This window comes from Dermacentor silvarum, chromosome 6, assembly GCF_013339745.2.
Source record: "Dermacentor silvarum isolate Dsil-2018 chromosome 6, BIME_Dsil_1.4, whole genome shotgun sequence".
NCBI classification, from domain to species: domain Eukaryota; kingdom Metazoa; phylum Arthropoda; class Arachnida; order Ixodida; family Ixodidae; genus Dermacentor; species Dermacentor silvarum.
In genome coordinates, this window is record NC_051159.1 from 8,913,289 (window position 1) to 8,985,377 (window position 72,089).

At 49.0% G+C, this 72,089-nt stretch overlaps 1 protein-coding gene and 1 long non-coding RNA gene across 2 annotated transcripts; both read left to right on the forward strand.

The window, feature by feature from the left end:
* The first annotated feature begins 12,279 nt into the window (after positions 1-12,279).
* LOC125946178 (uncharacterized) lies at positions 12,280-13,577 on the forward strand. The gene is made up of 2 exons (XR_007467441.1): positions 12,280-12,449; positions 13,444-13,577. It is a non-coding gene; the product is annotated as an uncharacterized LOC125946178 (long non-coding RNA).
* Positions 13,578-15,757: 2,180 nt separating this feature from the next.
* Positions 15,758-42,177, forward strand: LOC119456460 (serpin B8-like). Its single transcript, XM_037718262.1, has 3 exons — positions 15,758-15,909; positions 33,458-33,783; positions 41,276-42,177. Exons 1-3 carry the CDS (start codon positions 15,758-15,760, stop codon positions 42,175-42,177), a joined length of 1,380 nt encoding a protein of 459 aa, XP_037574190.1.
* Positions 42,178-72,089: the final 29,912 nt, after the last annotated feature.

Consider the following 72,089-nt stretch of genomic DNA (forward strand, 5'->3'; position numbering starts at 1 on the left):
TATTTCACCAGCCTTGATCTACGCTCCGGATACTGGCAGATCCCCATGCACGAAGAAGACAAGGACAAAACTGCCTTTGCCACTCCCGATGGACGTTACGAATTTAACGTAATGCCTTTCGGCCTGTGTAATGCCCCCGCCACATTTGAGCGGATGATTGACACCGTACTACGGGGCCTAAAGTGGAAGACTTGCTTATGCTACCTTGACGACATCGTCATATTTTCGTCGACCTTCCATCAGCACTTGCAGCGCCTCGACGAAGTCTTGACATGCCTCTCTGCTGCTGGCCTTCAGCTGAATACAAAAAAGTGCCACTTCGCCAGCAAAACCATTAAATTACTCGGACACCTTGTCAGCAAGGAGGGCATTAGACCTGACCCCGATAAGATTACCGCTGTCCTGCGCTTCTCCAGGTCTCAACGCGCCAAAGACTTGCGTAGCTTCCTTGGCCTAGCCTCGTATTTCCGGCGCTTCATACGTAACTTTGCCACCATTGCGGCGCCGCTCCATCAACTACTTCCTTCTGGAGCTCCCTATGTATGGTCGGACGAATGCCAAACTGCTTTTGACGCCCTCAAGCGTGCCCTCACGTCCGAACCTGTGCTTTGTCATTTCGACAACTCCGCACCCACTCTTCTACATACTGACGCCAGCGGCCATGGTATCGGCGTTGTTCTTCTGCAACGTCAGCAAACTTCCGAAGAACGTGTGGTCGCATACGCAAGTCGCACGCTAACACCTGCAGAGAAAAATTATACGATTACCGAGCAAGAGTGTCTTGCGGTTGTTTGGTCCGTCCAAAAATTCCGGCCTTATCTGCACGGCCGCCACTTTACGGTCGTTACTGATCACCACGCCTTGTGCTGGTTGGCGATGGTAAAAAATTTAACGGGCCATCTCGGCCGTTGTATACTTCGTTTACAAGAATACGACTTCGACGTCACCTACAAGTCTGGAAAGAAACGCCAGGATGCCGATGCTCTCTCTCGTTGTCCCCTACCACCGTCTTCAAACACTGCCTGCTTACCACCTTCCGTGAGCAACCCGCCGGACGTCTCTCCTGCATTTCCTTCACTCGCAGCTCTCGACCCGCTCCCACCTAGCCATTCTCATACGTTTCCAACTTGCCAACGTAGTGACCCCTACGGCCACTCCGTTATGGAACGTATTCGGGGATCCTCTCGCACACCTAACGCTCGACTCCGTCGGCAGTTGAAGAACCACAAGATTCAAAATTCGGTGCTATACCGGTACGCGTTTCATCCCGAAGGACACCGTTGGGTCCCTGTAGTTCCCCGATCACTTCGGACCCAGATACTGGAGACCTTTCATGACGATCCCACTGCCGGTCACTTTGGTTTTCATAAAACCTATGAGCGAATTCGCAGCCGCTTCTCTTGGCCTGGACTTGCAACAAGCGTAGCAAAATACGTGGCTTCCTGTTCGATCTGCCAACACCGCAAACGACTGACCTCACCTCCGGCTGGACTGCTACAACCTGTCCCGTGTCCTGAAGCTCCTTTCGCGGTAGTTGGTATCGACTTGTATGGTCCACTACCCTTATAGGCTGGCGGTAAACGATGGATTGTCACAGCTGCAGACCACTTGACACGGCACGCTGAAACAGCCGCACTACCTTCCGGTTCCGCAGCGGAGGTTGCATCCTTTTTCTTGGAAACCATCTTTTTACGACACGGAGCCCCACGTATTCTTTTGAGTGACCGCGGCAAGACCTTTCTGTCTAAACTTCTCGACGATGTTCTCCATGCGTCCAATACAATCCATAAAACGACTTCCAGCTACCACCCTCAAACTAATGGCCTCACAGAGCGCTTTCATCGTACGCTGTCCGACATGATTTCAATGTACATCAACCCTAATCACACCAATCGGGATGTTATTCTCCCATTCGTCACCTTCGCTTACAACACGGCCGTCCAACGCACAACGGGGTACTCGATCTTTTTCCTTGTGTGTGGTCGTCAACCAATCACTGTCCTCGACGTCTCTTTCTTTGACGTCCCCGTGCCATCGTCCACATCAACGTATGAGCAATTTGTTTCACGAATTACCCAGTGTCGCCAACACGCCCGCCTCAACACCGACGCCAGTCAACAAGACCGCAAAACTCGCTATGATGCATCCCACCGTGTCGTTTCCTTCCAGCCTGGAGACGAAGTGTTGCTGTGGACTCCAGTTCGCGTTCCTGGTTTAGGCGAGAAATTTCAGTCCCGTTTTGTCGGGCCTTACACAGTTCAGGAACAGACTTCGCCAGTTAACTATCGTGTCGCGCCCGTTGTTACGCCTTTGGACGGCCGCTGCCGTACCACAGAGATTGTGCATGTTTCACGTTTAAAGCCTTTCATGCGGCGTTCGCCGCCATAGCCAGCGGCCAGGTTGGCCGCTTCCATGCGCGGGGGTAATTGTGTGAGCATTATATTGCCCCTTCATCTTCTTCATCTGTATATACTCATCATCATGGCCAGCGCCATTCGCTTCAGCACGCGGCCTGCATAATAAAACGTCGAGGTTGAACAGCTGTCTCGCAATATATATATATTTAATTTTGTAGGCGAAATCTGTGATACCCCCTTGCTCACATTGCATCTATCATCTTCTCTGAGTACACATTTAATATTCATGTGCGTTAGCGATGGTCCTATTGTAATATACCTGCACTATTCCTTGTGCACATTCATTTGCTTCAGTTTTCATCAACTTGTCCTGTGTATTCTAAAGCTAAGGTTTCTTGCCGAGTTCCAGGCATTTTTTCGCTTGTGTATGTGGCCTCTAACAACGAACGAGTTTACGGGATGGCACGATCTAGGGGCGGTGCAGCGAAGAAATAGTTTACAAGTATGCAATTTCAAGCATAGAATTTCATCAAATAATTACTAGAGAGAATTGTGGCGCTAATGCCCACCGGAGCTGCAAGCAGGGTGACTCAACCAGCATGCGGATTCGTGTTTTAGGAGCGAAGCACATATATGCGCTCGGACTGTCGGCGTCTCCTTTCGTCGTCGTCACGGTAAACAAGCGGCTCGTGCTCGCGCTCGGCACTCCCTCGTGCCCCTGCTCGTGCTGTCGGCGTGTCCTTTCGTCGTCTGCGCGGTAAGCAAGCGGCTCGCGCTCTGCACGCCCTCGTGCCCCTGCTCGGGCTGTCGGAGTGTCCTTTCGTCGTCGTCACGGTAAGCAAGCGGCTCGTGCTCGCGCTCGGCACGCGCTCGTGCCCCTGCTCGGGCTGTCGGCGTGTCCTTTCGTCGTCGTCACGGTAAGCAAGCGGCTCGCGCTCGGCACGCGCTCGTGCCCCTGCTCGGGCTGTCAGAGTGTCCTTTCGTCGTCGTCACGGTAAGCAAGCGGCTCGTGCTCGCGCTCGGCACGCGCTCGTGCCACTTCTCGGGTTGTCGGCGTGTGCTTTCGTCGTCGCCACGGTAAGCAAACGGCTCGTGCTCGCGCTCGGCATGCGCTCGTGCCCCTGCTCGGGCTGTCAGCGTGTCCTTTCGTCATCGTCACGGTAAGCAAGCGGCTCGTGCTCGCGCTCGGCACTGCGCTCGTGCCACTTCTCGGGTTGTCGGCGTGTGCTTTCGTCGTCGCCACGGTAAGCAAACGGCTCGTGCTCGCGCTCGGCACGCGCTCGTGCCCCTGCTCGGGCTGTCGGCGTGTCCTTTCGTCGTCGGCGCGGTAAGCAAGCGGCTCGCGCTTGGCACGCCCTCGTGCCCCTGCTCGGACTGTCGGCGTGTCCTTTCGTCGTCGTCACGGTAAGCAAGCGGCTCGCGCTCGGCACGCGCTCGTGCCCCTGCTCGGGCTGTCGGAGTGTCCTTTCGTCGTCGTCACGGTAAGCAAGCGGCTCGCGCTCGGCACGCGCTCGTGCCCCTGCTCGGGCTGTCGGAGTGTCCTTTCGTCGTCGTCACGGTAAGCAAGCGGCTCGTGCTCGCGCTCGGCACGCGTTCGTGCCACTTCTCGGGATGTCGGCGTGTGCTTTCGTCGTCGCCACGGTAAGCAAACGGCTCGCGCTCGGCATGCGCTCGTGCCCCTGCTCGGGCTGTCAGCGTGTCCTTTCGTCATCGTCACGGTAAGCAAGCGGCTCGTGCTCGCGCTCGGCACGCGCTCGTGCCACTTCTCGGGTTGTCGGCGTGTGGTTTCGTCGTCGCCACGGTAAGCAAACGGCTCGTGCTCGCGCTCGGCACGCGCTCGTGCCCCTGCTCGGGCTGTCGGCGTGTCCTTTCGTCGTCGTCACGGTAAGCAAGCGGCTCGTGCTCGCGCTCGGCACGCGCTCGTGCCACTTCTCGGGTTGTCGGCGTGTGCTTTCGTCGTCGCCACGGTAAGCAAACGGCTCGTGCTCGCGCTCGGCACGCGCTCGTGCCCCTTCTCGGGCTGTCGGCGTGTCCTTTCGTCGTCGTCACGGTAAGCAAGCGGCTCGTGCTCGCGCTCGGCACGCGCTCGTGCCCCTGCTCGGGCTGTCAGCGTGTCCTTTCGTCGTCGTCACGGTAAGCAAGCGGCTCGTGCTCGCGCTCGGCACGCGCTCGTGCCCCTGCTCGGGCTGTCGGCGTGTCCTTTCGTCAGTCGTCCACGGTAAGCAAACGGCTCGTGCTCGCGCTCGGCACGCGCTCGTGCCCCTGCTCGGGCTGTCAGCGTGTCCTTTCGTCGTCGTCACGGTAAGCAAGCGGCTCGTGCTCGCGCTCGGCACGCGGTCGTGCCACTTCTCGGGTTGTCGGCGTGTGCTTTCGTCGTCGCCACGGTAAGCAAACGGCTCGTGCTCGCGCTCGGCACGCGCTCGTGCCCCTGCTCGGGCTGTCGGCGTGTCCTTTCGTCGTCGTCACGGTAAGCAAGCGGCTCGCGCTCGGCACGCGCTCGTGCCCCTGCTCGGGCTGTCGGCGTGTCCTTTCGTCGTCGTCACGGTAAGCAAGCGGCTCGCGCTTGGCACGCCCTCGTGCCCCTGCTCGGGCTGTCGGCGTGTCCTTTCGTCGTCGTCACGGTAAGCAAGCGGCTCGCGCTCGGCACTGCGATCGTGCCCCTGCTTGGGCTGTCAGCGTGTCCTTTCGTCGTCGTCACGGTAAGCAAGCGGCTCGTGCTCGCGCTCGGCATGCGGTCGTGCCACTTCTCGGGTTGTCGGCGTGTGCTTTCGTCGTCGCCACGGTAAGCAAACGGCTCGTGCTCGCGCTCCGCACGCGCTCGTGCCCCTGCTTGGGCTGTCAGCGTGTCCTTTCGTCGTCATCATGGTAAGCAAGCGGCTCGTGCTCGCGCTCGGCACGCGCTCGTTCCACTGCTCGGGGTGTCGGCGTGTCCTTTCGTCGTCGTCACGGTAAGCAAGCGAGCCTCGGCACGCGCTCGTGCCACTGCTCCCGCCTTCATCGTCGTCGTCTTCCACAGCTGGCTGCGTTGTATCTCATCATTCCGGCGTATAATTTCACTTCTCTTCTGTCGTCATAATGGGAAGGCCACGTTTACGGGTTTATGAGCCATTGCTTAAGGCAGTACGAGCCCATTAGCGCTCCATCAATACATGCTTCGCACCTCCCCAGGTTTCACTTTAGTGGAGCTGCATTTCGCTCAATGGGTCATTTGAGACTTACACATAAAATTAATTTAACTGCTAAAACCGAGCCTACGACCAAATTTGTTAATGTAATAGCTAATGAAAACGAAAACAGTAAGAATGGCATCCGTAATTTGTTTATTTGTCTGTTTGTTCTGCAAAACTTCGTCCTGTTAGAACGGCGTGGTGACTTTGCAAACTCATAATTTTGAACAAAGTACGGTGCTATAAATAGGGTAATAAACGTTAAGAAAATTGTCCGACAGTAGTATTCAAACACCGGATGGCTAGCACATAAGCCTGACATCGAAACGATTAAAAGAAATAAGCCACGTACGCATGCGTCGACAGGCGGCATAAAACACCCTTTCTCACGGACAAGCCAGCGCAATGGCACGCTTGGCGCGTTTCGATCCGCAGTTGCGCTAGAAGAAATCGACGCATAAGAAGCACCAAGAGTGCAACACGAGACTGTAAACACAACTAAATACATAAACTTATCATCATCATCATCATCAGCCTATATTTTATGTCCACTGCAGGACGAAGGCCTCTCCCTGCGATCTCCAATTACCCCTGTCTCCCCTGTCATAAACTAATATATACACTCAAAGGTTAGTCCCTTGAGGGACTGACGGCGTTGCCACAACCATTACTCCCTTTAGGGACCAACGGCAAGGGGACGAACTGTTAGTCCCCTAGCAGTTACTCCCTGGAGGATGAAATGTTAGTCTCCCCAGTTGCTCCCCAAAGATTAAATGTTAGTCCCACCAGCTGCTCCCCGAGGATTAAATGTTGGTCCTTGCAGTTACTCTCCGAGGACCAACTGCTCATCCTTCCAGTTACTCCCCAGGGGATGAACTGTTTAGTACTCCATATCTGTAGTTACTCCTTATAGGGTTAATTTTTTGCCTCGAACATGCTTTTCAGAGGCCCAAGACATGAGCAGAGCTGCTTGGGCTGGGATTAATTTTTTTTATCTCGAACATGTTTTTCAGACACAGAACAAGAGCTGCTTTGGTGCTTGTAACATAAAATATGCAGAAAATTTCAACAATAGAACACTTTATTTTTTTTTACAGTAGCAACCTGTGTGACGCGCGCACAAGCGGAGTTGGCCGCACACCACTGTTAACACCGACCATGCGGCATATCGTCAAATGTTCTTTGTGCCTTTGGAGCAAAAACAATGTCGAATATCCAGTAAAGTCTCTGGACATGCAGAGGACATGCCACTTCGTCAGTGCCACCATAGCTATAAGTCAAGATACATTTACTGGTTATTGCGTACATCTGCACTTTGTTCTAAAAATCAATCATCCGTGTTGTGAAATACTTGTCTCTGGCCTCTGCATGGCGAGGCCAGAGACAAGGTCATCTTCGTCGATCTTGATCGATTCGAGCTGTACGTGGAGGGCTCTCGCTTGCAGAAGGCTAGTGCCCTTGTATTTCACCATAGGCATATGATGCGACGCATCCGGGTGCTGCAAAAATAAATAATAGGGTTGCAAGTGTCCAATCCAACACATGATTACGAGGCAAGCTGTAGATGAGTGGTCCATGCAACAGGCCTATTATCAGCATGCAAGTTACATATAATCTTACGTGAGGGGAAATAAAAGCCTCCATCCTCTCCTTCACAAGGCTTGACAGTCAAGCGCACAATCTGAAGCTGTAAGCTTCAGGTCTGAAACGAAAAGTTTTCACAAATTAGGCACGAACACCCTACACCCCGATTGTAAGACCTCATACATGCACACAGGCATTGAAAGACAATTTACATTGCAATTACAGTCGAACCCCGATTATAGGGCTTTGAGGGCACCACACAAAACCGCTCTATAATAGGGGCATCGTATAATAAAAAAAACTAAGAATATAGGCAGTGACGATGTCTTGCCCAAAAAACAGGTATAGACCGCCTGAATCATCCCGCGGCACGAACCTACACTGCTTGCGAGGAAGGTAGAATAAATTATTCAAAAATTACGGTATTTATTCGATTGTAACACGAGTGTACTTTTTCATAATTTTCGTTGCTAGAACCGTGACCTTTGTGTTCATTCGAATAACAACAAAATTGACCATATAAAACAAATATACTAAATCCCACGATTTCTTGCGTTACGTTGGCAACCTGTAACCTTACGGCTCGATCCAATCCATGGACAGGTCGACCAATGTGCTAACTTGTTTTTGGGTGGAATCGGCGCTGTTTTCGCTGTGCTTGTGACTGGTTACGATTCTGTAATACCCTACGACCTTTTGTGGTTCGACTCCGTTCATTCGCGGCATTACGGCAACGCAGCGCATCCAGTATGACGGTCGCTTCGAGAGACGAGCAATTTTGATGGCCGAGAAGCTGGGAAAGAGGCCACACGACGAGAATACAAACATTTCTGATGCTGCCAATTTTTCTAATAGCATAACACTTCAATGTTTTGAAAGAGTAAGGCGGTGCACAAGGAACCCGAGAGCAGATTCAGAAAGCGTTCGTACGCAAGAATGTGTAAAAGTGGTGATTGGTAAACCAGGGGGATGGGTCCACCCATGAAACAGGATGCAGAAACCAGGGGGCTGACCAGTGAAGAAGTGCTGTTATGAAGGCTTGCACATAGAGAGCTTTGTGAATTTAAGTTGACTCAATTGTGCTAGCCAAAACAGATGTCAAAGAATACAAGATGCTGTTAGTAGAACCAACATAAACAAAGCTTCCAAGTTGCCTTTTCAGAACTAACATAACAAACTCCAATAAAAACAGAGAGAACTTATTATGGCAATGACAATAACAAACGCACTAACAGAGGACATGCCACTTCGTCAGTGCCACCATAGCTATAAGTCAAGATACATTTACTGGTTATTGCGTACATCTGCACTTTGTTCTAAAAATCAATCATCCGTGTTGTGAAATACTTTGGCTGTATTGGTTTCCACTCGACAAAGAGCAGCAGTGTCGGTGGATTGCTAGCGGAAATTGGAAAATCTCTTAGCTGATCACTTGGCGTGGAAACAAGCATAGGAGTGCTGGTGTACGGGCAACCCAGAGAAATTTAAGTGCCAGCCGTTATAGAATATTTGCATGAGCTAGCGGCAGAGTTCTCATGCATTTCAAGTCCACTATGCCATGCCTATGCTGGCGTGCGGACACCTATGTTGGTGCTCTCCCAGCCACATGTTGAGGCACCGGCCAGTCTGCCCCATGTAAATGTGACCAAATATACACATGGTCAAAGGAATAGACCACAGAAGCCCTGAGAGATGCAATACAAGTTTTGCAGTATCTTTAACTAAGCAACCCTCCCCCCTTGCCTGGATGTCTTTCTCAATTCACTTGTGGACTGTTATGCACATACATAACCGGAAAGAAATAATGTAGACAGGATATGCACGACAGTCCGTAAGTGAACTGTGAAAGGCGAGCAAGCAAGCAAGCGAGGCTTGCTTGGTTAAAGGTACCACTAAATTTGTCCAGTGTGTGTGCGAGACAGTGTATTGTACTCCTTTCACATGGGGTCAAATGCACATAGTGCAGACTGGCGAATGCCTAAGTATGTACTTAAGATATTGTTACAACGTTGGGAACAAGGTGGAAGAAGAAGGGCACGAGCTGGTGTTGGAAGACAACAACGTTAGGGACTTGCCTGCGCTGCCTGTCTCTTGTAATATGACCTGTAAATAGATTTTACTGTTACTTTCATCCTTGTGTCACATTTTGGTGGAGGTGCGGGGTACATCTCATGCGAGATGGAGCTCCGAAGCGGACGTAGCCTGGCCGTTACCATCATGCCGACTGACGAAGCGGCTACAACGGCGCCCACAACGGCGCCCACCATGCCAACCGTCATCTTGGCTCAGCCCCGCGACCATGGCACGTTTACGGGGACCGACAACCTGGACGTCGAAGATTGGCTCCGGCTGTACGAGCGTGGCAGCGAAAGTAACAGGTGGGACCAGACCGTTATGTTAGCCAATCTGATCTACTACTTGAACGGCACGGCAAGGGTCTGGTTTCAGACACACGAAGAGGAGCTAACGAGTTGGGAGCAATGTAAGAAAAAGCTCTGCAACCTTTTCGGGAGGACAGTTGGGCGACAACGAGCAGCGAAGAGGGAACTCGGAACTCGCGCCCAGACGTCAACCGAGTCATACGTGACGTATATTCAGGACGTTCTTGCGCTTTGCCGCAAGGTGGACGAGCGAATGCCGGAAGATGTAAAGGTGAACCATGTGCTGAAGGCCATAGCTGATGACGCCTTTAACCTGCTCGTGTACAAGAACTGCACCAGCATCGACGACATCATAAGTGAATGCAGGCGTTTCGAAGAAGCAAAAGGCCGTCGAATTGTCCATCAGTATACCCGTCTTCCGAATACAGCCGCTACATCATCGTGCGAAGACCATTCCGCGCCTCAGCCGACCACGTCCGAAAGCATTGTGCGCGTCGTTCGCCGAGAGATAGAGGCCGCATCGCCGGTTAATTCCCAGACGTATGCCCCGAACGATTTTAGACCGACGATTTCCCTAATCCAGTCTGTCGTTCGCGAAGAGCTGGCGAACCTTGGTGTTCCCTCAGTTTGTCCCATCAACCGATCCGACGCCTTTACTACGACTGTCCCGGCTCAGCGGAACCAGTACCTCTCACGGCCCTACCGTAACCCAATGCAATGGCGAACACCAGATGACAGGCCTATTTGCTTTAACTGCCGACGTGTTGGCCATATTTCTCGTCACTGCCGCAACACCTGGACACGCTCATTTCGATCTGCATTCCAACCAGACCATCGCTCACCAGGTAGTCGCCTGCCGCCGGAACAACCCACAGAGCCTTATCACCGTGCTGAGGCCTCGCCACCTACACGGCAGAGTCGTTCGCCTTCTCCTAGACGGCCCCTGCCTCGCCCAGCTACTCTTCGCCGTTCTCCGTCGCCCATGTATCGGCGCTCGTCGGAAAACTGACGGGTGCAGCTCCGAGGGGTGACGCTGCTACATCGACCCGGACTGAAATTCCTCTGCTGAACCTGCCGACGGATAGAAATTTACTTCAGGTGTATGTGGATGGTGTCTTGTGACGGCTTTAATTGATACCGGCGCGCACATCTCTGTCATGAGTGACCATCTTCGTCGACGCCTGACTAAAGTGATCACACCTGCTGCGTCCTGTGTTGTCCGGGTCGCCGATGGCAGAACAGGGAGATCAACTTTGCGGAAGTCGCCCGACCTCTTACTTCGCTTCTGAAAGCTGATGTTTCCTTTTCCTGGGGCCCTGAGCAAGCGACCGCCTTCTCGAAGCTCATCTCCCTGTTGACATCTCCACCTATTTTGGCGCACTTCGACCCGTCTGCGCCTACGCAAGTCCGCACTGACGCCAGTGGTCATGGAATCGGTGCCATTTTGTCTCAGCGTCAGCGAGGGAATGACCGTGTGATTGCATACGCAAGTCGTTTGCTTTCTGCTGCTGAACGCAACTATTCTATCACCGAGCGAGAGTGTCTTGCACTTGTCTGGGCCGTCGCGAAATTTCGTCCATACTTATACGGTCGGCCATTTACAGTCACTACAGACCACCACGCGCTGTGCTGGCTCTCTTCCCTGAAGGACCCTACAGGCCGCCTCGGTCGCTGGGCATTGCGACTTCAGGAGTACCCGTACACCGTGGCCTACAAGTCGGGTCGTTTACACCAAGATGCCGACTGTCTGTCACGTCATCCTGTCGATCCTCCGGATATTTGTGCGACCGACGTTCTTGCTCCTGTTTCCTCGCTCACTGCATTCGCTGACCTCGCCACCGAGCAGCGCCGTGACCCCTACATACGTGACGTAATGGACAAGCTCGCATCTACGCCGTCCGACCCCTCCCTTCGACTGTTTCTCGTCCAGGACGGCATGTTGTATCGGCGCAGCATGCACCCTAGTGGTCCCGAGCTGCTGTTTGTCATTCCCCGCCATCTGCGTGCCATCATTCTCTCTCAGTTACACGATGTACCCACGGCTGGTCACCTTGGCGTCTCTCGCACGTACGATCGTGTACGACGCCGATTCTTTTGGCCCGGTCTATACCGGTCCGTGAACCGCTACGTCGCTTCTTGCGAGTTATGTCAGCGCCGGAAAAAGCCACCTCTACTCCCTGCTGGTCGCCTTCAACCTATCGACTTGCCATCCGAACCGTTCTTTCGCGTTGGGTTAGACCTGCTTGGACCTTTCCCTATATCTCCTTCCGGCAACAAGTGGATTGCTGTCGCTACAGACTATGCCACTCTGTACGCGATCACCAAAGCTCTTCCGACATCCTGAGCGACCGACGTCGCTGAGTTTCTTTTGCACAACATCATCCTTCATCACGGCGCTCCTCGTCAACATCTTACAGACCGCGACCGGTATTTCCTCTCCCAAGTTGTGGACGACCTACTCCTTTCCTGCGCCACCAAGCACAAGCTCCATAGAGAAAGAAATTCAACAAGAGGGGACACTCGGCAAAAACTGGCAACAGGAAACACGTCACCATACGTCACGGTATACTTTTGACACCGAACGTTAGCTGCCGCTAGCATCGAAAAAAAAAAGAAAGTGAACTTAAGTTAACAGGCATTGATTTATTTTTTTAATTATTTGCCGCGAAAACTAAAACGTTTTGCGTATAAATGAACTTAAGTTTTGCGACTTATTTTCCTTGCCTTACCTAGCTACAGGTCAATGACGCGCCAGATACATGCGTCATCCGCCAGATACTCCCCCGAAGCTAGCGAGGATGGCTGCGCGCGCGTTTGAGCGCTCGCGCGCGACGACCCGTCTGTCTTCTTCTTTTTTTTTTTCTTTTTTAAATGTAACCTGGTTTATTGGGCTCTCGGCGTATTCTTGCGTTCCTTCTGCACTGGGACAAGACACCACTGCACTATTGGACTACGGCAAGGTGAGAAATCTTGTTTCACAGTCTACGACGCAATTAGGCTTACGGCACGGGACCGAGACTTAAGACGCAGTTAGCGAAAAACAACTCGGCCATCCTGGCGCAATTAATTTGAGTTAATGAATCGTGCTGAGACATGTTTCCGACGCTTCCTATGGGACTATTGTAACTTATTTCGCTTTTTGAGCCACACTGGCCGCACAGGGCGCCGTGTCGCAGTTAGCGAGAACTCAGCCGTGGTGTGTAGTCTAGTGCATCTTGCTAGAAGTTTGTGCCGCTTTCTCTGACGCCAGACATTACTGAAAAGTAATTTCGTTACCTTCTGGGGTACTTATGAGGCACGCTGGCCGCACAGCGCGCTGTGACGCAGTTAGCGATAAGCAACTCGGCCGTGGTGATAAAGTTAGTTTGGCGTGTAATGAATCTTAGAGGGACAAGTCTGTGACGTTTTTTGTGGCTCCGCAACAGCATATACCTTCTTTCGGTACTCACGCCTGTTGAAAACGCGATGGGCGATTGCCAAGAGTGATAACATGGGGTGTGCTGCTGGCGCCGGCAGAACGCGCGAACGACGAACATATCAAAAACTTGTAATTCGAAAATTACGTCTTCTAAAGGACTGAAAAAAGGCATTGCACCCACGCATTTGCCTTTGTTGCGTCCGTCTCTATGTATGTAGCGTACCGTCGCGTCGCCCGAGGCCAAGTTTCGGAAACGCGAAGTCGCTCGTGTATTTGCAGGAAATAATGCCCGGAAATGGGGGAACGCTTGGAAATCAGGTGTTTTCATATATGTTTGGGATGAGTCGGATATTTTCTACGTCATGTATGTAAAAGCGAATTGCTTTTGTTTGTAATGCCGCCCATTCACCGCTTTCGCACGTTTCGCCTCTACACGCAATATTCCTATGTCTAAATACCAAAATGACTCATGCTTGAAACATGCTGTTACGTGCTTGCAAATGTAACATGCTTGTAATTTACTTTTTTTTTTTCAGCTGGTGCCGCCCGGTGGAGCTTCATACAGGAACTACTGCCTTACCTGCTGGTGTCACAACGTTGGATGAACGCACAAAAAGCGCGGAACGAGCTTTTATATAGAGCAAAATAAATATTACCTCATTGCACAAAAGGTCTTGCGTCTACTTTGTGAAATTGCACGTGGCACAGATTCGATGGGACTTTACGAGATCGTTCCCAATCATATTTACTAAATAATAAACCGATTCCGCACGAAGAGCAAAAAAAAGAAGGGGGGGGGGGGCGCTCGTTTTTGTGCAAGTTACATAAATGAATTTTTGCGTCCTAAATGTAAATTCTTTGAACTCTACTTTATCCAAAATGTAGCTTCCTTGAGCATGTAGTTGCCGGGCTGTTTAAAACAGAAGATTGCAATATTTGGCAATTTTCATAAGCAAATTATCCAAAAAGTAAAAATTCAAAATTATTTTGCTACGTCTAGGAACTAGATAAAATATGTCCTAAAGCTACAGAGCAAGCCGCAATGTATTAAGTGCGGTAGTTTCTTCTAAATATGGTCACAACTGAGACACAGTTCACAAAAACCATGTATCTCACGCTTGTTCTTGAACATTTATTTCTAAATCACATTAATCAATTTCCTTATATTATATATAGTTGGAATCTACAAGAATTAAGCTTTTCATGGTATATACGACAACTTCATATCTTAAGTAGAAGAGCCACCACGGTTGCTCCAGAAGTACTGAAAACGGGGGGCTCGTGCCGCCGGAGTGGGACCGCCACCTTAAAGGTTTGGGGCAGCTCCGATCTGCTGTCCGAGGTCTGGATGGTTGTCCACAGCATGCCGTGGCGGTCGTAACCGGCGTAAGTGTCCGCCTCAGGTGCGGGACTAGTTTGGGGACGATTCGCCGTTCTGCCGGGAGGCGCCATAGCCAGTAGGTCTAGCTGGGTCGCCACCGGCGTCGAGATGTAGAATGCCCGAGAAAGACGTAAGATGGGTCCACTTGAAGGAACGTGGTGTCCAGATGAACCGGATCATATTCCGGAGACGGTGGTAAGGCTTTCCTAGGGGTCTGTAAAGGTGGCTAGTGGTTCCGTGCGAAAAACGACGGAGCCGAAACACTGCACATCTGATCCGGTCGCGCGCTCGCAGCGCCCCCCTGCATGACGAGAGCAAGCGTTGCCGTTAGTCCTTCCGTTGCTCCCTTTCAAACCGGAGACTAAACACTTAGTCCTTAGATTTTGGACATGTCAGCCATCTTGTTTCAGTTGATCCCTCTGGGGACTAAATGTTAGTCGTGAGGACTAAAAGCTGCAGTTACTCTCATTTTCTACATTTTGGCTTAGAATATATATATATATATATATATATATATATATATATTACAATTGCAGATTGTTTATGTCTAGCCTGAACGTTCGTGTCTGTTCGCAGCAACTATCATCGTCAGCAATAGCTTGAGCGTGGCCAACTGACACAGTGGCGCCCCTCAGCGCTCCCGCGCGAACGTGCTCGCGCCACTGCTCCCGTATTCGTCGTCGTCGTCGTCTTCGACAGCTAGCTCCGTCGCCGCTCATCATTCCAGCGTATAATTTCACTTCTCTTCTGTCATCCTAATGGGGAGGCCGGGTTTACGGGGGTAAGAGCCCTTTGTCTTACGTGACGGACAGACTTAATTTTGAAGCAATTTCATTTTGAAGAATCGCAAGTGACAATGGCGGGCGGATGCTGCTAACCACGCCGCCGAGCGTACTCGAGAGATCGAACGCAAGCGTTTCTGGTTCGACAACTTGTCCCTCATTATTGTGATCCGCTCCGATGAACAGCGACACAATGCCTTTGAAGTGTTGATTGAACATTGCGCAACTAGTGGAGAAGACCTTGGTGAAATTATAGTTTGCGGTGCATGTAAGGAATCTTTAATCAAGGGAAACTGCGTTCAGCACTGCGAACGGATATAATTATATCCTCCATTTGCTGTGATTATCACCCATCTTCAAGGAGTGGAAGGGCCGACGGTTCTTTAAGCAAAATTATTTCTTCGTATAAACATGCTGCTCTCTAATAGTAATGTTTATAGATCGAAAACCACACTTCACATACACACTGACACGTGCATGAGTCAATCACACCAAGAATGTAGATGCCAAGAACGTAGATGTCAACTGGAGTTGAGACTGCCTGTTTTTACCTTTTCATTGTTTGTACTACAACACCTTTTTCATCTTTCCGCCGAAGTCCAATTGCTGAGGTCATCATCATGACCACGAAGAACGTGCCGCTTCCGCGAGACGAGGCAGAAGAAGCGGACTGTCCTGCCACCAGCCATGCGTCGCCGTTCAAGCACAAGCCGGCGGAGGTCGTCGATGACGCTGAGCGGGCGCCCTGGCGAGTGGAGCTCGAGCTCCTCAGAGCACAGCTACGCGGACTCCACGACCGAGGAGCCCGAGCATGCGGAGCCGCGCAGCGAGGTTGAAAGGTGCGTCTTCGTCGGCAATGCGCCAGCAGAGCGCAATCGCACAATCAGGTTTCACGTCATAATAGAAGGCATAGGTGGATAGTGCGCTCGACATACGGTACAAGGCAGGGAAACACACATGAATGTATGTGTCTTTCGTGCTTGCGTCTTTTGCCGCGTGCGCTAAATCTAAGTCTTTTAAGCCCCGCCGCGGTGGCTTAGCTGCTATGGTGTTGCGCCGCTAAGCATGAGGACGCGGGATCGAATCCCTGCCTCGGCGGCCGCATTTCGATGGGGGCGAAAAGCAAACGCGCCCGGGTCCCGTGAATTGGGGGCACGTTAAAGATCCACTGATGGTCGAAATTAATTTGGAGTCCCTCACTACGGCGTTCCTCATAATCAAATGGTGGCACGTAAAGCTACAGAATTCATTCAGCCTTTTCAGGCGCACAGAGGTTCCAGATGCTGCCACACGACCTGAGAGTAGCTGATATCAATACAAAGATGAACGTTATGGCCCTTGACAGCGCAAGCTTGTTCATGGAGTATAGGCATCTTTATAGAGATGTAGTCCACGCTTAACATGTAGTTTCAGAGCAGGAGCAAGTATGTCCGATTTATTGATTGATTCACGGTAAAGTTATGCTGCGATCCACAACCTCCTGCGCGCCTCCGACTGAGTCACAGAGAGGTGAGCCTTCCGGCAGGAAGACCCTTTCTAGCGTTCTCGAGCAACATCGCGCCCTGTTTGCTGACAACAATGCACAACTACCCGGTACTGACTTGCTTGAGCACCGCATTCCGACAGACAGTCACTCACCTATATGCATACCAATGCGACGGTATGCTGAACGTGAACGGTCTGTCATTGCCGAACAAGTAAGTGAGATGCTGGCTGCTGGCGTGATTAGACCGTCGTGCAGTCCTTGGGCCGCACCTGTTGTCCTTGTTCGCAAGAAAAACGGCTCTTTGCGGTTCTGTGTTGATTATAGAGAGCTCAACAAGCATACTATACCGGACTCCTACCCACTGCCCCGCATTGACGATGCCATCGATACAGTACGGAATGCGAGATTCTTTTCGTCGTTAGATCTGCGGGCGGGGTATTGGCAAATCAATGTCGCAGAAGAAGACAAATTTAAAACCGCGTTCCGTACACCTTCAGGCCTTTACGAGTTCAACCGTATGCCCTTCGGCTTACGGACAGCTCCCAGTACGTTCCAGCGCGCTATGAACACTGTGCTGGGTCCGCTTAAGGATCATGGCTGTGTTGTGTACTTCGATGATATCTTAGTTGTGGGCACAACAGAAGAAGAACATCTTCGGAACCTAGACGAAGTTCTTGAGAGGCTCTACAACGCTGGGTTCCGACTAAATCGTGGGAAATGCCAATTTGGACTTACGGCCATCTCGTATCTGGGTTACTCCATCTCTGAGAAAGGCGTACAGCCTCTCCATGAAAGGATATCAGCCGTTACGAACTTCCCCACTCCGACGTGCATTAAGCAGCTGCAGTCGTTTTTGGGCATCGCGTCTTATCTGCGAAAGTTTGTTGCCAACTTCGCTTCGACAGCTGCTCCCCTTACTGACCTGCTCAAGAAAGATACGCAGTTTAAATGGGGCCAATCACAGGAATGGGCGTTCCAATCGCTCAAACATCAGCTGACCGACTGCCCTGTACTGAGCCACTTCAATGAAGACTGGACCACAGAGGTGCACACAGACGCTAGCCAGGTTGGACTCGGAGCAGTACTTGTGCAGCGCGACCCAGATGGTGCTGAGCATGTTGTCGCCTATGCCAGCCGAAAACTTTCAGATGCTGAAAGTCATTACCACTCCAACGAGTTGGAATGCCTAGCTGTTGTGTGGAGCGTTGACGACAAATTTAGACACTATCTGCTTGGTCGGCATTTCACGGTGGTAACAGATAATGCTGCAATTTCATGGATGTTCTCAAAGCAACACCTGAAGCATAAATTTGCACGCTGGATAATACGACTACAGGAGTATGACTACAGCGTCCGACATCGCGCCGGTACTCTAAACCAAGTGGCTGACGCATTGTCGCGAAATCCTAGTGGGGACGACTCGTCTAGAATGAAGGAAGCCTGGATATTATTTTCACAGCAAGACGTCACCGAGGCCCAACGCCAAGACACTGACGTGGCGGCTATCATAGCTTCACTTGCGGACGCGCAGAACAGCAACAAATTTGTCGTGCGGGACGCAACTCTCTATCGTCGTCTATGGAAGAATAAGTGGCAAGTTGAAGAACACCTTCTAGTCATCCCTGCTTCGTTGCGGCCTGGTATTCTTCACACCATCCACGATACACCTGAAGGCGGACACATAGGTCAGCGAGCGACACTAAAGAAAGTACAGGGGCGCTTCTGGTGGCCCAAAATGAGTAAGAGTGTTCGTGATTACGTCGCTAGCTGCGAAATATGCCAACGACACAAGCGGCTTCCAGGGTGCCAGCCTGGGCTACTCACACCCATTCCACCTCCTGCTACCATATTTCACACAGTTGGCATCGACCATGTTGGCCCCTTACCAACGACAGCGGCTGGCAATCGCTACATCCTCATTGCTGTTGACCATCTATCAAAATTTGTGGAGGTGGAAGCCGTGCCTTCTCTGGCACCCAGCTACGTGACAAGATTTTTGAGAGACCGATTTGAACTGAGGCATGGTCTTCCGACCAAACTAATATCCGATCGGGCACCCACCTTCCGCAGCTCCGAACTCCGTGCCTACCTACGCCATGCAAGAGTTGAGCACCACTATGCCTCAGCGTACCATCCGCAAGCAAACGGCCTGACGGAGAGAGCTAATCAGACGATTCAAGCACGTTTGGCTCCCTACTGCAGAAATAGTAAGCCGGGAGAAGCAGATTGGGACGAACGTCTCCAGGCTGCTGCTTACTCAATGAACACTTCACTACAGAACTCAGCTGGGACATCGCCGTACGAAATAGTCTATGGCCAGTTACCCCGCCTTAACGCGCTCAATTTGGATAGCCCGATCAGATTTGGACGCCCCGTCGCGCGACAGACATTATGCCGCAATATTCGAGAAGAAGCTCGCAAGAGTGCCGCGAGAGCCCAAGACGTTCAAAAGCGTCATTGCGACCGTCGCCATCGTCCCGCGCCGCAGTACCAGATAGGAGATGAGGTGTGGGTCCAACGAGGTAGTCGACCACCGGGCAAGAAGCTTTGCGCGAAATTTGAGGGTCCCTTTGTGATCACAGAACGCCTGGGGAAGAACACTTGGCGTGTTCGCACTCTGGATCAACAGGGAACCTTGGACAGGAGAAGAAAGAACAATTTCGCCGTCCACGTGGCTCGTCTCAAGAAGAGGGTCCACCGACAAATCTGATGTGGTTGTGCACTGAGTTTCAAAAATGCAGTGTGGCCGAGTGTAATGAAGTGGAAGCACAAGCTCGGTAACACGGGGAAAACGGGGAAAAAAGAAGAGGAAGTGAATAGAACAGCCGGCCCAGTGAACGGGTGCTGTGTCTCTGTCTCCTGTTCTTTCCTTTACAATATACATATATATATATATATATATATGTATTGGTCGGTGGACCGACCGCAACTTTTGGGTCAATAAACATAAGAAACCCGCGACGTTGTGCTTCTCATTTTGCTATATATATATATATATATATATATATATATATATATATATATACTCCTCGGAGTTCGAAAAGCGAACCAGAAACGCATCCCATATTGGAAATGCAAAACGAAAGAAATAAAAAGCGCTACGGAGCTGTCGACTTTGTTGGCACCGTTGTATGTTTAATAAAAGCACACAGCCACTAAATACAAGCCATGGTCACAAGAGGTTTCGCAGCCTACAAACACTGCATGAAAACCACCAGCCGCAATAGCAAGCCAAGACAAAAATTTTGAGAGCCAAGATTGCAATAGTTTCCTAGCCGCAATATTTAAAGCAAAAATACAAATTATTTCTTGTAGAGTGATACACGGGGGCAGTTATACAAATATCTGAGATGCGCTGTGAGGGAAATGACTCGGCAACATTTCTCCTTAACTGATCCCTGTTTTATTAAGGCCATTAAGACCTTGGCGTTTTGAGAACAAAGAAACAGGCGTACTCGCGATAGTTCATTGCAAGATTTGAATGTCTGACTCGATTCAAACTCAAATAAGGCTCCCTTAAGCACGCATTCAAACATAAGCCGGTCTGGCCCCTACAAAGTTTTCTGCAGTACAAAGGAATGTGACAAATCACGTCACGAAAGCACCGAACATATTGCTAACCGCCACGGTAACCAAATAGCTGAGGGGTTGCTTGCACTGGTTAGCTCGAGCTCACGGGCTCAATCGCAAGTCATGCTGTCAAGGCCATCCAAGAGAGATGTCCATGTGAACAGCTTTCGCAGCATTCTCTTGGATAGAATATCACCGCAGCGCTACCTTTACCTCTAAAACTGCATTCGAACCTTGCTATAACGAAACGGGATGTAAGGAAATAATAGATATAACGAAGTAAAAGAAATTCCGCTTGAAATCTCAGATCCAAGCATTTAAAATCTCGTTTTAACGACGTGAAATTGTTCTACCAATGTATATAACGAACTGGCTTTCTCTCTGAAACCAAAAAATACCCGACCGCTGGGCCCCTAGTATATGGCTTTCCGCAGGTTCCGGAATCGTTCACCACGGCAGTTCAAAACTGCCGCGTCTCCGTGTAGAATACGCCGTCGAGCAACACTGGTCTTTCTCACCGCCGAGCAGCTCCATGGCACACTTATCCACTGACCTCTCTCATTTGCGCGTGCCTGGCTGCGTGAACCGCGGCACGCCGCGCGGCAGTGCGATAGATTAGTGCACTCTCTTCTGCTGAGCCGCGTGCCACGCAGGCAGGCGCGTTAGAAAGTTCTGGAACCACATGAAAGCACTAAGGAAGAACACTGGAACAAAACAACGATATATCAGATAGTCGGGGAAATAAGCTAGCTGAAGGTGAAGCAATGGGATACATTATAAAGACTGAAAAAAAAGGCATAGTAGCACAGGGCAGCAGTATGCGGAGTCTGCGGGCATGCTTCCAGAAAAAAAAATGCTGTAAGTGCGAGTGATTTACGCAGACTATATTTAAAAAAAAGCAAAAGAGAAAGTTTCTTAGGCACACAGCGACAGGACAAGATGAAATAACAATATTAAATGAACTGGGGAAAGAAAGAAAGAAAGAAAGAAAGAAAGAAAGAAAGAAAAAGAAAGAAAGAAAGAAAGAAAGAAAGAAAGAAAGAAAGAAAGAAAGAAGGCTTTGTTAGAGGCACTGAACATGAGAATAAGCTCTAAAGAAATACCAGATCGCTGGCGACATAGAAGAATGAAAATAATCTCCAAAGAAAAAGGCAATAAAGAACATTAAATATTACAGGCCCCTAATATAACGTCCGTAATATATAGGATGGCAATGCGGGCAATTAAGTGTGGGCTTCAGGCATGTATATCATCTAATGGAGTACTACAAGAGCTATAGTATGATTTTAGAGGGGTCAAAAGATTGGATGATAACTTATTTGTGTTCACACAGCGTATAGAAATAGCTAAGGCTGAAATGAGATCGTTCTACATAGCTTTCGTGGACATAAGTGGTCCGTGTGACAATGTTAACAAAAAACTATTCTGAACTATTCTGAAAGACGATGGTGTGAATGAAGGTATTATAGAACTACAAATAGAAACATACAGAGAAAATACAGTTCACATTTCGTGGCAAGACATAAGTATGGAAGAAACAGTGGATGTTAACAGAGGACTGCGACAGGGATGTCCTCTGTCACCGCTTCTGTTCATCATTTACATAAGGAGAATGGAAAAGGAGTTGGAGAACAGTAAAATAGGGTTTGAACTGTCGCACAACCAAAATGGAATACTCAGAGAACGACGCTTACCAGGCTTAATATACACAGATGACATAGTCTTATTAGCAGATAACCAGAGAGCTATCGAACAACTTGCGAATATTTCTGGACAGGAGAGGAAAGACGGGTGCACATTTAGAAAAATCTGGCCTCATGGTTTTCGATGGCAATACAGATCAGGGAGTACCAATACAGGAGCCTTAACTACATAAAGGAAAGGGATACAGATATCTGGAAGTGTGTATAAATGAGGGAGCAATGTATCCAAGTACCCACGAAGATGCACTTAAAGCAAAATGCAAAAGAAATGCAGCTATAATATTACAGGCCCCTAACTATCAGGTGGCCAGATGACTATGGAAGAGCGTAATGGTGCCGGGGCTTACATTTCGAAATGTAGGGCTTTGCTTAAGGCCACAAGTACAGTCTAGGCTGGAAATAATCTTCAAGCAGTAGTCAGACTGTCATTGGCAGCTCATGGAAAAACGACAAATGAAGCAGTACACGTAGACATGGTGTAGGCATCTTTTGATGTGAGGAAAGCACAAAGTAATATATCTTATGAGGAAAGACATATGGACACATATGGAGCACATTAGATGGGCAACTCGATTTTTCATGTACTTGTATACACAAAATGTGGGAACCAGGAAACTGGCGGTAAAGTATACAGGAGGCAGTATTACGTTCACAAAAAAGACCATAAAACTTAGTTAAAAAGGCGGAGTGCGAGCATTGGTTAGAGAAGTAGAAAGAAAAGAAATCAATGACATACTATAGACTAGAGAAGAAAGAGCTAAGGAAGGAAATGTTCTATGATAACTAAGAGGGACAGCACTTCCTTTTGAGGCTAGGTCGGGCTGTCGGAGAACGCGAAGTTATAACGGGAGATTTACCCAAAGAAAATTACTTGTGTGAGGCATGCTCAAAAGTTCCGGAAACCATTACACAGATCTTGTAGGGATACCAGGGTATACATTCAGTTGTAAATAGAAGTGGGGTCAATCTTCAGGAAGCTCGGGGGTTGAAAGCCGGTACCGGAGGGATAAAAATTGGCATGGTAAACGTAATTGAGAAACAATTGATGGATTGGTGTTGCATAAGTATATACATAGAGAGGTGCGTGGAATAAATATATGCATGTAACCGCAGTACATATCAATTATATACAGAAAAAGGTACAAATTAGAAACATTTCAGATTAAGATAACCAACACTTAAACAGTGGCCTGCCAGATCTCCCCTGCAAAACCTCGGGGTTCACGAGCAAATCTGCGCGAGTCATACCATGCTGCGCGGTACGCGCGGTGGTGCGAAAGATTAATGCATTCATTTCTACAGCGCGGCTCGCCACGCAGGCAGGCGCAGCTGGGCGTGGCTCCGAAATCTCCCCGGCGCAATTTCGGGGGTCACGCGCAAGCTCTAAAATCCCTGAAACGTTGTAAAGTAGCGACGTGCTTTGTAAAGTAGTGATGCCGCCTCCTCCTCGCGCATCCTCGAACAGGCCGACGACGCATCGCTGTTGGCCTACTGGCGTCATCTGGGACCTCGCGCCGGCTTCGTTTATTTAGGTCGCGCTTCAGTGCCATTTATACTTGAGAAGCATCGACCGACTGGCGGGGAGCGCATGTTCGCTTCGTTGCCCTTCCGTGTGTTGGTTGTTTGCGAACTCCCTGGATAAAGCTTTATGGCAAGTGCGAGGTCACTTCTCTGCATTTTCTATCACAATGAGCTGCTGCGCCTTCGGATGTCGAAATATATTCAGCGAAGGCAAAAAGATCTTCGCAATACTGCCCGGTAAGCACGGTGGATTAAGAAGACAGACGTGGGTATAATGAATTTTGAGAGAGAACTTCAGACCGACATCCTCCACACGACTATGAGAGGCAAGCTGCGAGTCTCTCATAGTTTAGTATGTGTCAGGCTTGCTTATTTGCTGCGGGCCATAACGTAATAGATATCACAATGTTCACTCAACATGTTGCCATTTATCTGGACGTTTTAGCACAATTCATACGCGTTGTGTACTCTGTTTATATAAGCACTACCTGTTCGATTTTTTTTAGATTAATCGTTACGTACGCCAAAAAGCTTGAACTAGCGAGCACGCGAGGCTGTGTGCGAGAACTTGATTACGAAACCTTTACATTCACCACCGTCCATTTGACTAACTTTGAGGCTCGAGCGTGAAAACTTATCGTTGGAAAACAACTCTCTGCCTTTTGTGTTTACTTACTAGCCTCCTTTAGAGGAAATAGCTTTTTTTACCTCTTTCGTTTTCGTCGTTGGCGGTGGGCTGTTGGTTTTGCGACACAAAGGCACCGATGAAAATACTGCGTGCTCTCCCGAAATCGAGTTACGGGGTGCGTTCTTCGCCGAACGACACCGTCTTTCGGTGGTGTCGTATTAGCACGAATTAGCACGTATACGTGCTAATTCGCGTGAGCTTTCAATTGTGCATGAAGGTTTAGATGCCGCAGTAAAGCACTCGCAAAGAAAACATGCGGTGTCCTGCTCGTTCGCTGGATCGTTTTGTCACCGCTTGTTTAGTCATTCGCTCGCTTTAGTCGTCAGCTCGATTTAGTCGTTCGCTCGGTTGTTACTTCACTAAAGTGATAGCTGGCAAATCTTATTTCGGAGTGAGCGCAACAATCCTCAATGCAGGCACCTCTCAATTACTGATAGTGCAACCCAATTCGCGACAAGTGCGTCACTTCATGAACAGACGAGCTAACGCACGATTACACGTTAGTCGTGATCAGTTGCTAACCTGAAATAATTTACTCAACGTAAGCTCACTGTCTTCTCGTTTAAACCTTAGTCAAACGCTGTTATCGCGTTCCCGCTTTGCGAACGAGTGCTAAAAATTGATTCCATTTTCTATGTACGCAGAGTCCTGACTCGATGATCGGCAGCGCATATTTATGTCGACTCTAAGGCACGATAAACATATAGCATCAGCGCCCATCTCTGAGGCTTTGTGCGTGTTTAGAAGATTGGCAAGCATGCACGAAGTCTAGCACGTAGGCGGCATCGTAGCTTGTAATACTCTATCGAACCTTCAGAGCAGCGATCGTTCGTGCTCTCTACCAGCCTGTGTGCGTACGTCATAGCTGATACGCACCGCGAATTCACCTGGTAAAGACGGCGCGGAATATTTCGGTTACTGAGGGCTTGCTGGAGGCCGGGATTTAGCGTTAGATTGTAAACGTGTTATTCAGAACCATTAGCAACAAGATCTTAAGACAAGCGCTTGACAAATGTTGCGTACATAATTGTAGCGTACGCGATACATTCGGAGTCGTCGTAGGACGGCGTCAGCGCTCGTTCAGAAACTTTTTGAAAGTATAGTTACCAAAGCAGGAAAACAAAGCTGCGAATAGACAAACCTACAGTGACATGTAAACCGGCTCATACACGCCGCTACCTGACATTCCTCAACTGACGTTGAGTAGCACACCTTTCTTTTCAATTCTAGACCCTCACCGCTAACACTTCCTCGGTCGTTAACTCGCCGACCCGCCTTACCCTCTCTCCCCTTTCTCCCCTTTAGAACTGAACCTCTCTCCCTCTCTGTATATATATATATATATATATATATATATATATATATATATATATATATATATATAAGGCTTTAGCTCTCCTCGGTACAATATATATATACCGTGCCGAAGGGTGCATATGTATCTTTTCAAAAGGCAAGTCCACTTCTCGAAATGTTGACTCCTGCATTTACTTTCTACTCGTTGCGCTTTGTGAGGAATGTAAGACAAAGTATGAGCAATCTTAATGATAACATGGTGTGGCAATATAACCAGCATATACCGCATGTCATATAGCTAGATTTGGCATTTGCATAACCATAAATATATACGAAAATTTTCGCTCACGGGGCGCCTGCGCCGTACGCCGACACAAGATTTTCTTACCGCTGCCGCGTTACAACGCGGCATAGGACACGGCAAGATGTGTGCACTAATAGATAAGCCGGGTAATATCATGAGCAATTTCGATGACATAGTAAAAGCAGTGGGGGGATTCTATACTGACCTGTACAGAGCCCAGAGGAGCCACGGTATACCTTCATTCGAAGTAGTGATGAACAGGATACAGAGACTCATTCGATAACTAGCGGGGACGTTTGAAGGGCCTTGCAAGACATGACTCAGGGAAAAGCGGCAGGAGAAGGTGGAATAGCAGTAAATTTATTCAAAGCTGCTGGGCATTTTATGTGCAATGCCTCACAACTTCAAGTGTACCAGAGAGCTGGAAGAATCCCAACATTATACTAATCCATTGGAAGGGAGATCTTACAGAATTAAATAGTAATAGGCCCATTAGCTTGCTTTCCCTATGGTATAAAATATTCACCAAGATAATTTGCAATAGAATCAGGGCAACACTTTAATCAAACAAGTCAGCACGCTAGCTCCAGGAAGGGATATTCTACAATGGATCACATCCATGCCATCAATCGGGTAATTGAGAAATCTGCGTAGTGCTATCAACCTCTCTATGGTTTTCATAGATTATGAAAATACATTTGATTCAGTAGAGATATCAGTAGTCATAGAGGCATTTCCTAACGAAGGAGTACGGGAGGCATACGTGAATATGTTGGGAAATATCTACAAATATTCCATGGCTACCTCGGTTTTCCATAATAAAAGCAGAAAGTTAGCTCTAAAAAAGCGGTCAGGAAAGGAGATGCAATCTCTCCAATGCTGTTCACTGCATGGTTAGAAGAAGTATTCAAGCTCTTAGACTGGGAATTAAGGCTTGGGAGTGAGGACCAACGGCGAATATCTCAGCAACCTTCGGTTTGCATAGCATATTGTCGCGTTCAGGAACATTGGGGACGAATTACAAGTGACTGAGAAACAACCATGAAACTGTAAGAGTGAGGTTGAAGATTAATATACAGAAGACAAAGGTAATGTTCAATAGCTTGGCAAGGAAACAGGAATTCAGGATCACCAGTCATCCTCCAGAGTCTGTACAGGAGTACGTTTATCTAGGTCAATTACTCAGAGGAGACAATGATCATGAGCAGGAAATTTACAGAAGAATAAAAATGGGTTGGAGTGCACACGGCAGGCAATACCAAATCCTGACTGGGAGCGCACCGCTGTCGCCGAAAAAAAAGTCACAGGCCTGCGCGGCACATGCAGCACAGACACGGCGTAAGCTGGTGGAGCGGCTCAAGAGTAGCTTCAATTTGGGCATCACGCACGACAGGGTCTTCGCGACAGTCTCTTCACCTCGTTTTGACGAGAACGATCTGAACTGTCCATCTGGCGTCGACGGCGAGCTGCGGCTTGCAATGCTCTCTGCAAAGCAGTCTGATGAGCCCGATCAAGCCTTACAACTGCAACTTACATGTAGGGCACGTTGCGTTTGCAGGCACCCTAACTAGATGGCGCCACCATACTACGGAGGCTCGGGCCGCTCGGGATCGCGTTGATTGCGCGCCTCGTCTGAATCGCATCTCGTTGTCTGCGCCTGCGCACGTTGCGTTTGCAGGCGCCTTACCTAGATGGCGCCACCATAATGGCGGAGGCTCGGGTCTTCTGTGCCTGGGAGGGTTTATAAGGCATTCTTCCGCGGTCCGATAACAAGCGTTTGCGTGGCTCAGTGGTAGAGTATCTGGCTCCCACGCAGCGGGCGGGCTCGGGTTCAATCCCGGCGGGAACCCGGCCCGTTTTTCGCATTTCTGGCGATAGCGGTTACGGCGGCGGACACCATCGGCAGCAGACACCACCGGGAACCTAAACGGCTATTACGAAACGGCTATGCAAATTACAAAATTTGCAAAGAGAGATCGCATGGCGCGGTCTTTGTCCTGCATTGGACATAGTATTACGCGGCTGCGGATGCGAGAGTATCCTCTAGTAATTTTCGTAGAAAACTGTCTGTGCCACTCCACGCGCTGGCCACACATGCACCGGCGCTGACGCTACGGTAGCGCGAGCGGTTAAAGCCACTGAATTTTACAAAACTAGTGACAACTCCCGGCCTTGCCTCGTGGTTGGTGCAAAACAAAAAGGATGAAAAAACAAAGATTTATAATGAGTGCGCCTCTTGCGCCGTGTTGCATTAAGCACATTAAGTGGAATATCCGCTAGTTTGTCTTCTTCAAAGCCGTTCGCTCCTAGGTTTTATTTTCTCTCCCTGTGAAGAAGCGCGCAAGAGTCCGACAACTGCGAAGAGGCAGGTCGCTTTCCTCACACTCCGTATGAGCTTAAGATGGTCTCTGCCTGCTGATCTACGTAGGTTTGCAATTTTTGAAGCGGTGTATGGACGTTTGCGGATTGGTTGCCAACGGAGAACAATTTCGCGCGCAGCGCGCGAGTCTGCTAGGTGCTGCTGGCCCACACCAGGCAGCGCAATGAAACTATCGTCCTATCGCGTAATTCGGCGGTTAGACCAAAGGAATGGCGGCTGCGTGAACGCGCCTCCAGTGTTCGTTTGGGGATAATGATATCGCCATAAAAACCCACAGCCTCAGTACCATCTATATGTCAAAGGGAAAAGCACTGTCACAGCATTGAGCGGTGTGTCCAAGATTATTTTTGTTTCACTGAAATGTGTTGGCATATCAAACTGTCAGCCAGGACGGCCAGGAAAACGAGACACCGAGAAATTCTTTCATAACGACATCGTAACGAGGAGGAAAAGCACAGTCGTGACGAGGAAAAGACCGCATGAAATTACGCAGGGGGAAAACGAAATGCAGTTTCAAGAAGCAAAAACCTTGTGGGAGTTAGCCAGTAGCAATGATGAGGCTACAAGTAAAATTTTGTTATGACGGTGATCATAGTAACTGAAAGCTTATTGATGGTTTCAGTTGAGATTTTTTATTCTTTTAATAATTTTAAATGTTATTCTTATACCTGACGTGTTCCACACGTGAAGAGGAATGGGCTAATGAGAATAATTAGTTCGCGCTTATTATGCCACACAGGAATGAACCAACTAGCCCAGGAACATATTGTCAAAATGGGAATACATTACCGCTCAGTGGGCCCTTGAACAAAATACAACAGTTTTCAAAAACAGTCAAAATAAGGACACAGAGTTTAAAGAGAGAACACCGACTGCTCTAGTTTAATGTATGGTTAGGTTGATTGTCTGTGATCATCTTGTCGCACAGTTCCTCGAAGTTGCATTCGATTGCTTTCAGGTTGAAGTCGTGAGAAATGCCTCAAAGGTTTCTTTAGCTTGCTGCTCTCTGCTGCAAATGACGTCACGGCAATACCTGTTGCCTGCCATTATGTGTATACGGGCAAAGTGTTCATAAAACATTTGCAGTATGATAGAAAGGTAATTTTGTGGTCGCGGAACCGTTGCAGTAGGCACATGGATGTCTTGCTTGTTATATATCCCAATCATAAATGATCGGCTATAGTAAGAAGCAAGCAGGGTATCGAAGTGGAAGTGAAGCAAAAACTCGAAAGAAATGTTATTTTTTGCTGCAGCTGGAACTGAACCGGAACGTTACGCTTCATTCTGGATTGAAACCGAAAAGAAAAACAAAACGATTTTTGTTCAGGTTGGGCAATTTTTTTTTGAGCTTTTCATCTATGAGTTGCTTTTACCTGTGGCTCAATTATGGTAGTACCATTCTTACGGTTTTCAACGTCTGCTGTCGAGGAGAGGGGGGAGGGGCTGGAGGGGCAGGTATGTTAGTAATACACTGCTTAGTGTTTGAAAGTTTTGCCCGTGAAATATTTTAGCGTTAGTCGGAGCCCTATTTATGACCGTTGAAATAAAGTGCTTCCTAGCTGGGTGGTGGGTTTTAATAGCAATAGTTGAAGTATATGCCATAAAATTGACATTGCTTTTGATATATGCTTCGACAACGTGATTTTTACATTGAAGCTTCATTTGCCTGCTATCGCGGGTTGTTGAAAATGTGTTATTTATAATGAACACCCATCACCTGGCCTCGTACTGATGACGCTCTCGCGAGAAATAGTACAGAGAGGGGAACTAGCACAGGGTAAGTTAAAATTTGGTTGGTCATTGACACCTTGCAAAAAATATATATATATTTACGAAGAACCCCTTTTGTGTTGTGGCTGCTCCATTGACCTTCTCCGTTGCTGGAAACGTGCGGGCCGGAGAGATACGCGGAGTCTGCTTATACTATTGCGTCGGTCTTGGGTAAAGGCTGCGCACTGCGATACGAGATGACAGACGCCGGTTCGCTTTGCGATGTTGGACATCAAACAGCGATCAGTACGCGATCAGCGATCAGCGATCAGCCTGGTCCGCTACGACAAGAAGTCTTCAGTGTCCTTATTCTTCTTAAGCAAACTTTGGCCCCTCGTCCGTCTGCCTGGCAAATAGGATCCGATGCCGAATTTACAAAGCATTTCGTTCATACGTGCCGTTTTCCATTTGCTCGCAGACGTCACTAATATGTACTGCATCAGGAATGGCTGAAATTCTATCTTACGAACAATTCTAGCGCAAAAGGCTTTTATTGCGATAGCAATTATATGGACACTCCAAAGCAGATTTCTGCCATCGGCATCGCCGTCGTCGTCGCCGTTGCCGTCGCCTTCGCCGTGAGGTTCCGTATGATGTCAATGGAGATGAAATCGTCGCCGCGCGCCGCCGAACGCTGTATGTACGAGTGAAAGGGCGCGAGGGACGCGCGCTTTCACGAGGAGTGAACCCACGGCGGAGAACAAACACGCGTTCTGCGCCGTGCTCCGTTAAGGGCTGCAGAAGTAGGCGTCTCTTTCCTCCTTTACAATCACCATATATGTAGAGCAAACACGCCTTCTTCCGACGCACGAAAGGCCGTGGGGGGGGGGGGGGTAGGGAAGGGAGGCGACGTTTAGCTGCGGCACCAAGTGCCTATTTATATCAGAGGCTCCAGCAACAGTCACCAACGCCGCACGCATTTTGTGCGAACGCGGGCAAAACGCCGACGGCGTCGACAACAGTTCTGCGTGTTGGCGGTGCTGCTGCATGTCCAAGTTTATACAGCTGATAAAGCTACTATCATTACTCCGTATAGCTCTACAAATTTGCTATCGCAATTGATGCTTCGCCTTTCAGGTGAAACCGCGACAACATTTATCTGTGAACAAGGGCGCAGCGCCCATAGTCAAATAGATAATTGTTAGTGAACTGGCAGTTGAGGAAACAAATGTTACTGGACTTTAGGTCGCACATATGAGCAAAGTGGGCCACTAAGGCTCTCTCAGAATTTTTAGTTCACGCTGGCTTAGATGCAAGCCTGTGAATGGGTCCGGAACATAGTATGAACGAAGTGGGCCACTAAGGCTCTCTGAGAATTTTTAGTTGATGCAAGCCTGTGAATGGGTTATGCGGTCAATAAGGCGTATATAGTATCCTACTGTTTATCCTCGTCATCACTCCTCATAACCCTCCTCCTTTTCTCGTCATTCCCTTTCCTATGCAGAGAAGAGTAGCAGACCAATGGACATCTCGGCATTTCCCCAATACATTCTCCTGTCTCCTTCTCCAACTAACGATTCGCTTCACATAGATTTCAGCATTGGTGTTGTATCTGCACAATTCATTTGTGTGGCCAGAAGAACAACACGGCGTAATCTTTCCGTGCAGCTCAGTAGCAACCCAGCCGAGCTTTTTTCACAAAATAAAATTTCCTGTAATTATTCTTCAGTTAAGCAAATTAACTTGAACTGGTTTGAGCCGTTATCGTTTCGCATCGGAGTTGAGCAGGCACTCAACCGTTTCTGCCGAATCGGAACAAAAAACAAGTTTCTTTTCGATACTCTGTTAAGAAGGGCTACATTTAGTTTAGCGCTCACGATGTCTTGACGTATCGCGGTAAGGCAAAGCGGGAATCGCTGTTTGTACAGCATCCGGTTAACTCGAAAGTCACCGGTCATTCCCAAGCTTTTCGGATCCTCAAGTGTTCAGGCAGCGTTGTGGTAGCATGTGCGTGGTCAGTCAGATGTGCAATTACCGTTGCCGCTTGGCTGCTTCGGGGAGGTACACAGCTACTATCATTGGTGCCTACTGCTTCGGTTACACTTGAACTCCTTTTGACACCATGTTTCGTGTGTTTACTGATGCCGGCCGAGATAGACGAGACAGCAAAGGCAGGTAGCAACCAAGAAGACGCCCTATTCTTTATTAGGAGCGAAGCTCCTTATAGCGGCACCCGTTCCGTCCCCGTCGTCGTAGTAGTAGTGTGTAACCAGTCTGAGAAAAATGAGAAAAAAATTCCGAAGTTGTGTCCGTAGCGCGGAATCGAACCAGGGACCCCTCGCTTCCGAGCGCGCGGCGTTAGCCCACTACGCCACGAAGCGCACATAGACACACGCACCACGATGGCAATAAATGCCCAACATTAACGAAAGGCCGCGTTTCTAGCGCGTTTCTAACGCGTTTGTGTTAGCGCCTTAGGGCCCGTGTAAGAAGCTGGTGTAAGACGCTGTGGCCTCTCCGCCTTACCTTCAACGCGTTTCGAACGCGCTGCCCAAGGCGGTGGCAAGTCAAGTTCAAGTCGAGGAGCGTTTATGAATACGGGGGGTATACTCTCTCAGCAGTCATGTGATGGCGTCGGCAAACGCGGTGCACGCTCCGGCATGTGTAAATGGCTGCGTAAGACGCTGTGGCCGCTCCCCTTTACTAGAGAGTACTGCACGTTTCTAACGCGTTTGTGCTAGCGTCCCCTTAAGCGGGAGATCCGATGATTCCCTCCGGAGCTTCGCCCACTCATCATCATTCACCCCGTGGATATGCTGTGATTTTTTTTATTCATTTTGCGCTACATGTGCGAGGCATTGATTATAATGCTGGGAACGAGAATAAAAGCGAAACTGAATAAAATGGAAGGTTTCTGGCTCTTCTTGGCTGGCTGTCCATTCTTATGCTCGAACTCACCTGGTCGCACCCGTACTTTTATAAACGCTTTTTGTTTCAATGCGGTTTAACGCATGCATGAACGCACATTTTATGAGTGCAAAATTAAACAGTTGCAGTTAAGCTTTGCCCTGTTTACATGTTTCTCACTTCTGTTAGTGAATAAGTGTCAGAGGAAGGGCAGTGCAGTCCACGACACCGGAGAACTAGGCGGTGTTATGAAATTAGAAAATTTTCAGGCATAGTATGGGGTCTCCTGGCGCGCGAGACGGGTAATTGGGAATATGTGATATGCTTTTCTCCTGCAGTACACATAAACTATATAGGAAGACTAATACGACGCCGACAATGATGATCCCTGTGTGGTAGTCAAGTTCGCGCTCATTGACCTGCTCATAGTATATTTACGTAGGCCAGTTGCTTGAAATGCATGTTTGAACGGCAGCACCAACAACGCAAGTACACAGAGAAAAGGACCACTGTACGCGGCGCGGAACAGCACCATGTTTTGTGCTCTCTCTTATCGATACGTGTGTAGTTTTTTCTGTTGTTATAGGCTTGAAACTGCTTTTAGATTCGTATTCGCCCGGATCAGTCTTCTGGAAATTTGGGCTTGCTGGTTCATGATCTTCGGGTGGTATAGCGCAGACCTGTCTACGTGCGTTGCTTTGTGTACCGTGTTCTTATAGGCTTAGCTACGCCCATGCTACATGTTGCCCTGTCCCGCCTCCACTTCTGCAATAGCCGCGTCTGTTCAATGAAGCGCGTACCCGCGGGTCTTTGTCGCCGCAGCTACCTGAATGCTTCGTTCAGCCTACCCCCCGAAGTGGCCGGAGCGATGCTGCAGTTTCCTGTGGACCTGTACCTCCTGATGCGCAAGAAAGGTCCAGCGAGCAACGTGCTGTTGTCTCCCTGGTACCTGGCCTGCATGATGGTGACCGCGTACCACGGCTCGTCCGGAGCCACCCGGCTGCAGATTGCACGCGCACTCCACACGGATGACGACGGCAGCATCGTGGGGCGGCTGGATGACCACGCGAGCCGCCTTCTCGGCCACGGCTACCGCCGGCCACATCACACCCACTCGGGTACGCACACGCACAACTCCAACTACACCGGTATGGGGCGTAAGCCTGGGGACATTGTTGCCTCGGAACATTGTTGTCTCCCTCACACCTATAGACAGTCTTTGAAATTTCCTATACTCGCCTCGTTGGAACAATTGGCTCCTTCATGTAAGATTATCGAAGGTGTGATGAGAACATGGCACAAATTTACTTACTAAAATTACTTGAGGGAACTCTAACGCTATCATCCTTGAGCTACCATAACACATCTTCGTGCTTGTGTCTTCAAAGCGTTCTTGTGGCTTTATTTGTGATGCTTCATGTGATATAAGGTGCTTTAGGTGTCCTACTGTAATCTGCATAATTGGTGAAGCAACATGCCATCTTTCTAAACGCAAAGCTCAATCGGTGACTGAGTAAATGCATAATCGCTGCGAATTGTTGCACTGTTTACGCTTTATTTTCTTCGAATTGGTCATTATGCAAATCCATGAAGCTATTTGAAACCAGAAGGACAAAGTTTATGCAAATCTGTGCACTGACTGTCATTCACATAGTAGCCTATCCGCCACACTACCAACTCCCACAAACACTATAGCCCCATTGTTTCTTGTGGTAATTTTTGTAGGAAGCTCTGCGCTGCCACCAGGCTCCTTCAATACTTTTCGTTTGGTCAGGCAACTTGCCCGAAAGTTCCATATAGGGACAGAAGGTGGCACGGGGGGCGCTGACGTAGCAGATGGGCAACAACCTGCAACGCTGGAAAGGCGGGCTGCGCGATCGTGCAAATGTAACACCGGGAAAGGCGCCTCTTCCACGTTCATTTCAGAATATTTGCAGACTGAACAGGTAGCGGGAATGTTAGCAAAAAAATTTAGTGCGCGATGTGTTTGTGCTTAAGTTACACACGGCAGCTTTCTGTCGCATTCCTCGCACAAAAGGTTGCGGTCGGATGTCTGTATTTACTCCATTCGCTAGTTAGTTACATTTCGTAGGCAAGTTAATTATTAGCTGATTAGGTAGTAAGTAGCAAGTTATATTTGGTTAGTTATTTCAATTAAACCAGTTAGCTAGGATAGTCACCTAATCATGTTATGTAGTGTCTTTGAGCAGAATTACGCGCAGGAAGAGACGAAGTTGACAGGACAGACGCTCACATTACAACTGAAATTTACTGAAAAGTTTCCAGGACATGGAGGGCCGCACATGCGCACTCAGGAGACAGATATAAAACTCATGCATAAACGCATGCAAAAGTTCTAAAATGGTAACGCCCAAGGAGATAGCTAATTTCTTTATCTGTCAGCGCGCATGACGCGACACCTACACACGAGGCAGATTGAGCGGATTGTGCGGCCAGCCTCAAAAATTTCCATCAGCAGTCAGTCATTACACTTGTTAATTATCGTTGCATCTTTAAATAGCGCAGTGCAACCGCAACCTATGATGTGCGCAGGTAGGTGCATACCACCCGCTGCAGCCTTTAAAGACGCTGCGTGCTCCTTGAGTCGGTCGTTTAAACATCGACCCGCTTGGCCAATGGAAACTTTACCACAGCGCAGTGGAATCTGATGCTATTTAAAGATGCGCTGCGCGATTTAAAAATGCAACGATTTTAAACAAGTCTAAGGACAGACTGGTTAGGGAAATGTTTGAGGCGGGCCAGATGTCCGCGCAATCTGCCTCGTGTGTCGGTGTCCCGTCAGTTGCGCTGACGAATAAAGAAATTAGTTATCTCCTTTGGCGTTAGCATTTTATTGCGATAGCAATTATATGGACACTTCAACCGGATTTCTACCGTCGGCGTCACTGTCGCCGTCGTCGTCGTCGTCGTCGCCATCGCCGTGAGGTTCCATATAGATTCCAAGGGTGATAAAATCGTCGCCGCGCGCCGTATGCGCGAGCGAAAGCGCGCGGGGGACGCGCGCTATCACGGAGGGCGAACGCATGGCGGAAAGCAAACGCGACCGTCCCGCGAAAGGCCATTGGGGTATGGGAGGGAGGGAGGCGGGGCGGCGCTGTGCTCCGGCGCCAAAGGCGTATCTTACCACTCAATCTCCCACGCGAAAGCAAGAAACGGGAAGAGGGAGGGAGGGGGGGGGGGGCAGCTTCTCCTCTGCCAACAACTTCTCTGCCCGGCGGTCGCCCGCACCGTATCTCATCTCCACACGGCTCTGACCTTTGTATGGGCTGTGCATTTGCCGCTCAGTTTCCGTTGAAGCGATAGACCGCGCGAACTTGCGCTTGCTGCCAGCGTTTTGACAGTCTTTGGCTGCGGTCATTCAGTGTGATCTATTCATGTTTGCTTGTGCGCGCTGACACCACGATTGTTAATTCAGTTAGTAAGCCAATGTGTCCAAGTTTATGCAGGCGATAAAACTACTATCCCTACTCCGAATAGCGCTCTACTAATTTGCTATCGCAATCGATGCTTCGCCTTTCGGGCGAAACTGCGACATTTTTTTTACAACTTTGCATGTGATTATGTATGAATTTCGTGTCTGCCTCCTGACTGCTAATGTGCGACCCTCTGCTTCCTTCAAACTTTTGAGTAAGTTTCTGTTGTAAGTGAGCGTCTGTCCTGTCCACTTCGTTTCTTCCTTCACGTAATTGCGCTAAACGACACTACATAATGCACCAACTGGCTCAACAGTCTATGCTTAGTTAGGTTAGTTGAGGTCTTTATTAAGGCGAAAGCGCTAGGTGTCTATGTTGGCGGTGCCCTTGGAAGTGACCTTGGCGAAACTGCGCCGTCGGGAAAATTCGCCGACGCCGCCAAAAATGGTCGTATTGACGTCACATTTGTCAGGAGTAAATTAGTGGCTATGAAAAAAAAATTTCGTACATTTCGGTCTGGGTGGGAAACGAACGCGGGCCTCCGGCGTGTGATACGAGCCCGCTTCCCTGAAACCACGGCTGCTCCATGGTTCTAGCTTAAGAAAGGCGTACGCGTGTCTAGTGCGTGCGTGATTGCACGGGACACGCCGCAGCCACCACGCTGACTAAAGTACGTGTGGCCTAGTGCGTGCTGCACTTACTACGTTAAGTGTTCATATGTGACGTTGAGGAGGTCGCCTTAGTGCCACACGTGTACTTCCCATTGCGGTTCGTGGTGTGTTGCAAGTGTAACCCCGATTTTATAACTTCATATATTACGAAATATACAGCAGGCTTTGACCTTCTTGGGGGACAAGAGTGTAACACCTGCCGAGATTTTTAGTTTAGGTAGTTTAGGTAGCAAGTTTAGTTATTAAGGTAGGTTTGATGGTTAGATTAGTAATCAGTTGACAGACACCGGGTGACTGGATGAGGCTGTCGATACGGCTTTGAAAAGCAGTCCAGCTAGTCCTTAAAAATCCTCGGAATGGTGTTTGCTTCAAGCTTAGGTCACTCACATTGCAGCGACACAAAATGTCCGTTCACTGTGCCCACGTCTACACTGCTTCGCTGTGGAAATGTTTTTAACCCGTACGAACATGTTTCCAGTCAAATGTGAAGCCAAGAGTCTCTCGCCGCGGAACGATTCACTTCCACTTGTCTCCTAAGTCCGCGTCGGTAGGGAACAAAAGAATTATTTTGTTTCGTCGGCATCCTTGCTGCTCTACCGACAGGCAGGCAGGCAGGGAATGTTTAAGCACTGTTGCTAACACGACGCATCCATGTGACCACACGGAGAGAGATGGTACCGTGCAAGAATTGAAACGCGAGCAGCTACAAACAGCAACGCACACCTTTTACGTGTAAACACATAAAAGTGTAAGTGCAATCATTCTGTCGCCACTTTCTCACAATTGAGTAATCCCGAGTGTACCTATTGAAGTACAAATTAGGCCAGTGTTACAAATGCAGGTGAAACTGGAAACGAAATAACACATTGTGCTGCTTTCGACATTGTAAGCTTTTCAGTTTTGAACACGGTACAGAGAGGGGGCGCAAAATTGCCCCTTGCGCCTAAAATGGCAGTCGACGTTTGCGCAAAGTCTGCGTACGCACAGAACATCTATGGCATGCCTTCTCCGGAACCCTTCTCTTCTTCAATCAGCGCCGCGCTGTGTCGAACGCATGCGCTATTAGAAACGCTCCCATATCGTTAAGCAGGAGTTACGAGACCAGAAGAAAAGTACAGAAAGACTCTGCTGCCACTGAGATACAAAGACAATAGATCCCGCTTCGTGTCTTGATACCTTTAGCTTTGATCTCGGTGCGTTAAGTTTCTTTTATGTAGTACAGCACAAACTTGCCTGACAGCCACATTTCAAGGATTTGTTTTCGCCATGCTGGTCATTCGTACGGGAGGTGCACGGAACACGTCAAAAATGAGCGGCCAAATTTGTATTTTCAAAAGTTAAGCAGGAAGCACCCGAAAGAGGAAGAAGTTTCGCTAGTTGCATTTGCGATGAATCTTATTCAGACAGCAGCATTACGCTTAAGTTCTAGCAAAGCACCTTCAGCATACAAGGATGGGGCTGGTGCGATTTGAGGCCAATACAATTTCTTTTCTCTTAATTCAAACGTTGGCTTATTGGGGTTACAGTATTGAAACTGTATTTTGTTAGGACAGATAAAACAAGCCGACTCTCGGTGTGTGCATGAAGGTTGCTGATGAAGTACCGTAGCTGGAAGTAACATTTCCCGAGTTAAATTGGATTCCAATAACAGGGCGCCACTTCAGATGAACTAAGTCATGATTAGAGTGCAGGAAACCTATTATGTACGCTCCTTTCTTGACGTGCTTAGCAGTGGGCAGTCTATAGTTATCTGACAGGGCATACCTGGTTGACTGATGCCCGCATTGGCTGAGGGGCGCGTGAAATTACTACTTATGAGTATACTGTAACAGAGGTAACATATTTTCCGAGTGCAGTGGAATGTAGGGGTAAGAGAGATAAGAGAATATCTAATGCAAAAAGAAAGCCGAGAAGTTGGCCGGAGAAGCTCGTCTCTAGCCAACTACTGTTTACAGAGCCCTGAAACACTTCTTGAGCATAATAGGGAAACGTTGCGGATCTGTCTTGAAGGCTGCTGTGAACACGTGAGCCAAATATTACTGCACTGCATGCCGCAGGGAATTTACGATCTCGTCAAAAACAGCGAAAAATCGCTAGCTCTCGCTTTCGCAATATCGTCATGGAGCGGCAGTGCAAGCAGTTGGTCCCGCCACACTGTTGGCTGATTTCGTGATCGCGAGAGCATTCTCAGAAATACCTAATTGCGAATTTCGGGCTAAATATATGTCTGCGATCTCAAAATACAAAAAAATTATGGTCAAGGTTCTCAGCAGACGGACGAGAGAGAAGCGAAACGGCGCGTTGCGCGAAACTCACACGTAATGGTTGCAGCGCGGAACCGTTGGCTTCGGCTGCGGTGGGACGAGTTGTGGCTACTCCGTGCAGTTGCAGAATGTAGCTCAAATGCAGTTCGAATCCAGCTCAAATCCTGTTAAAATCTATAGCGCTTAATGCAGCTTCAATTCTGCTCAAATCCTTCGCTTGCGTACCGTATTTACTTGCATAATTAACGCACTTTTTTTTTCCAAAACAATCTGCGCCAACTTGGGCGGTGCGTTTGTTATGCGGGGTAAAATTATGAGCAATTTTTTTTCCGCGGCCACCTTTAAAAAAGTCGCAGTGTCTCCCGTAAGGCCAACGATCGATTGCGATAGCAAATGCGTTGACAGCTATAGGAAGTAAGGATAGTAGTTTTATCGGCCGTATAAACTTGCAAAGTAATTTAACCAGCATGGTGTCGGTGCGCACACGCAAAACATGAACCCATCACACTCGATGACCGCGGGCATTCACTGTCGAAACGCTGGTTTGAGGAAGCGCTGCAGCAACAGCGAGTGAAGTGACCTTCGTGCCGTGTATCGCTTCAACGCAAACTGAGCGACGATAACGGTGCATGCACAAAGGTATAAGCCGCCGCCACACGTAGACTCAGACCTCGAAGCAGATCGCTGTCACGATAGGGTGCGCGCGGGCGCGCAATGCGCAGTTTCTGCGAAGCCTCCCTGACCTCCCACCGGACCCATGCGCGCGATGAAATACGGCGCGTTTCCTCCCCACTTTACCTCCCTCGAACGCGGGAGATAGAGTCGCGATCGTCGGCGCCGACGGCAAAAATGCGCCTGGGGTGTCGGTATCATTGCTATCGCAATAAAAGTAGGAGACACACAGTACGATTCCATGTCTGATACGGCGTCCGATACAATCGTACCCGTCGAAAACCATATGAGACGCTGAATCGTACTGTCTCTCCTACTTCACGACAGCAAGTTCAGGGTGCGTTTATTAGGCGGGAGAAAAAAAATTCAAATTTGGAGGACTAAATTGGGTGTGCGTTCATTATGCGAGTGGGTTCATTACGCGAGTAAATACGGTAGTTCAAATCCAGCGTTAATGCAGATCCACTAACGTGAAACCTGGGGAAGTGTGAAGCAGGGATGCGCCGGTGCTGGAGTAGCTCTGGAGGGAGGAGCAATCGAGCGCTTGTGGGGTGGTGGCGCCCTCTCTTGCACTGCGCTGCTACCTGTCTGGCGTTTCAGAACCAATTTTAACGAGTTGCTGCTAAAAATGCGCTTCATGCTTAAATATTCTTGTCTTATAAATTATTCTGAATCACGTTCGTTTATTTTGAACCGGTTTTGATCAATTCTGCACTTGTTTTGATCCTGTTTTGAGCACATGTGCGGAGCGTGATCACGACGGACGCCGACGCCGACAACCCAGGCCCCTAAAGTGCTTCGCACTTAAAAACCATTTCATCTTCGCAATGCTGGTCTACACACCGAAATTCCGCGTAGTTGCGCCTGCTGAGCATGGCCTCCGAGATGGCAGGTGGCATGGTGCATAGCGTAGTGTACCGAGGCCGCCACGGGGTGCCGCGACGAGTCTTTTCCCTGGCAGGACACTTGTCTTAAACGGGGCTTTCTTTGCCCTTTTAACTTCTCGGCTGTGTAGCTTCCAGTGCGCTAGCGGAGACGAAAAAAGGAGAAAGCCCAGTATTGGTGCGATAAGTCCACTTATAAGTGAGGAATGAGAAAATTTTTTGTTTGCTGCATAAAATTCGTTAGGGGACATGCTTTAATAGAGAGAAAAGTGTTTCAGGGCCCCTTCAAGTGTTGGCTGTCGTCAACTGCGTAGTTATGAATATTGAATTTAATAAAAATTTTCCTATACAGTTTGTTGACAAGGCAGCTACGCGCATTCGCTAATAAATCCCTAGGGGTTTCTTCATATTTACGTGTTCCAGAATCCTTGTCGGACATCCAGGCATAAACGAGAAATTATAACCCTTAATGAGAAGTAAAATCAGAAACACCTTTTTATTTTCTAGTGCAGTCGTCGCAAAACGGACCAAAATCTTAGTACGAAATGTTTCATCACGGCTATGGGATGGGTCCCTTATTTACAGGGCATTTATGTTTACGAAAAGAGCATAACAATCACGGCACCATAGATGCACGTGGAAATTCCATAGGAGAATGGTCTAGCACAGCGTTTCTGTTACAAGAAAGTGAATGCCTCTTGCGTGGTTTCAACAGGTGTCAACGTGACCTCGTACTTTGCCCTGTACCACGACGTTCGCGTCAAGCGGTCCCCGGACTTCGAGGAGCCCCTTTCAAACATGGACAACCGCCTGCACATCCGTGACTTTGTCGACAACCCCGAGCAGTGCCGCCTCGCCATGGATGGATTCTTTCGCGCCATGGCGGGTTTTGTCTTTGATCAAGACGTATTTGCCGGAGACAACTTCGATTCGGGCACGCACCTGGTGTTGGCCAGCGTGATTTGCTTCAGCTCGCGCTGGTTCATCCCAGGAAACGCACCGCGCTCTACCGGTCACTTCCGCAGCGAGTCCGTTCAGGGCGGAAGCGATGACAAGGTGCCGACGATGTGCCTGACCGGAAGTTTCAGATTTGCAGAGTTCGCCGATGGCGACGGGTTCGACGTGTCTGTCGTGGACATTCCGTACCAGGACCCTCGACGATCCATCGCGATCTTCCTTCCGGCGAAGTCGTCGAGCCTCGAGGCCGTTGAGAAGGCTCTCACGGCGGCCAAGATCCTCACCTGCCTCAGCCGCCTCGAACGCCATCGCCTGGTGGAGGTGACCCTTCCCCGGCTGGACGTGAAGTGCTTGACGGACCTCAAGCGCACTCTACCCCTGTTGGGCGTTGTGGAGGCTTTCGGCAATTCTGCCGACTTCAGCAACATCGCACCGGTTGTGGGACTGAAGCTGTCGGCAGCCCGGCACCTCGCCGTCTTCCATGCGGGGCACAAGGGTCCCAACACAGTGCATGCTCAAGTCACTGCGAAGGAAGTCGCTCGCAGCGCCAACAGTGGCAGTGTTGCTAAGTTTACGGTCGATAGACCGTTTTTATTCGTTGTGCTCGTGCGGGACCCAGACACCGTGCTACTGCTCGGTTCGGTGACGCGCGTTGTGTGAACTTGTTTTGTGAACGCATACTTTGCTCTATTTGCTGTTTATGCGCTGATTTCGAAATTTCTTGCACATTTTGCCATCCGCTGTGTTATATGCATTGAATCGCCAATCAAACGTCGAAAGTGTTGTGCGTTTTCCTTTTTCGAAGGATGGTGTTACAAGTATAATCTAAAAATATCAACAATGAACTTAGTACGCATGTGGCTCGTCAGCTGTGCACCAAGACAAGTCCCTTGAAGTCGAGGGCTTTTGTGTTCATTTGGCTGATGCTGCGCCTTAAATCGTACAACTTATACTATATAAACGTACTTGGACAAACGTATAATCACTGCCATATTACAAAAAAATACGATAAAATCAGTATGTGATGATGATGATGTGTGGTGTTTTGTGGCGCAAGGGCCAGTTATGGCCAAAGAGCGCCATGCCAGTGTTTGTGAGTGTGCAGTGGAACGATGAATTCTGAGAAGTACATGAAGCATGGCTGTAAAGGGGCCTAAAAATAATCGCTGTAAAGTGCGTAAAATATACATGTACTAAAATCATGGCAATGACTCATGAGGTGTACTATGAAATGAAGAATGCACTGAGAAAGAATGACACGGTATTTAAAATATTTAAAATGCAGTAATTGGCAAATAGCACTACTGTCTAAACAGAGCCCTTGAACCACAAGGGCCTGGAGGCATGTGCTATAAAAAACTGCTATCACAGCGACATCCTCTGGAAAGAGGATGCGCTACGACCTTAATGGGCTAATAACATGCAGGACCACATCGTTCAAGAAATCGACGACTGCTTTGGCGCTATAAAGCGGTTCTTCACCAAGAAACATGATGGGATGAAGAGGCACATGATACCGGTACGCCTGAGGAAAATATTTCTTTCTCTCTGTTTCGGCTTCCCGACACTCCACGAGGACATGGAGGACGGTCAGCCTCTCACCACATCTACCACAGGTTGGCGGTTCATCACCAGTAAGCAAAAAATTGTGGGTGCCATATGTATGTCCTATTCTTAGACGACAGAACAGGACATCAGTTCGTCGTGTTTTCGTTACGGGGGGCCAGAAACCTAATTGTGGTTTTATCAAGTGAAGCTTGTTATTTATTTCAGCATCCCACAAGCGTTGCCAGTGGCTTCGCAGTTTCTTTCGCAGGAAAGGCTTCAAATCTGTTGCAGGAACAGCAGCTGTAGGGAGATGTAATGCCTGAGATGTAACTGATGTGGCCATTTGGTCTGCTCGAACATTACCCTCAATGCCTCTATGGCCCGGCACCCAGCATATAATGACATGCTGGTTAGATATATACGCTTTACACAGAATGGAATATAGCTCATTAAGTACCGGGTTTTATTGCGATAGCAATTATATGGACACTCAAAAGCAGATTTCTGCCGTCGGCGTCGCCGTCGCCGTCGCCGTCGCCGTGAGGTTCCGTATGACGTCATTTGGAGATGAAATCGTCGCCGCGCGCCGAACGCTGTATGTGCGAGTGAAAGGGCGCGAGGGGCGCGTCTTTCACGGGAAGTGAACGCACGGCGGAGAACAAACGCGCGTTCTGCGCCGTGCTCGCTTAAGGGCTGCAGAATTAGGCGTCTCGTTTCTCCTTTACAATCACCATATATGTAGAGCAAACGCGCCTTCTTCAGACGCGCGAGAGGCCGTGGGGGAGGGGGAAGGAAGGGACGCGACGTTTAGCTGCGGCACCAAGTGCCTATTTATATGAGAGGCTCCAGCAACAGTCACCAACGCCGCACGCATTTAGAGCTAACGCGGGCAAAACGCCGATGGCGTCGACAACAGTTCTGCGTGTTGTTGCTACCAAAGCCGCTCACCTTACTTCGTATGAGATTGCTGTGTTGCTATCGCATTCATTGCTTCGCCCTTAGGGCGAAACTGTGACATTTTTTGTGTTTACAGAGTGATTGCAATGCTTTCACAACACTTTGCGAGTCTGTAAATATGATAGTCTTTTTAAGTTTTGATTTCATTATATACTTTACAGCCGATAATATTGCATAGGCCTCAGCCGTAAAGATACTTGTCTCCGGATGCAGTACACCGGATTCCGAAAACGAAGGACCGATGGCTGCATAAGATACCCCACCATGTGACTTGGAAGCGTCTGTGTAAAACTCTGTACACGAGTATTTAGATTGGAGTTCTAAGAAATGGATTCTAATGTGTGCTTCTGGCGCGTGTTTAGTGACCTCTACGAACGATGTGTCACATTCTATGAGCTGCCACTGCCACGGCGGCAATAGTTTCGCTGGAGCCATAGGACATTGTTCAAGCAGCGGAACACCCATTTCCTCACTGAGGTTCCTCACACGCAAAGAGAACGGCTTTCTCGCTGCAGGTCGGTTACGGAAGAGTGTGGCAGCGGTCATATCGTTTATTGTGGAATAACAAGGATGTTCAATGTTCGCTTGTACTTTCAGAAAATATATAAGACTGCTGTATGACCGCTGCAGATGAAGCGACCATTGATTCGATTCTACGTAGAGGCTCTGGATTGGACTTGTCCTGAAAGCACCAGTAGCGAGACGGATACCCAAGTGGTGAACGGGGTCTAGTATTTTTAACGCACTTGGCGTTGCAGAATTATAAATTATTGACCCGTAATCAAGGCGTGAGAGGACAAGACTTTTATACAAGTTAAGCAAACACTTTCTATCACTACCCCAAGTCGTACGCGACAGAAGCTTTAAAAGGTTCATTGTCTTCAGGCATTTTGCCTTCAGATGCTTAATATGAGGAATGAATGTGAGTTTACAGTCTAAAAACTCGTGCTCGCTGCTCACAGAGAGCGCATCTCCTTTGATTGCAATACTTGGGACTGGCGTTACGCCTCTCTTGTTAGTAAAGAGTATGCAAGTGCTCTTCTGAGCGTTAACTTTAAAACCATTCTCATCCGCCCATTTAGACAATTTGTTTATTCCAAGCTGCACTTGTCGTTCGCAGATGGCAATATTGCATGACTTGAAGGCTATCTGCACATCGTCGACATAAACAGAATAAAACATAGTGCGTGGGATGACTGTGTGCAGGGAACTCATTTTTACAATAAATAGTGTGCAACTAAGCACGCCCCCTTGTGGCACACCGGTCTCTTGGGTGAATGACTTAGAAAGAGCGTTACCCACTCTTACGCGCAATGTGCGATTCGATAGGTAACTTTCGATTGTGTTTAACATGTTGCCACGGACACCCATCGCAGAGAGATCTCGGAGAATGCCGTGGCGCCATGTTGTATCGTAAGCTTTCTCTAGGTCAAGAAACACTGAAAGACAGAACTGTTTATGTATAAATGCATCCCTGATATAAGACTCAATGCGAACAAGGTGGTCTGTTGTGGACATACCTTCCCTGAAACCACATTGGAAGGGGTCTAGTAATTTGTTATTTTCAAGGAAACAGATTAAGCGCCTGTTGATCATTTTTTCAAATAGTTTGCACAGACAGCTTGTTAGCGCTATTGGCCTGTAGCTGCTGGCTAGGGACGGGTCTTTGCCTTGTTTAAGCACGGGAATGACTATAGCTTCCTTCCATGAGGACGGGATATATCCATGCGCCCACATGACATTGAAAAGATACAGGAGTGTTTTCAGCGCTTCAGGATTCAGGTGCTTAATCATTTCATATATGACACGATCACCGCCTGGCGCAGAGTTATTGCAGCAAGCGAGGGATGCTTTCAGTTCAGTTAAAGTAAATGGATAGTTGTAGACCTCACTCGATGAACCTTTATGTTTTAGGGGCTGTCGCTCTTCGCGTTCTTTGACTCTCAGAAATGCTTGTGTGTAGTGGGACGCACTGGAGATATATTCAAAGTGTTCGCCCAGACAACCAGCCTGATCTTCCAGGCTCTCTCCTTGAGTACTTACTAAGGGGAGTGGGTGTACCTCCCGGCCTTTTAATTTATTTACTCGATTCCACACTTTCGTCTCATCCGTGTAAGAATTTATACTGGAGATGTACTTCTCCCAACTCTCCCTTTTAGCACGTCGACGTGTTCTTCTAGCCTGGGACTTTATTTGTTTGAAACTAATCAAGTTTTCGGCGGTTGGAGAGTCGCGAAGTCGTCCCCAAGCTTTGTTTTGATTTTTCCGTGCTTTCTTGCATTCTTCGTTCCACCACGGGATACGACGTTTATTAGCTAGTCCGTTAGTTTGACGGATGCATGTTGTGGCAGTCTCAATTATAAAGCTCGTTATATATGCTACAGCATCGTCTATATTTAAAGAGGCAATATCATTCCTGCTTAAATAAGTTTGTTCTTGGAAGCGTTCCCAGTTAGCCGAGTCAACCTTCCATCGGGGAATGTGTGGGGAACATAGATCTTGTTTTGTCAGTTTTAACATGATTGGGAAGTGGTCGCTCCCAAAAGGGTTCTTCAGAACGGACCACTCCAGGTACGGAATCAGTGTACTAGACACGATACTTAAATCTATGGAGGAGTATGTGTTGTGCGCCATGCTGTAGTAAGTTGGCTCTTTCTTATTAAGTAAACATGCTCCTGAAGAAAAGAGAAAGTTTTCAATTAGGCGTCCTCTCGCATCGCAACGAGAGTCTCCCCACAATGTGTTATGTGCGTTTAAATCTCCGACAACTATGTATGGTGCCGGAAGTTCATCTATGTAGTTCTGAAATTCAGTTTTATTAAGATGATAATTAGGAGGGATGTATATAGAGCTAACAGTGACTAGCCTGTCAAACAATACCCCTCGGACAGCGACTGCCTCTAGGGGCGTAAGAAGTTTCAGTTCTCGACAGGCAACACCTCTGTCAACTACGATAGCAACACCGCCGGATGACAAGAAGGTGTCATCGCGGTCTTTGCGAAAGATGGCGTATTGCCGGAGAAAGTTGCATTGTGTAGATTTAAGGTGTGTCTCCTGAACACACAGCACCTTCGGATTAAACTTGTGTAGGATTTCTTTGACGTCATCGAGGTTGTGTAGAAGTCCTCTGACGTTCCACTGTATTATTTGTGTATTCATGTTGAAAGTGTTTTTTGTGCTGTGTGTAAAGGAGACTAACTTAAGCTACAGAGCCATTCTCGGGCCCTGTGATGCGGGCTTTTTCTTTTTTGGAGCGATCGCGAGATTCTCGCGGCTCCTTAGGCGCTGACGGCGCCGTCTGGCCAGTTGTTGTGTCCATCGCCTCTTGCGAGGCGCTGGACACGCGCTCTTGCGAGCGGTTGGTTTGACGGGAAGGCCTCGCCTCGAGGGACGAGGCCCTGGAGGCCACCAGCCCAGAGGTCGATGGCCCCTTCTTGTGAGTTGGCGGAGCAGCGCTAGCTGCAGCCGCCGAGGGGGCGGATGGCGTCACTGCCGGCTCGCTGCTTGCGGGCCGGGCAGGCGCCGGAAGCCGTTGTGTCGCTGCCCCCTGACGCGCCACATCGGCAAAGGTGTTCTTGGGCAGGTATGATACCCGCCTACGTGCCTCCTTGAATGTGATATTTTCTTTGACTTTAATAGTCACAATTTCTTTCTCTTTCTTCCATGACGGGCACGACCGTGAGTATGCGGCGTGCTCACCATCACAGTTGACACAATGCGGAGTGTTATTGCAAGCTTCGGAGGAATGTTCATTGGCGCTGCACTTAGCACAAGTTTGCCGGCCTCGGCAGTTCTGTGAACTGTGCCCGAATCGCTGGCACTTGAAACACCTCAGAGGATTTGGCACGTATGGCCTAACACGAAGTCTGAGGTACCCGGCCTCGATGGACTCGGGCAGGACACTTGAACCAAAAGTGAGTACTAGGTGCTTGGTCTTGATTTCTTTGCCGTCGCGTCTCATCTTAATTCTTTTAACGTTTATCACATTTTGCTCACTGAAGCCCTCCAAGAGTTCAGCCTCGGTTAGCTCCATTAAATCATCATCTGAGATAACGCCACGGGTGGTGTTCATAGTACGATGTGGGGTTACTGTCACTTGGGTGTCCCCAAATGATACCAGATTGGGCAGTTTCTGATACTGTTTCACATCACGGAGCTCCAAGAGGAGATCCCCGCTTGCCATCCTGGATGCTTTAAAGCCTGGTCCAAAAATATCAGTCAAAGACTTTGAGACAAGGAATGGTGACATTGTTCGTACCGATTTGTTTGAGGTTTCAGAGTGAATGACATGAAATCTGGGGAAATTCTGTGTTTGGCGTCCAAAAAACTGGAACACATCTTCGGTGCGCCCTCTTTTCAGACGGCGATCAGGGAGTGGTGGAAAAGAACTAGCCATAAGAATATCTGGGTTTTCGGCAGCAACGCCAGCCACCCACCATGGAGCCCAACAAGGGGACGCTGCAGGGCCTGTAAACACAAGACCTGCAGACGCCAGCTGTACGTCACCACTATAACCAAATATGGAATATCCAAGGTTGGCTACCCACACAAGGTTAACCCTTGCCGCCCAGAAGATCAGAAGTAAAAGGAAGTGACTAGAAGACAGGAAAGATGGAAAAGTGAAAGAGAAAGACAAAAGACTGAAGAGGGGGACAGGAAAAGGCGACTGCCGATTTCCTCCAGGTGGGTCAGTCTGGAGGTGCCGTCTATGTGAAGCAGAGGCCGAAGAGGTGTGTTGCCTCCGCCGGGGGGCCTTAAAGGTCCGAACACCCAGCATCGGCTCAACCCCCAGGATCCCCCTTTCCCCAGACACGGCTAAGCCGCGCACGGCTACACGCGGGAGGGTCCAACCCTCATGTGCTCGGGTACGTGGTGTCGCAACACACCAAACGCCTGCTGACGCAGACGCCCCTGCGGGAAAAATCAGTATGTATTAATTATAATGAAAAGATGATGGTTAAACTAAAATACACTAAATTTGACCTCACATTATACAATAAAAAGCTCCCCGCTCTTTACATTGCCACCAAGTGTAATCTCTTTTGAACGTAGAGTTCCCTAGAGACACCGGAAAAAACAGATTATGGTCTCTCGTAATACGCTTTCAACTGGTTGATTAGGGTTTGTTTTTTACACAGGTTGTATTTCAACTAGGCTTATTTAACTTCGTACGCACATTAACCGCAGTACTCGCCACATTTTCAATAAATATAATCTAAATGTCAGCCATATTCCTCTCGTGACGTCAGATTGCATTCCGCGTGGTTTGTAAAATACATGATGCTCTGAAGTGCATGAAAACTAATTTACTTCAAAGGCCATAACCAACACAGACGGTTAAAATTTTGCCTACACATCACCCACAACCTACGCACTATTTTCGCATACAGTGACATGGGTCGTTCAGATCATCCAGGACACTGGAAAAGGCTAAAAATAGCAAGAAAACTGCTATCTGCAAAGCTTATAATTTAGTATAATTCGACGCATTGATCACAGTCACTAGTAACATTCCAGCCACATCCCCGATATGCAAACTCGGCACCGCGATAGGAGCAAATAACGAATTTTTAGCGCTTACGTCAAACTATTTCCAAAGCCCCAGGGACGCTGCCCACCTCGGACGATCGTAGCGTAGGCTCACTTTGATGAATAATGTTAGCAGCGGAGCTGGGGCGCTATAACGTAAAATGATTCCGAACTGGTTTGAATCCAATTTCTCCAATGAGCTTCCACGACTGGTCAAAACATTTTCAAAACGTCACGAAAACCACGATAGTTCCCCATCTGATATAAGGTGTACGCACTGATTATGCATGATTGAACCACACAAAAGAAATAATCATTCCTGATTCGACGCCTTTTCACCATTAGCCCTCTGCTATTGGTCCATTGTTTTCTGGCTACGCCCACTTCGCCTGTCTGTCACGCGACGTCACAAAACCACGAAAACTCGCCACGTCAAAGTGACGTCTACGCGAAAAAACACATTAATATGCCAAACAAAACTGAACTTTTTTCTGAATAGCCACAGACTGCTCCATTACGAAAGGAATAGAAGATGGCTGCCCGCCGATCGCTCAGACCCTCGCTCCTCGCACCTGCCGGTGAGCATGCATTTGCGCGTGATAAATCTTTTTGCGTGGCAGTAAAACGTTATCGAGCCCTTTCGGCATGCATACGACATCGATCTGCCAACTTTTCCTTGCTGAGGATCCGTTTTAGCGGCATTCTTATCCTTCCATTGCACGCCGCCGCGATTTTCGACCAGCCATAGCAAACTAAGTAAGGCGAAGCGTATCAATCGGAGAAGCTGGCACCACCCTCTTCATGCGGTTATCTATTTTCCCTGTGCTGGCTCGGCCCCATCGAAATCCTCTCCACTAGAGCGTGCTTCTCGCCCCTTGTCAGTCAATAAGATAAGAAAAACCGCTGAGTAGACAATGTTATTGGTCCTGAAAGCGAACAAAGGTGGCCTCCTATAAACGAGGAGAGTGTTTGATTGGGTTGTTCAGACAACCTTGCGGGTCACCGCCCGATGATTGCGAGGGGGGTTACGTAAATTTGACGTCAGGAGTTAGAAATCAACAGTTTGGAATCATTTCATGTTATAGCACCCGCCGTGGTTGCTCAGTGGCTATGGTGTTGGGCTGCTGAGCACGAGGTCGCGGGATCGAATCCCGGCCACGGCGGCCGCATTTTGATGGGGGCGAAATGCGAAAACACCCGTGTACTTAGATTTAGGTGCACGTTAAAGAACCCCAGGTGGTCCAAATTTCCGGAGTCCCCCACTACGGCGTGCCTCATAATCAGAACTGGTTTTGGCACGTAAAACCCCATAATTTAATTTTTTTTCACGTTATAGCGCCCCTGTTCTTAGCCGAGCATGTGCTGTCGATGACGGCGCCCTCACAAAGGAGCAGAGCCGGGGATGTCACGTGACCCGCTCGCCGGGAGGAGAGGAGCGGACCAATCGGAGCGCGCGCCGGAGAAGAGGGGGACGGGCACCAGGGTATATTACCATGTTTGCGGGGTGCGCTCTTCTTACCATGGATAAAGCCCCTCAATAAAGAAAAGTATAGCGCCATCTTTTGCAGATCGCCGCTTTCCTCCTCTCGTGCCCGTTCTCTCGGCGCTCGGCCCTCCAATTGGCCGAATGCTGTCACGTGCTCTCGTGCTCTTTTTTTTCTTGCTTGTTTTTTGCTCCCGCCGCCATCGCGGTGCCAGACCATTGCGAGGCATCACGCATCGCGTCTGCTTTGCGCTTTTAAGGCGTAGTGTTCGCGATGCCGTGTTTCTCCGCATTCGGGTGCAGAACACACGAAACAGACGGCAAGCCACTCTTTCGGATTCCATCTGCGAAGCGAGATGCGGCGCAGAGGAAAGGAAGGTCTGGCTTCAAAGAATCAGCCGGGCTGATTTAATTCAACCCAACACAATGGTCCCGGCTGTGTGAGGTAAGCGAGCGATTCTTCAATGACCCCTAATCTCATATGCTGCCACTTGCTGTGTGAGGCTTCGTTAGTTTTGTCCCTCCTAAGTGCCGCATTGTTCACGCTGCATGTTCGCGCTGCATTTGCAACTTTCGTGGCCGGATTTCATCATGTCTTCAAACGCACGTGGTTTTTGTTGACTCGGTTATAGAATCCATGGCGTTGTGTTTGTGTGGCAATATTGTCACGACCTCGCAGGAGACGCGGAAGCCGGCGTACAGCACTTATAGAAGCACTTTATATGAGCAGCAAACGCAACGTCGTTGTCGTCTCCGTTTTTCTACCCGCGCGCTACTTCAGCGTCGTTTCCATGGCCGGGCACATACCCGCGCGACGATATAGCATGTTACATTTGCCCCTCCTTTGAAAGAAGCATCGTCCCGATGCGCCAAGCGCCCAAGAAAGTGCAGTGATGGTGCAAAAGCGAGGTCATGATGCAAAATATGGCTTCATACGGAGCACGTGCACAACCTCGGGCAGATGCTGCCGGCGTTTGGAGCAGTAAGGACTGTCGGGCACAACTTCATAATTCACGTCACTGATGCTACGTAGAACTGTGTATCGCAGGAGCTTCTCAGATAGCCTCCGCCGACGAATAGAAGTCCAAACCCACACCTGGTCGCTGACGTTGTACGTAACGGGTCTGTGTCGAAGATTGTAGTGTCTGGCATCGTAGTTCTGTTGCGCTTGGATGCGCAAGCGTGCAAGCTGCCTTGCTTCCTCGGCGCATTGCGTAAACTCCTCGGCACCAGTCTCGTGATCACCACACTCGTGTGGCACCATCGCGTCCAACAGTGTTGTTACTTCCCGGCCATAGACGAGGCTGAAAGGTGTCACGCGTGTTGTCTCCTGGCGAGCCGTGTTGTACGCAAATGTAACATAAGGTAAAATCTCGTCCCAGTTCTTGTGGTCGACGTCGATGTACATACTCATCATATTTACCAGAGTCTTATTCAAACGTTCTTATTCATTCATTGGTTTGGTGGTGATAAGCGGTTGTCTTGCGGTGAGTTGTACCACTTAATCGCAACACGGTATCCAGAAGCGCGGCCGTGAAAGCAGAACCTCTGTCTGTAATGACCACTGCGAGAGCGCCATGCCTTAGGACGACGGCTTCGATGAAAAATCGTGCTGCTTCGGCTGCTGTTCCCCGCTGGAGAGCACCTGTTTCGGCGTATCGGGTAAGATAATCAGTGACGACGATTATCCATCTATTGCCGGCAGAAGACACTGGAAATGGACCTAAAAGGTCCATGCCAACTTGTGCAAACGGCGCTTGTGGTATCTGAACAGAATGCAGCAGTCCAGCAGGCTTGACGGGTGGGGTTTTGAGGCGCTGGCAATCCCGGCATGTCTGGACATAACGTTTCACGACCGGCGCAAGTCTTGGCCAGTAATACTTTAGCCTAATTCTGGATAATGTGCGGGAGTAGCCCAAGTGACCAGCGGTCGGCTCGTTGTGACAGGCGTGTAGGACTTCGTTCCGTAGAGATGCGGGAACGACAAGTAGGTAGCTGCTGCCACTGGGTGAAAAGTTCTTTTGTAGAGAACGTCATGACGCAAGCAAAATGAAGGCAGCGCTCAGACGAATAACCTCGGCACGCAGCTTGTTTTTCCCTCTAAGTAATCAATAAGAGGAACCAGTTCTGCGTCCTCGCGTTGCAGGCGTGAAACGGCGACATCGTCTACCATGCCTAGAAAAGCCGCGTCGTCATCGTCGTGCAATGCAGTCTCAACCGGCGACCGAGACAGGCAGTCGGCGTCGGCGTGCCGCTTCCCCGATTTGTAGACAACAGTGAAGTCGAACTCCTGGAGCCGAAGGCTTCAGCGCGCTAGCCGATCAGCTGTATCTTTGAAATTAGTCAGCCAGCAAAGTGCATGGTGATCACTGACGACGGTGAAACAGCGACCGTATAGATATGGGCGAAATTTGAGGATGGCCCAGACTACCGCGAGGCAATCTTTTTCTGTAGTGGAGTAGTTAGTCTCCGTTCTGGATAGGGTCCTGCTGGCGTACGCAAGCACTCTTTCGGTGCCGTCCTGCCGCTGAAGAAGCACTGCGCCAAGGCCGACATTGCTAGCATCGGTATGAAGAATCGTCGGGGCGTCTTCGTCAAAGTGTGCGAGCACAGGAGGCGTCTGCAGCCGCTGCCGTAGCTCGTCAAATGCCCGTTGCTGCTCTTCGCCCCACACGAAGGGGACATCTTCGCGGGTGAGATGTGTTAATGGACACGCGATGCGCGAAAAGTCCGCAATAAACCGCCGGTAGTAGGCGCAAAGGCCCAGAAAACACCGCACGGCGTTTTTATCAGATGGCGTCGGGAAATTAGCGACGGCAGCGATTTTATCAGGGTCAGGTCGAACACCTTCATGACTAACCACGTGACCGAGGAATTGAAGTTCCTCAAAACCAAAATGGCACCTTTCCGGTTTCAAAGTTAGGCCTGCTGAGCGTATTGCCTCAAAGACCGTCTTCAGTCTCCGTAAGTGTTCGTCGAACGTGGCTGACAAAACAATCACGTCGTCGAGGTACACTAGGCAGGTTTGCCATTTGAGGCCTGAGAGTACCGTGTCCATGAGTCGTTGAAACGTTGCTGGCGCAGAACACAAACCGAAGGGAAGCACCTGAAATTCATAAAGTCCATCGGGTGTCACAAAAGCGGTCTTTTCACGGTCTCTCTCATCAACTTCGATTTGCCAGTAGCCGCTTTTCAAGTCCATCGACGAAAAGTAACGTGCGTTTCGTAGCCAGTCCAGTGAATCATCGATACGCGGTAGCGGATAAACGTCTTTCTTTGTGATCTGGTTGAGTTTTCGATAGTCGACGCAGAAGCGCAGACTACCGTCCTTCTTTTTCACCAATACGACAGAGAGAGAGAAAAAAGGTAAAGGAAAGACAGGGAGGTTAACCAGACATTAGCTCCGGTTGGCTACCCTGTACCGGGGGAGGGGTAAAGGGATTCCACAGGAGAGAGAGAGAAAAAATAAGTACAAAAAGGGGAAAAAAAGAAAGAAAAAAAATCACACACACACACACACACACACACACACACACACACACACACACACACACACACACACACACACACACACACACACACACACACACACACACACACACACACACACACACACACACACACACACACACACACACACACACACACACACACACACACACACACACACACACACACACACACACACACACACACACACACACACACACACACACACACACACACACACACACACACACACACACACACACACACACACACACACACACACACACACACACACACACACACACACACACACACACACACACACACACACACACACACACACACACACACACACACACACACACACACACACACACACACACACACACACACACACACACACACACACACACACACACACACACACACACACACACACACACACACACACACACACACACACACACACACACACACACACACACACACACACACACACACACACACACACACACACACACACACACACACACACACACAAAACAGAACTGTTTCTGTGGGCATTGTCACGGAGTCTGCGAAGGCGTTCTAGTGTTGAATAGTGTCAACGTCCCATCCTACGTCACACAGTGTGGAGTCACAATTTGTCACCGAGTTCGGTGTCTTTTAAATAACGCAGCAGTGCCTTCAAGGTGGCTCGCGCTGTTGTTCGTGTAGGCCAGTTTACAAGGATGTTGATTTGCGTTATTAAGCGTTTGTCCAGTTGACCTATCGTGGCTGAGAGAGCTGCTCTCTGCGGGTTAAAACGAGGGCACTCACAAAGAAGGTGTGCGATTGTTTCGTTGCACCGGAAGAGCGTTCGAATCACAGTCGGTCAGATAGGCCGGTGGCTCGCAAGAAGCGCAGAAGCGCCTCCACGGCCTTCTTCTGTGACGTTGGGTCCAGTCTGTGGTGGGGAATTTTTTCTTCCGACAGAGGCCGGTCGTCCAATTGGTTGAACGCGTTGGTAAGAGACTGTCGTTGCGCGCTGTCCTGCGGGCAGTCGCACAAAATATGTACAATTGATTTTTCATTGCCGCAGTGGTCACAGGCTGTGCTGTCGGCCATTCCTATGCGGAACGTATAGGGGTTGGTAAACGCAACGCCCAACCATAATCTGCACAAAAGTGTTGCGTCTCCTCGGCGAAGCCTTGATGGTACTCGAGGGCTTAGGGTTGGGTCCAGAGAGTATAAGCGAGCATGCATGAAGTGCGATTCATTCCATTGTGACCTTGTGCGTTGGCGAGCGAGCACGCGGAGCTTCCGTGCAGCGTCAGTCCTAGAAAGTGGAATGGGTCGTTTGTGATCTTCTTTATGAGCTGTGCGGGCAGCTTGATCGGCCCGTTCATTGCCGATAATTCCACAGTGACTTGGAAGCCACTGAAAAGTTATTTCTTGCCCTATCTCAGTCAGATTGTGTATTGCCTCGGCAATCTCAAAGACCAGCAGCTCGTGTGGACCGCGGCGTAAACGTGATAGTAGAGACTGCAGAGCCGCCTTTGAGTCGAAGAAAATTGTCCATTTGTCTGTCACTTGATCACTAATGAATTGCAGCGCGGCACAAAGTGCTGCGAGCTCTGCTGGCGTCGATGTTGTGACGTGAGACGTCTTGAATTTAATAGTTGTGCCCATCGTTGGTATCACCACTGCCGCGGTAGAGCTGTTCGGCAGGACGGAGCCGTCGGTGTATGTATGGGCAGAGTCTTAGTACTTGTCGTACAACAGGAGTAAGGCGAGCTGTTTAAGGGCTGGTGATGACAGCTCTGCTTTTTTCTGGGTGCCAGGTATTGTCAGGTTGATATTTGGCTGGGTAAGGCACCACGGAGAAATCGAAGGTCTTGCGGCAGGAGTGAAGCAAGTTGGTAATGATTCACCATGCGTGGCTACTGTTTGGCAGAAAGAGGTACGTTGTCTGTCCGCTGGCAGAGATTCCAGGTGGTGGTGGGGAGCCCGGGCAAGATGTCGTATATGTGTACTTAATGCTTCAACCTCTATGTGAGTCTTGGCGAGGCGGTCTCCAGCAATTGCTAAAGTCGCTACTGTGGATGCACTCCGAGGCAGGCCTAGGCAAATGCGGAGCGCTTGTGCTTGAACCCTTTGTATGGTGCGCAGACTCATTTTGTTTAGGTTAGTTAAGACTGGCAAGCTGTACCGCAGGAAGCCAAGAAACAGCACATTGTATAGATGCAGCATAGCACTTGTGGACATTCCCCATGTCTTTCCAGTGAAGAACTTAAAGAGGTGACAGATGCCTGTTAACCGCTTCTTCATGTATGAAACATGATGGCTCCATGACATGTCTCTGTCATTTATAACGCCTAGAAACTTGTAAGATCGAATGTAGGGTATTCTTTGGCCATTTATCAATAGACTGTAGTGGGCTTCCGTGTAAATGCCACAAGTGCGCATTTCTCAGACGCTTTTCCAGACCTCGATTCCGGAGGTAAATAGCAGTCTGAGATGCGGCTTTCTGGATCCTCGCACGCAGTTGTAGGCGTGTTACTGCAGACGTCCAAACGCAGATGTCATCCGCATACATTGATAGCTGAACTGTGCTTGGCAGGTGCTCAAGGACAGAAAGGAGAGTCAGATTAAACAGCAGAGGGCTGAGGACACCGCCCTGGGGGACGCCGCGGTAACTGTAATGTAGAGAGGTGGGGCCGTCCTCAGTGTTCACGAAAAAGGATCGCATGGAGAGGTAGTCGCGTACCCATTGAACCATCCGGCCGCCCACACCTACCTCTTCGAGAGCAGTATGGCTTCATGTGTAATGTTGTCATATGCCCCTTTCACGTCGAGAAACAAGGAAGCGCAAAGACGCTTTCGGCATTTTTTGTGCTGAACGTAGGTGACTAGGTCGACGACGTTATCTATCGATGATCGACCACGGCGAACGCCCGTCATAGCCTCTGGGTAAATGTTGTGGTACTCTAGGTGCCACTCCAGGCGTTCTAGGATCATTCTCTCCATTACTTTGCCCACACAACTAGCCAAAGCGATCGGGCGATACGATGAGATCTCCAAAGGCGATTTGCCAGGCTTCAGTAGTGGAACCAGGCGACTGGTTTTCCAGCTTATCGGGAGCGTGCAATCTCGCCAAGATTCATTGTAGAGCTCTAGGAGAACAATGCTTGCGCGCTCACCCAGATGACGTAGGGCTCTGTAAGAAATGCCATCAGGTCCTGGAGCCGATGTGCGCCCACACAAAGCTAGTGCTGCCTTAAGTTCATGGATTGAAAAAGTTAGATCCATGCGTAATCTCGCGGTGGTGGAGAGCTACTCCAAGGCGGAAATTGTTGGGAGAAGCGAGTTGGCCGGATAATCTGGCGCAGAACTCTTCTGCCACGTCAATATCCAGTCGCTGTTGTGAAAGGGCTAGGGCCTTGAATGGAAACCGCTGCACGGGCAGTGTCCGGAGAAATCGTACCGTCCTCCACAATTGCGATAATGGCTTGCGAGGGTCTAGAGACTCACAAAACGCAGCCCAGCGTTGTGATTCCAGCTTAGCTAACCAGCGCTGGATCTTCTTTTGGATGCGCCTGGCGGTCCGTAAATCATCCTTTGCATGCGTGCGGCGGTACCTTCGTTCAGCACGTCGACGAATTGCTCGAAGTCGTTCTAATTCTATATCAAATTCCGTTAGCTTCGAAGAGCATGTGAGAGTGCACATGGTATCTTGTACTGCGCTCTTGATAGTCTCTTCCAAACGATGTGAAATGTTGTCTTGACAGTGCTCTTCCATGAGAGACTGAAATTTGGTCCAGTCCACTCTTTGGATGGTATCGCGTATCTTGGAAGGAGATAATCCGCTTATTTTGACGTATGTGGGAATGTGGTCACTCCCATGTGTTTCTATATCTGCAAACCACCCAGCACGTCTGACGAGGCTTCGTGAGACAAACGCCATGTCCAGACAGCTGCTGTACGTGGAGCCACGTGAGATCGTAGGACTGCCGTCATTTAACAACAAACGTTCATTGTCATGAGCGACGGATACCAAATGTCTGCCTTTCGCGTTGATCTTCGTACTGCCCCACAGTGTGTGATGAGCGTTAAAATCCCCAATGATGACCCACGGATCAGGAGTTGATGATAGGATGTCGCCTAGTCTTGTTTGATCAAATCGACTTGATGGAGACAGGTAAGCGCCCACAACGGCGATGGTAAGTTTCTTCTTTTTCACTGTTAAACATATATATTGATTGTCGTCATGAGGAGCCACAGGCTGGAGAATGTAAGTGAGATTGCGACGAATAAACACCATAACCTTGCTGTTTTCACCAGTAGTAGACGACATGAATGATTCATATCCAGAGAGCCTGATTGTGCGGGATAAGTTCGGTTCGCAGATGACAATGATCGGAAACATATGGGCGTAAACGAACCGACGAAAATCAGCAATGCGCGATCTGAGTCCTCGGGCATTCCACTGAAAAATTGTTGCTTTTCGGACCTCATCCCTGAAAGGCAATAGCTGTTGAGCCATGGTCTACTCAAGGGCTGCCAGCACCGGACTCAGAGCGTTCAGTACTTGAAGTGCAGTTCTGGCTGACGGCGTCTGCATGTTGTTCAGTAACACGCGAATGGCACTCATTAGGGGTCGCAGAAGAGCGACCACTTGCTTATCTGCATTCTGCAAGTCATCCTATGCAGCACCCTGCTGTACTGGAGGTGGCTTCTGCTGTGGCTCTGCTACAGGTCGTGTAGGCGTAAGAGGTGGCCATTCCTTTGTAGAGAGAGATCTCCCAGTTTTCTTTCTTCCAACCTCGGCGTTTGTCGCGCTCAGAGCAGCAGCTGGCTGTGTTCTATGAACGGTCGACATATCTTTAAAAGTTGACGTTGTCCGTCGTGAGGACCTTCGACGGTGGCGCCGTCTTCGTCGGACTTTTTCAGCGGCCTCTTTGTGGGTTGAGCTGTCTCTCACCATTTAAGAATAGAAATCTCTTTCTTAATCTGTGGACAGTCTTTGGAAGAAGCACTGTGAGCACCCTGACAGTTTGGGCACTTCAACGTAGTTGCGCTGCACTTGTCTTCTGGGTGGGGTTCGGCGCATCGGGGGCATATTGCGGAATTTCTGCAAACGCCCTTCACATGGCCCATCTTCTGGCAGTTGAAACACTGCATAGGCTTTGGAACATATGGTCGAACCGGCTGGCGAACGTACGAGGGAAGACAGTCGCCTTTGAATGTTATTCTGACACAACGTGTGTTGCCGAGGCGGCCCACGTACACAATGACGTTGTTTTCGCTTGCCGCTTTTATGAGAATTGGCAGGTCTGCATTGGAAATTTCGTTGTCGATGTCATAAATGACTCCTGTTACAGTGGCACCATCAGCGGGCACGATGGATCGGACTTTGATGTTGCCCAGTTGCGTTATATGCTGCAATGTGTTCAGCGCACGCGAGTTCTTCACATCGATCGCCATAATGTTTTCCCTTGTATTCAGCCTGACATCTTTAATCTCATTCGGCACGGTGTTTTCTAGATACAAGGAAAGTGCTTGCCTGTTGAGCACGCGCAGATTGTCAGTTGTGTTCTGCGGCACGAACAGGATGGAATGAGGCCATCGTTGAGGCGCATTTTTCACGGTGGTCGAACTTGACGCCGAAGACGCGTTCATGATCCTTCGTTTGGCCTTGCGGTGCAAGACAGGTTGAAAGTTGTCTTCCGAGGACTCGTCACCTGAGGCGGAGTACAGCTCGGTGTCTTCGCTCTCACTAGACGTGTTGCCTCGCTTCCTCGAAGCGATGCCCGCCGGTGAACCGGAACCAGGCGGGGCCCCGTGAGCTTGTCCCTCCATCACCGCGATATGCGGGGCGGTAGACCCCACAATTGCAGTTCAAAGTCCAGAAGAACACAGAGACGGGCGGGATGCGTTCAACAGAAGAAACACTTCGTCTTCCTCCATTCCACCAATACGACAGGCGATGCCCACGGACTCTTAGATGGCCGAATAACTCCGTCCTCAAGCATCGTCTTCACTTGTTTTTGGATTGCCTCCCGCTCTTTCGGTGCTACACGATAAGGATTCTGCCGGATGGGCCTTGCGTCGTCTTCGGTGATAATACGGTGCTTGGTGAGCGGCGTCTGGCTAACTCTTGACGTAGATGAGAAGCAGCTGTTAAACTCATTGATGAGCTCAAGAAGGCTGTTGCGTTCGATGGGCGATAAAGTTCGACTGACATCAACCACAGGTGCAGGCATAGGCGCAGTGGACGCCGCGTGCTGCACTGAGAGGAAGTCTTGTATTGGGGCAATTTCGTCGAAGTAAGCAACGGCAGTGCCTTTAACAATCTGTCGACGTTCCGTGCTAAAATTCGTCAGCAGGAGTTTAGCATGTCCGTCGAGTACATTAATTACGGCCCTGGCGACGGAAACGCCCTGACTCAGTACTAGTGCGTTGATGTGTTCAGCGACGCCAGGCCCGGTGTGCAGGTTATCGCAGATGACAGGTACGAGGGAACAACTTCGCGGCGGAAGCGTGACGTCGTCGTCGGCGATACGTAAACGCGGTCGCTGGTCATCCGCGGGGTCGACGTCTTCGGAGCTCGTAGCAAATGTCACCATGCGGTCGCGGACATTAATAACTGCACCATACTCCCTCAAGAAATCCATTCCCAAAATAAGTTCTTTACAGCACTCAAAGAGAATTACGAGGGTGGCAACGAAGGCTGAACCGGCGATCATGATTCTGGCTGTGCATTTTCCAATCGGCGTCATCAACTGGCCCCCGGCAGTTCTGATGTTGGGCCCGGTCCAGGGCGTCTTCACTTTTCTTAGTCTGTCGGCTAGCTTTAGACTCATTATCGAAAAGTGCGAACCAGTGTCAACGAGAGCGGCCACTTGGTGGCCGTCAATGTTAACGACAAGATCGGCGCTGACGGCGTCTGTTACATGTGGTGTGGTTGGAATCGTCGGAGTCGTAGAGTCGTCAATCTTCGGTGACGGGGGTTCTTGGGAAGCTGGACGGTTTGCAACCTCACCCCCGGAGGTCGCTGCCTCTAGTTTCCCCGGCGCGGGCTAGAAGACCTGCCCCTAGAGGCGTCAGGAAAATCGCGACGGGTTGGTTGGGTGTAACGAGCCGGTGATGGGGAACGCGATCGAGGCGTCGTTGAACCTTCCGGTTGAAAGTCTGAAGGATTGTCCTCGCATGTACGTGAAGCGTCAAACCGAGGGTAAATATAGTTGGTGGGAAATCTGGGAAATCCAGCTGCGCGGTAGTGGCAAGCTTGATAAACATGGCCTGCTTCACCGCAATGAAAGCATAGCGGCCGGCGGTGAGCGGTGCGCCACACATCGAATTTTCGTAGCGGATAGCCGGCAGGGAATTCTCCGTAAGACCGCGGCGCAGCGATCGGCTGTCGGCGATACGGCATTGCTGGTGGCGGCTGTGACTGTCGAAGATAGGGCGTCGGGGATGGCGGCGGTGGCTGCGTCGGAGTGGTCGACGGTGTCAGCAGCATCGAAGTGGCGGGAGGTGGACGACAAAGAGCTTCCGCGTATGTGCATCGTCGCGGCGCTGCACATTGGGCGAAGAAAAGGCCTGTCGAACTTCCTCACGGACGACATCAGCGACAGAAGCCACCGCTGGTGCCATGGGAGCAATTCCAAGCTGCCGGATCTCCTCTCGCACAATCTCTCGGATAACTTCACGCAGAGATGTGCCGCCGCTCTCAGGTAGCAGTGAAGCATTTGTTGGCGAGTTCGCGCGATCGTATTGGCGGTACCGCTGCTGTAGTGCCCGTTCGATAGCGGTAGCCTCCTTGGTAAATTCGGTCACTGTCGTCGGTGGATTCATCAGGAGTCCGGCAAACAGCTGCTCCTTCACTCCCCGCAAGAGATAGCGCAACTTCTTTTCTTTGGTCATCTCAGGATCTGCTCTGTGGAAAAGGCGGGCCATATCTTCTGCAAACATGGCAACGCTCTCATTTGGCTTCTGAACACGAGACTCGAGAAGGCGCTGCGCATTGTCTTTTCTGTCGCTGCTAGTGAATGTGTCTAGCAGCTGGGTGCGGAAGGCATCCCATGTGGTCAGGCTCCTCTCCCGGTTCGCAAACCATGTCCGCGCACTGTCTCGTAGAGCAAAATAGACATAAGACAGCTTTTGCCGGGAGCTCCATTCATTATGACTGGCGACACGCTCGAACTGGTCCAGCCAGTCTTGGACATCTTCAATGGCGTCACCATGGAAACTTTCTGGGACCATAGGATGCTGTAACGTCACCTGCGATGGAGTTGCAGTGGCCATGGCGGTAGTACTTAGACGCGGTCCGGCAGGATCCTGCAAAGAGGTTGAACTCGGGCGTCAGGCCTAGCAGGCGGCGGCTGTACCGGTGAACAGGAGTTTCGACGAGCGAAGGCGATTCCGCGTTTGATGGATGGCTCCGCGAAGGGGTGCTAAGTATGAGGCAATTCTACCCCGCACCTCCACCAGTGTCACGACCTCGCAGGAGACGTGGAAGCCGGCGTACAGCACGTATACAAGCACTTTATATGAGCAGCAAACGCAACGTCGTTGTCGTCTCTGTTTTTCTACCCGCGCGCTACTTCAGCGTCGTTTTCATGGCCGGGCACATACCCGCGGCGACGATGTAGCATGTGGCAATATGTACCGTGCGCGCATTGTAAAAGAATCAGTAGCCTGGATGTAACAAATTTGAAAATCAGGCACACATCTGCACAGGAAACAGCAGTATTATAGAGGGTGCACAAAGATTTAAAAATATGCAAATGTCATGTAGCTTGACAGAACCAAGGTAATGTTGTTTGCCGTCCCTTGGAGATACTCCAATTATTTCTTGCATTCCGCCCTAATTACATAATTAGTCTTAATTAATTATTCAACTTCTCAAATATTATAATTATATTAAAAGTGTCAATGAGAAAATTGTAGATCAGCATGAAAGACTCCCGATACAGCTTTCTATTGCTTAATACGCGCTACGTAGAAGTGTTTTTCGGAGCATGAAAGCAGCCCACGAATATACGCGAAGTGCCTCGAGCAGCCAGTTGCGCGTCAACTTTGCGTGTATTTGCGGGTTTCTTTCACGCTCAGAAAAGACTTTTATGTATCACGTAGTGAGCAACAGAAAGCTAGCTGTATCGGGAGTTTTCCATGTTGCTGTGCAATTATCTCGTTCACACTTTTTATCTAATTATAACGTTAGAAAAAATGTTTAATCAATTATGAAAATATTTATGTAATTTGGCGGAATGCCGAAAAAATAAACTGAATATCTCCAAGTGACGGCAGACAACATTACCTTCGTTCTGTCCAGCTACGTGACATTTGCATATTTTTAAATTTTGGTGTATGATAGTTAAGACACTCAGTATATATCTTGTACATGCAGCAAAATTTTCACAAACTACTGTGGCACACAGGAGGTTCTCTATTCCGCAGCGGATTACGAGGTTTATTTGACCATGTGAGGTTCTTTGGACAGTTCGGAAATAAGGTGGGAACGGCATTTGCAGACAGAACCCGGCTGTTTGGCGCGTCACGTAGCACCTTTTATCGAGCTCCGCGTATTATGCCGTCGATATTATATCCCCTGAAAAATGCTTGGCGCAGACATGGTCGGTAGGCATTAGCGTTCGGTGTGACCTCAGATTTGCACGGCGCCACTGCTCTAGACGATCGCTGTCGGACGGCGCTTTGAATAAAGGCACACGCTCCGCACAAGTCTGGCATCCAGAATTGCAGTTCGGAACGAAGCACTTTCTACCCATTTCAAACGCCCCTCTGAAGGCCGCTGCCACCTTTGTCGAGGGCCCGTGGCGACAATACCCAAGCACAAGCTCATGAAACGCACGCGAACATAAAGCGTGCCTTCAAAAGAGCGCGGCCGCACATGCAAGCAGGAGGACGCAGCAACGGCAGCACGCGCCTTGCCGCCGAGGCTGGGACCGCATTCCGCAGCGCCCTCTACGACGGCGCCGACCGAGCTGTAACCGAGCGGAACATAATCTGGACGAGAGCGGCGGTTCTTTCGCGCGCGTTGTGGGGAGAGTGTCAGCACCTCTCTCTATTATTCTTACACCGTCGCCACGACGCATCCACTACGGCTACAAGCTTTGCACCCGGCTCGCTGGTCTGGTTGTGGGTGCCGTCTACTGCTCCGGGCCTTTCCTCCAAGCTGAATTACAAGTACGACTACGGTGCCTGTCGGGTACTGCAAGTACCATCCGCGATCAACCACCTCATCGAGCCGATGGACGCGGATAGCTCCCACTGACTTGTTTAGTTCTACCGCTGAAACGCTAGATCCTGTGCAGCTAGGCAAGCACCGCCATTGCACTGCCTTTATGATCACACTACAGAAGTCAACCTGAACCGCTATGAAATGCCATGGAAGTTTTGACTGCTGACCAACCTGAAATTATGAAGCAATTAAGTTCTGATGCTCGAGGAAAAAAGACACTGACGATGACGACAATTCCTAATGGGAAATTTGAGCGCGCCTGTATACGTGTTTTAATTACGAGATATATTTGGCTGGCGTGGACAATCTGTTTCGTGCGACATGTTGCAAACGGAGCGAAGTGTAGTGCGGCTGCCTCGCTAATCGAGAGATCGCGAGAGGCAGCGCGCGGGTGACGCGTGGGCACGATTCACAGCAGCCACCGCAGACAGAACTCCGCTCATACATGGCTTTGTTTCCAAATACGGTATCAGTGGCGGAATCGGTGAATAGACGACGCGCGCGACTCTGGCGTCATCTCCTAGCCATCATCGCCGCAAAGGCTGTCTTGCGTAGCACTACGCTTTTTAAATATCTTGCCGGCGGCTCTGTCCGTCCCTCCCGCCTCCCACACCCCCACAGCGCATGCGCGTCCCTCCCCCTGTCTCTCCTCTCCTACGCTCCCCCTTTCTTTCCTCTACGAATTCTCTACGGAGCGGCGCCCGCATGCCACACCCTCACAGCGCATGCGCGTCCCCTCCCCCTCCTTTCTCTCCTGTAGGAATACGGAGCGGCGCGCACGACAGGTGGTGCGACAGCTGCATACTCCGCTGGGGGCGCCACGGTAGTTCCGCGGTAGGAAAATGACGGAGCGCGCGCGCCTCATTCTCTCTCCTGTCCAGCGCCGCGATGAGCGCTCGGGCCGCTGCCGCGAAGCCATCTCCCGCTCAAGCTAACCATCTCCCCGCTGCTTCGCATCCACACATGGTTCCCTTTAGCAGGAGATGAAGTATTTTTTAGGGGCGAAGCTCCTTAGGGTGTGGGTCTGTCCCTCCTCTGTAGTAGTAGTAGTCGTCGTAGTAGGTAGCCACGTCTGCTTTTATGAGAAAAAACTATTTGGAGAGTTGTGGCCGTAGCGGAATCGAACCAGGGACCCCTCGCTTCTGAACGCGTGGCGCTAACCACTACGCCACGAAGCGCACATGGACAGACGCACCACGATGGCAATAAATACCCAACATTAACGAAAGACTGCGCGTTTCTAACGCGTTTGTGCTAGCGCGTTACGGCCCGTGCAAGAAGCTGGTATAAGACGCTGTGGCCTCTCCGCCTTACCCCCGTATTCATAAACGCTGATGGCGTCGGCAAACGCGGTGCACGTTCCGGCATGTGTAAACGGCTGCGTAAGACGCTGTGGCCTCTTCCCCTTAGAGTACTGCACGTTTCTAACGCGTTTGTGCTAGCGTCCCCTTAAGCGGGAGATGGTGCAATTATAATGAAGGGCGCTGTTATAAAATAGGAATGACGTCACATATGGCGCGTGTCATTGGTGGAAGTCAATCGTTCGATTTAGTGCGGCGAGACTGGGCGAATTACACGGAAGATTCACGGTTTACCGATGATTCCCTCCGGAGCTTCGCCCACTCGTCATCTCCTTAGGATATGCCACTCGTCATCTCCAGTGGATATGCGGTGTTTTTTGTAGCGTTAGCTACACTGGTCTAGCCAAGCCCGTTTCGCACGGCACATCAAGAGCCGTGCTGCGCATGCGCAAGGATCAGTGATGTCACACGGCTTGCGCACCGGAGAGCCACCGGAGCCGGCACCTCTCGCGCACTCCGCCGCCGCCGCGCGCGACTCACCGCCGCCGGTCTGCGCATTCCAGAGGAGTGACGTCGTAGCCGTGGTAGACGCACTGGCGCCGGCGCGCGCTCGCTGTGCAGTCGCCGTCTGACACTGCGCTGGAGCCGCTGCGCTTCTGACTGGCGTTTGCCAGTGTGGTATAGCCATGGAGAAGCCGAGCGCAAATGCTGCTCAACAGCGCAGAAGAACGGAGAAGCTTGACTCATCCGATCCCGAAGTAGTTGCCTGGCAATTAGCGGTTGAGCGTAGGAGGAATGAATACATGTGCCACATAATACGTATACCGCGTGTGTGTCATTGGAGCAGCAGTAAGCATGACAATCAAGCTAATCCTTGACAATCTAGACAACCAGGAAAGCTAAGAATAATCAGCTGAACCTTTGCTAACGCTACGTATATCCTGGCATAGCCGAGGTAAGCCACTGCAACTTTTTCTCACGCTTTCGCCATACCCTCCTCCTCCGCTTTCCACCTCATGGTTCCGCTGCCCATCCTCGTCCGCTTTCCTCCTCGAGCTCTTTTCGCTATCCCCGTCTTTTATCCGCGCTCCGCGTTCGCTCTTTCGGACTTCGCTGTGCTCGTTCGCTCGATTGCGAGGGACGACGCAGACGCTCGCCGCAGGGACGGGCGCATAAGAGCTGCACTCATAATAGATGCGCTCACCTGTAACGTCAAGGTGCCATTTCTATATTGCAAAAGTATACCTTAGAACACAGTATTTGTCGTCGAATATTGAGTATTACAACATTATTGAGCATCATGTTTGTATTTGTTAGTGCTTTGTGCTGTTTATGCCAAGCCCATAGCTCAGAGTAGGACATACATCCTAACCACGGTAATGTCACATCGACAGATTTTCACCTTAATTTTTTTACTACTATCATCACCACGTTCTGAGATTTTACAGCTTTGTAGAGAACCATAACATTAGAGGGGAGGGAACAGGTAGGTACGCGTAATCGGCATGCATATTTACCAGAGCACTTTCAGGTGGCCCTAATAAGGGTAATTTTGGATCGGAGTCCTTGCTCTTTGCTACTGCAGTCAAATTTATTTTTCGTAATGTGCGATCACTTGCGTGGACTGCGAGCGCGATTTAACCGTATCTTAACAAGTTTGGCGTTCTTGTTTGGTCTGAGGTATGATGGAAGTTAGGTAGGCGGGCATTCCATGCATCGGAAATCAAAATACATAATCAATTAATGAACAAAATTTCACTAAACGTGTTTTTTACAGATTGATTCGGGGCACATGTTGCAATCCATGAAATGTAACCGGTCAGTTAGCAAGGCATCGTAGAGCAGCCAGGTGCCAAAGCAATCTTTCTTCCTTTCGTGTTCCTTTAGTTATCTAAATAGTTAACTAAACAAATAAATTCCTACTGCTGCAACTACTACTACGCAAAGCGAATCCACTTGGAGTGAATGGCCAGCATTACAGTATTTTTGAGATATTAAACTCCAAAATACGACAAAATTAATTTCTTCTTATGCTTCAGTGCATAAAGTGGCGTTTTGTTCAAAAAAGTAGGCTGGAAACATTTTTACCGCAAGTTTGACGGCGCAGAATTGAAAACCGGTGCCATGCTCTGAGAGAGAGAGAAATAACTTTATTTCGCCCAAAATGTGGTTAGACGAGGGGGTAATGACTAGAAGCCTTCCCCCTCCCCCCTTTAGACGGCGGCCGGCAGCCCCTGGGCCGCTGCGGCGTCTTTCAGCCTTTTGGACTAGTCTTGCTTGAACATCCGGGTCCTAGTTCAGCAGCATGGTGTCCCATTACTGCTCATCTTTTGTTATTAAAGTTGGTTCTTGTGTTTCTGACTTGGTATTGTTATTATATTGTTTCTTTTGGCATGCCCAGATTATGTGTTGAAGGTCTGCTCTATTGCTACAGCGCTTACGTATGTCTGTGTATACGCCTGGGCGATGGACTGAAGGTAATGGGGTTGGCGAATTTGTTGGTTGTATTAGCCGCCAAACCACCCATTGCCACTTGTTTAATGAGCAATGTACTGCCCGGTATCTAGCCCTGGCTAGCCTGTAATTTATCTTTGATTTCTCTATAGGACACCAGCTTATCTCTGCCCAACCGGCGGAGTGCGCTTGCGTCTGTGTTGAGTGTTCGTGACGTCGTGTTGGTCTGCGAAACTTCGAACCGCGTCATGATTTGTATTCCCCTGACTCGGTCTCCGTGAAAACCAGGGGCCATATTCTGAAACGTTCCACTTCAGCGATAGTTCGCCTTTCGCCTTCAGGTGTGCGCTTATTGGCTGTTTCAGAAAAATTGGATGAGCTGATTTGCTCGTTGAGCCCGACGTCATTCAATTTTGTTCAACCAGCCAATCAGCGTGCCCCTGAAGGCGAAAGGTGAACTATCGCCGAAGTGGAGCGTTGCAGAATACGGCCCCAGCCCCGATCATTTTTCGCGCCTTAGGCGAGATGCGTCCTTTCGCGTAATTTAATATGACGGGCTTGGAATCCCTAGAAATTATTTTATATTCAGAAGAAGTTCAGAACAAGAGCGTGCGTTGCTACGCTCTATAATAAAAAAGAATAATCTTCACAAAAAGGTGAAATTGCAGCCTTTCAACACAGCTTTGCGAACCAAATTTAAGAATTATAGCAATATCCTTTCTGGTATCCTTAAACGTTCAAAACGAGACTATTATGAAAGACGGATAATTCATAACAGAACGAATACCAGGCGTGATTGGGAGCTCATTAAAGAATTTCTTAATATTACAGTCTAACACGGGCATAAAAATAATTTATAACAATATGGAATGCACAAACGAGGCTGACATATCAAATGCTTTTAGTGATCATTTTGCCGCTTGCCAGAATACGCTGTCGCCTAGTGTTCTACGCCATGTCCCACGCAGCCCTCAGTCCTTTTTCCCCCGCCCAGTTTCTTCCGAAGAAGTCCTAAAGGTAATTTCTTCTCTTAAAGTTACTGGACCTGGCCTAGATTCTATCCAGCCTTCTAGAATAAAACTGGTTGCGGCAGACATATCACTTGTTTTTGCAGATATCGTTAACAAAATCTTTAGAACAGGTATATTTCCTGATTTGCTGAAACATGGTAAAGTAATCCCTGTGTTCAAAAAGGGTTCGCGTGAAAACATTAATAACTACCGCCCAATTTGCATTTTGCCGTTTTTTAGTAAGGCCATTGAAAAACTTAATTACACTCGTCTAATGCACTATCTAAATAAATTTAACCTTCTTTCTCCATTACAATTTGGTTTTAGGCAAGGTTATTCGACGGAATTGGCATTATTTACTTCACGGATAACATTAAACGATTTATTGACGAAGGATTTGTTGCAGGAGCCATATTCATCGATCTAACTAAAGCATTTGACACTCTAGATCATTCTATTCTTCTGTATAAGCTCGAATCTTTCGGTATTACTGGTCAACCTTTAAATCTTATTCGTAGCTACTTGTCTAACAGGCCTCAAGTAGTGTGTCTTAATGGCCAGTTCTCTTCTACTAAATTAATTAACTGTGGCATTCCCCAAGGCTCTATACTAGGCCCATTGTTGTTCTTATTATTTATAAATGATCTAGCTAATGTACTCACCACTTTTAACTGTTTGTTATATGCGGATGACACGACCATTTACTCATCGCATAAATCGCTTACCGTGCTTCGACACACTTAACACCGATCTTAACAATGTGGATTCATGGTGCATAGATAATCAACTTCAAACAATCCTTTAAAAACAACGTTTGTACTATTTCATAACCAACGAACTGCGATTTCTTCTTCCATGACTGTCTAGTTAAATACTTTTGTTATACCGACATCTGATACTGTTAAATTCCTGGGTGTTACTCTCGACAAACATCTTAAGTTCAATAGCCAAGCCAACTCGTTAATAAAAAAGGTTTCATTTGGCATCCGCATTATTATTAAAACGCGTGCATTCTTCCAACCTCATGTGATTAGCTCGTTGTATCATGCTTATATTAATAGTCATTTATCATACTGTTTATCTTCATGGGGTAATACATATGCCATTCATCTCAAACCACTTGAACGTCTTCAAAATCAGGCAATAAAATTAATGACTTTTAGCTCATTCCGTTGCCATTCTTTACCTATCTATCAACATCTTCGCATTTTACCCATTCAACAGCTGTTCTATCACAAGTTGTCACTGATTACATTTCGTCTCTTTTATCGTGAAATATCATTAGACAGCCTTCCTTTTGATAACCTCATTAACAAAAATAATACTATATATATATATATATATATATATATATATATATACTATAGGTTTTCAGAACGCAATAATCTTCTCTTACCTAAAATCTGATCCAACTATGGAAAATTTACACTTCGCTTCTATGGTATTTCACTTTGGAATCGCATCCCTGTTAATATTAGGTCATCTCTTTCATTGCAATTTTTTAAACACAATATGAAAAGAATACTGTTAGCAGAACCAACTTTTCATTTGTCATAAATACATTTTCATAATCACATTTTCTTTACCTTACTTCTATTATTGTATCGTTAGGCTTCATATTTATGTAAAATAATTTGTATTTGGATTGTTCATTGATATGTAGAAGAGCGAAATTTTTAGTTACGCATTACTAGATATTCCGGCGTTTGATTATTTATTGTGAAATTATTGTATATCGCTGTTTTAATACCTGACTAATTGTTTTTAATTTATTATAACTTGTTTCCTACGAATTGTATTTTTGACGCGTTTTTTCCCTTTTTTGTTCTGTTTGTTTGTTCGCCCTCTTCTTGCTGCTCTAATACTCCTATGTATCCACTAATGATAGGAGGTCCCCCTGGAAGTTTCTTACTCTGGGACCTCCTGATACTGTATATAATATGTAAGCCCGTTTTTTTGTACATGCAATATATACAATAAAGGGAATACTACTATAATTGTCATTGCTAGTGCAATGGCCACCTCTTCTACCTATAGCGTGGTTGTTAGGACTGTGCCTGACGCTACTGCGTCTCCATGATTATTGACTACTGCCACTGCCTTGTTGTTCGTGGTCGGCCGCGTCTACATAGAGCACGTCTTTAGAATTTTCAAGCCTTTTTCCTAATGTTTTGGCTCTTTCTTTTCTTCGTTCTTCGTTGTGCGAATGATGCATGTGTTCGGCTATCGGAGGGATATATAGGTGTCTCCTAATAATCATCATCATCATCATCAGCCTATTTTTTTTGTCCACTGCAGGACGAAGGCCTCTCCCTGCGATCTGCAATTACCCCTGTATTGCGCTAGCGCATTCCAACTTGCGCCTGCGAATTTTCTAACTTCATCACCCCATCTGGTTTTCTGCCGACCTTGACTGCGCTTCCCTTCTCTTGGTATCAATTCTGTAACCCTAATGGTCCACCGGTTATCCATCCTACGCATTACATGGCCTGCCCAGCTCCATTTCTTCCGCTTAATGTCAACTAGAATATCGGCTATCCCTGTTTGTTCTTTGA

Bases quoted from the DNA above. Each gene is read 5' to 3' on its own strand.
- LOC119456460 (XM_037718262.1), top strand. From the start codon at position 15,758: ATGCGTCGCCGTTCAAGCACAAGCCGGCGGAGGTCGTCGATGACGCTG. The intron at 15,910-33,457 runs GTGCGTCTTCGT...TTGTCGCCGCAG, and splicing joins CCGCGCAGCGAGGTTGAAAG to CTACCTGAATGCTTCGTTCA. The intron at 33,784-41,275 runs GTATGGGGCGTA...TGGTTTCAACAG, and splicing joins GCACAACTCCAACTACACCG to GTGTCAACGTGACCTCGTAC.